The sequence below is a fragment of the Eucalyptus grandis genome, chromosome 4 (assembly GCF_016545825.1).
Source record: "Eucalyptus grandis isolate ANBG69807.140 chromosome 4, ASM1654582v1, whole genome shotgun sequence".
Lineage (NCBI taxonomy): Eukaryota > Viridiplantae > Streptophyta > Magnoliopsida > Myrtales > Myrtaceae > Eucalyptus > Eucalyptus grandis.
Window position 1 is genome coordinate 13,648,779 of NC_052615.1, and position 72,089 is coordinate 13,720,867.

General features: G+C 40.0%; 4 protein-coding genes and 1 long non-coding RNA gene across 5 annotated transcripts in view; 2 read left to right on the forward strand and 3 right to left on the reverse strand.

Annotated features, from left to right (window-relative positions):
- Positions 1-16,051: 16,051 nt before the first annotated feature.
- LOC104441100 (vesicle-associated protein 4-2) lies at positions 16,052-20,660 on the reverse strand. Its single transcript, XM_010054104.3, is given in 9 exon segments — positions 16,052-16,383; positions 16,468-16,533; positions 16,535-16,588; positions 16,721-16,798; positions 17,163-17,281; positions 17,405-17,486; positions 17,748-17,818; positions 20,014-20,157; positions 20,160-20,660. Coding segments are annotated over 9 exon segments (798 nt in total). The 5' UTR covers positions 20,284-20,660; the 3' UTR covers positions 16,052-16,323.
- Positions 20,661-40,742: 20,082 nt separating this feature from the next.
- On the forward strand, positions 40,743-42,353 carry LOC104441101 (transcription factor MYB41). Its single transcript, XM_010054105.3, is given in 4 exon segments — positions 40,743-41,107; positions 41,227-41,356; positions 41,467-41,810; positions 41,813-42,353. Coding segments are annotated over 4 exon segments (1,071 nt in total). The 5' UTR covers positions 40,743-40,974; the 3' UTR covers positions 42,277-42,353.
- An 11,245-nt stretch (positions 42,354-53,598) lies between these two features.
- On the forward strand, positions 53,599-57,707 carry LOC104441102 (probable serine/threonine-protein kinase abkC). The gene is given in 7 exon segments (XM_010054106.3): positions 53,599-53,832; positions 54,455-54,762; positions 54,765-55,795; positions 56,030-56,195; positions 56,198-56,298; positions 56,767-56,922; positions 57,306-57,707. Coding segments are annotated over 7 exon segments (1,890 nt in total). The 5' UTR covers positions 53,599-53,824; the 3' UTR covers positions 57,426-57,707.
- Positions 57,708-58,868: 1,161 nt separating this feature from the next.
- Positions 58,869-65,661, reverse strand: LOC104441103 (lysine-specific demethylase JMJ25). Its single transcript, XM_010054108.3, has 13 exons — positions 64,725-65,661; positions 64,482-64,618; positions 63,569-63,674; positions 63,346-63,478; positions 63,184-63,247; positions 62,349-63,093; positions 60,808-61,137; positions 60,072-60,551; positions 59,915-59,987; positions 59,757-59,842; positions 59,548-59,667; positions 59,399-59,466; positions 58,869-59,209 (listed from the first exon to the last, which is right to left on the reverse strand). Exons 1-13 carry the CDS (start codon positions 64,917-64,919, stop codon positions 59,191-59,193), a joined length of 2,556 nt encoding a protein of 851 aa, XP_010052410.2. The 5' UTR covers positions 64,920-65,661; the 3' UTR covers positions 58,869-59,190.
- Positions 65,662-71,817: 6,156 nt separating this feature from the next.
- Positions 71,818-72,089, reverse strand: part of LOC120292998 — a 273-nt gene continuing 1 nt past the window's right edge. The window contains exons 1-2 of the long non-coding RNA XR_005550667.1: positions 71,944-72,089; positions 71,818-71,849 (exon numbers count right to left, since the gene is read on the reverse strand). The exon at positions 71,944-72,089 is cut by the window's right edge and continues 1 nt beyond it. This is a non-coding gene — a long non-coding RNA (uncharacterized LOC120292998). The remainder of the gene's footprint in view (positions 71,850-71,943) is intronic.

The following is a 72,089-nucleotide window of genomic DNA, read 5'->3' on the forward strand; positions in this document are numbered from 1 at the left end:
AATGACCTAATTGAAAAGGAATTTTATTATTTTTATGAAGAAATTGATCAATTAAGATACAATTAAGCTAATTAAACCTTATGAACATGATCTAGGGTCTTTTCTTGACCTAATTGAATGATTATTGTGGAAAAAAATGAGTCAAAACCTTGGGTACTTTGAATTGGGCTTAAAAGACTAAAATGGTAAAATTTGCAATTCAATGGGCAAAATGCAAATTAAATAAAATTAAACTCAATTTGTGTCAAAATTGCCCTACTAATGAGCTACCCATAGGTAAGATCACTTATCACATTCAAATTGACCTTGAATTGAAGTGCTTGAGCTTAGGTCAAAAATGGATCTAAGCCTAATATTAAAATTGGACATAGATTTATGAAATTAAACCATAGTCATGAATGGGTCAATTCAAATTTTGTCAATTGAAGTTCAATTACTTGACTTTCTAATGCTTGAGAGGATAAAATTCTTCAAATTGATGAGTTCTTGTGTAAATTTCACAAAATCGATCTCAAATTTGGATTTATCTTAAGAAAATAAGTGAGAAATAACTATCCATTCGCAAGTTATGAAAGATCGATTTTGGTCCCCTAATTAGGACTTAAAACGGCAATTCGTATTTTGACTCGATAAATCGCGAAATTGAATACTCAAAAAGATTTTAGATAGTCCATAAACCAAATGTCAAATAAGGAACTATACCTTATTATGACTAAAATAAAAGTAATTTTATTTTTGGTCGATTTAGAACCCAAAATTTCAAAAATTAAGGTTCTTAATCAAATTTTGTGAAAGTTTCAACACAAAGTTCAAATTGGCATTAAAAAAAATGTATTTTTGCATTTTTTTTTTGGTCAAAGGTTTGACCAAAAGTCAACCATTTAGTTGACTTTTCCTAAAATGTTGATTTTTAAATCTTTGAATTTTCAAGAAATTGATTTGAAAAAATGAAAAATTAAAGCTAAGTGAATTTTTATTTTTTTGGGTAAAAAGTCAACTAAAAAGTCAACTATTTGACTTTTCGGGGTTTTTTTGAAAATGAGCTAAAAACTGCTTAAAAATGATAATGCAAAAGAAATGAAAAAAAACGATACTTTTTGGTCAAAAGATAGGGCTTCGTCGTGATCAAAAACTTAAATCTCGATTTTTAACCTTTTAATAATTCATCGATTAAAAATCAAGTGTTAATAGCTATAAGATAAGTCTTAAGCTAACTATGCCTAATGAGTAAACCTAGTAATAATAAGTATGTGAAAATTCCACCTTTTCTTATTTAGATCGAAGCACATCAATTAATGCTTACACATATGTCCTATGAAAGTAGCCGAGGCAAAATAAATAATCCTTTTTATGAGTTATAATAAACCCTAATCATATCGGCAAACAGATGACACCCTTTTCGTGCATGTGTAACTATTATGCTCCACCATAGTGTGCTTTTTAAAATAAAGAACTAGACGTTTTCCATGCAATTCGGAAGTGGGAATAGACTTAATAAAAAAATCAATCATTGGCGATTGATTAGTGAATTAAAAGAACTCAAGACTTACCGCTGCTTCTGACCTCGCGAGCTGTAGAAACACTGAGCAAAAGTAAGAGCACCGAGACGAGATTAAAGAGCATTGTCATTTTGTTGCTACTGAGTCTAGCCATTTGACCAAAATGTTTAGTTATAGCACTCTGTCGTCTCTCAATTCTAAGACCGCTTCGTTATATAGAGAGAACCAAGTCATGCGAAACGAATTTTCCATAGAGAGGTAATTTAATTAAATATATTTCATGCTAGCTTGCATTTTGACGTAGGGTACGAGGAACAAGGACTTTATCCATGGATGATATTGACGTGTCCGTCTTGCCAGCTTGCATTTCTCGTGCAAAGTTAAAATTCTTCCATGAATTGCCTCCATCAACTGGTGTTTCAGCCGTGAAATCTTGTGGCAATGTTTTTGTAATTCTTTTGTGAGATCGAGAAATTATTCCCTAAGAGATCGCTCATGATTGTAGTATTGTCACGCTCCGATCCTTGGGCACGCGTCCATTCCTCACCTTGGTCGATTAAATAGCGACGTCCCAATGATCATGTGGCCTTTTTCATTTTAATACGCATGCGAAGCATATAATAATAATCCCCTACAATAAAGTAATGGAATAGGAAAGTAGAATTAAATTCGAACTTTAAAAAAACCACACTTATATACATTGCAAACCAGTGCACATATATATAAAGTGGACTACTAAGTTAGATTCAACTTAAACAAGTTCAAAATCAAGGTCTGTAAGCAAGGGTGGAGGTTCCACAAACTACGGGTCATTGTCCTCCTCTTCATCATCCTCTACACTCCAACTGGAGCCTTCAACAACCGCACCGAGCTTCGAGATCTTCAAAATCGAGGTCTCGCTGCATCTAGGGACACGAATGTTGACGAGACTATGTCTCTAACAAGTTCTACACCCTAAAACCCGATTAGAAAGAAAATATGCCTTAGGGCTGCCTAAGCACAATCACAAGTCGAGGACTTACTTTGGCCTCAGTTTCCTTCCTACAAGTCAATTCAAATAATAGATGCCGACAATCATATTATCCAATCATTCGATCGAGTCATCGATCAATCGATCAATGGATTCATATGTCAACAAGACTACTCCTAGTCATTTCGATTATTCATTCTCAATTATGAATTACGGCCCTACGAGCATAATTTTTAATTAGTGGAATCACGGCCCCACTCGGCAAGTTTAGAATTTAGTGACATCACAACCCCACTTAGCAATTTTAGACTTAGTGGCATCACGGCCCCACCGGCAATTTTCAACTTTGTGGCATCACGGTCTCACCTGGCAATTTTCTCAACTTAGTGGCATCACAGGCTCCCACTTGGCAATTATCTATCCCACTCACAACCTCACAGTTATTTTCCTTCAAATAACGACATTTTCCAATTTTGGGATAAATCCCCATAACCACCAATCACACTCAATTTTCACAAACCTACTCAATTAAATAAACAGAAAGCACCACAAGAATTATCATGAAATTCTGGTCGTTGGCTATCCCACTTAATTTTCAGAAAATAAATAAATAAATAAATAATTAAGGAAAATAATAAATAAATGTAATAAATCTAACTTAGGCCCGTTATAGCCTAATTGGAAGCCGAGACGAGTCTAGAAAATTATCGAGACTCGTTCAATAAATACCATGACATATTTCCTTGCTAACTACACTAATCATTTTCCTAACATGCATAGATAAATCCTAATTTAATTATTCTAATCTAATCTATCAATCTAATTGCACTTAATTAAATCTAATCAACCCTTAAGATCATTAACCGACTAATAAGGGATTAGTGAGCAAAACTCACTTGATTAAAAGCAGAGACCGGGTTACCGTGACGACGACGCGACGGCGGCGAAACTCGAATTTTCGACGGCGATGATGGACACTGATTGGGCCTAAAGCAGGGCCCCAACAAATCTCAACCCAAATTGAGATTTGTTGATGAAACGGGCTGGGCTTGAAGCAGGCTGACTTCGCAGGCCGAAATGCTTTGAAACAGCTGATGGGCTCGAAACTTGGGCTTTAAATCCAACTGAAGGTGGGTTGGTTGCTGTACTGAGCTGCTGGGCCCAAAGAAATTCGCTGGACTTCGGGCTGAACAGAATGGACCTGGTAAATCGGTAGATTTCACGAGCTGAATTCGCTTGGGCTCGTAATTGGGCTTGAGTGGACCAAGCTGGGACGTGCTGGGCTTGTGGACTTCAACTGGGCCGAGAGCAGGCTGGCTTCAATCGGTGGCAGGAAGCTGGGCTGACTTCAACGCAAAAGATGGGCTGCGATGGAAAATAGAGGAGGATCGGTGGGCTGAAGACAAGAGCCGCATGGGCTGCTCGATGTGGGATTGGCACGGCAGAAGGGAGAAATGGCTTCGACGGCTGCTTGGGGATGGCAGGTGGACGACGTTGCTGGCGTTTACTTGCTGAAGACACGAGCTGGTGGAGACGTCGAACGTGAAGCTTTTTCGGTGGCCTTCTTCGCCGAAGGTTGACCGAGCTTGGAGATGGGGGCGGAGAGCTGCAGCGTGGCGTGAAGGCCGAAGGGGATGGCTGCTTCGGTGGACTCCGCTGGACGCACGAACGAACGAAGATGGCAGGCGCAAGGTCAACAAAAAGAGCTTCTGTGGATGTTGTTGACCAAGGGAACAATTGATAGTGGAGATGGGCGGTTGATCATTGGCTGAACTCGGTGGACGTTGAATGAAGAAAGAAAAATGAAAGGAAAGTGAGATAGCTGGTTCGGTGGATTGCAAAGAAAGAGAGATTTCCGTTTAGGGGGAGGGAAATGGTCGAATAGAAAGAGAGAGGACCGATGGGGTTGACGTGTGGAGGAAGATGGGGAAAAAGGGGCAAAGTCAAGGGTGTTTATCCATCTAATTGAATGCATTGTCCCTAATTCTTTCCACAATTTAAATCCCACAATAATATTCAAATTGAGTCCAAATTTCCAGCCCCATTCCTAATTTCGAATTTTCCTCAAATAATCTTCAAGTTCTTCACCAATTCTCAAATCGAGGTTCGATTTTGTTAAAGAAAAATCCTGAACAATTTTCTGTAAGTCCTTGAGACTCAAGGTTTGGCTTGACAGTCAAATTTCCTTTAATTTGGCCCGTCCAATTTCCATTAATTTTTCGTAACATCCAAATTAATTTTCCGTAAAATCTCTGGAATCTCCGAAAAATATTTGGAGGATGAGTCAATGTTCTAAAATTGACACTACAGAACTTTTAATTTCTGAAATCGGATTCAAATTCAAAGTTAATTTCACTCCAATGCGATTTTAGCGTGACCTAGTCTATCTGGATAGCTTTTAGAAATTTTGGTGCAATTAACTCGTGATTGATTTATCTCGAGTCACAAAGACATCTTCGACACATTGGCGACCTCGATTGTCATGAAAATCTTAAAGTTTCAAATACGGGCACCGGTACCCGAAACGATAGAAAAATCGATCTAGTGCTTCGACAAGTATTTTGCAATCGGTGGAATCACCCACATTTTGATCACATACCTCGCCAAGTCAACCTATCTCAAGTCTCTAATCGATTTCGATAGTGCCGTAATGACCTTTGCAAATCAACACTCGAGTAGTCGATTCCCGATCGAATTCTCAAGTCAATTGCATTTAGATTCTTTGATTGCTTTCCGATAGTCTAGTTATCTCGTGAGTGATCGCCTTAAAGAGTAGCACTATTAGCACGTCAACAAAATGCCCGATTTATTTAATCGAAAACGAAATCTGAAAATTCAGGCTGGCACAATTATCATATGGGCTTCTTTTGAAGTTCGACGATTTGACCTCAATAAAACCTATCTATTTATTTTGCGCACTGGATAATACATAATAAAACCACTTTGCTATGCAAAATATGGAAGGACCGGCGTCGAAATTCTGGAATTTCCAGCTTTCACATTCTGCCCGGACGTCTGTTCTGGTTTCGGACTCACGTACTCCCTCCGAAATGTTGGTGATTCATCCCGAACATCCACCACAAGATTTAGGACATCTGAAAATGTCCCTTAATCGAAAAATATTTCGGTAGCTCCGAGTGTCCTCGAATCAAATCAATTCCAAATCAAATCAGGGCTAACTTCAGCCCCTAATGAACAAAATTTCCTCCTTAGCGAGAAGTCCAACCTCGTCCAAATCGATTGTCGTTGCCCCCGAATCCCCTCGGAACTTGATTAATGGGATAGGCTTCATTAATTTGTCCCCCAGATTATCTGTTGTGTGCACTTTCACTATGAATGTGGTTTCTTATGACACAAGATCACGACCCAATTTACACTCATAAGCCTAAGCTGCTTTTACATCCTGGTCAGGTGTTCGTTCTACTCGTTTTAGACCCCTACTAGCCTCCATTCTTCGGTGCTTCATTCTATATGTCAGTTACATGATTTAGGACGTCCGAAATGTCCCTTTGTGCACTCTGAAATATTTCGCTCACTCCAGGTATCTTTAAATCAACTCAAGGTGGTTCGATTTGGTTGGTATAAATTAGTTGTGGTTAAAAGGTTGAAAGAGTGTAGTAAATTTTCGACAACAGAGAGAGGAAGTAGCTCAGAGATACAAGAAATCCATCATTTAGACAATTCTAGGCCACCTTTAGAGTAGATATAAGCTGTGGCAAGTATAAAGGATTAATAAGGAAAACTTGGCTTCACTTATTGAAACGACTTCACAAAGATATCTTACGAGAACGGTGAAATTCGTAATATCATTTGACCCTGTTTAAGTATTTCGTCCTAGCTTGGATGACCTTTTGACTCTGGTCACCAAAGCTTTGTATTCTTAATTCTAGTCTCCCTTACTATCCCACTAATTGGATTTGAAACCATACTCAAAACAAACCATTGTAAGAGAAAGATGAACCATTTATTGAGATACACATAAGTTGTTTTAGAAAAAGTTCCGCATTGGAGAAATGGCATGGTGTGGAGCAATTATTATTATTCTAATTAGATTGTTTTAAGTATTTTAATGAAGGTAGGACCAATTGGATTTGTTGACGATTCTAAACTTGGGTTCTCTTGGCTATCTTTTCAAGTAAAGATATGGAGCTTCTACCATGCGCGCCCCAACAACTATTATCAAAGCCTCACCAATCTCTTCTAGTGTTTATTGATCTCAAAGAAGGAATTTAGTGGCAAATGCATTGTGGTTTAGCATCAGGATGGCAGTGTTGTGGTGTAGCAATGCAATTTCGATGGTTGTTTCAATTTAGAAAGAGACTAGTGATGAGGAGGCGTTGGATATTCAAGTTGAGATGTTTGATGCAAAAGGATACTTGAGTTAAGAGAAAGTGGATCTAACACACTAGGCTCACAATTACAATTGAGTTGCATTAGGAAAAGTCTCATATTGTGTATTGTAGAGATGTTTGATGCAAAAGGATACTTGAGTTAAAAAGGGATCTAACATAGGCTCAGAGTTGCATTAGGAAAAGTCTCATATCACAGTGTATGTTGTAGAGATGTTTGATGCAAAAGGATACTTGAGTTAAGAGAAAGCGGATCAACACTAGGCTCACCATTACATATTTGATTGCATTAGGAAAAGTCTCATATCAGAGAATTAGTATGTTGTAGAGCAGTTTATATTATCTTTGTTGACTCATAATTCATTAAATTATACTTTTGAGTAAATATCAGTCAAATTGAATATGTTGATAGGCTCAGATTTAAGCTCTCTTGACAATTTCTCTGAGTATAGGTATGAGGTTTATGTTGCGCACTCCCAACACCTCATTAAATTATACTTTTGAGTAAATATAAGTCCAATTGAATATGTTGATAGGCTCAGATTTAGCTCTCTCTTGAGAGATAGGTATGAGGTTTCAGTTGTGCACTCCCAACACCACTTATATAATTCTTCATAGAGAGAGAGAGAGAGAGAGAGAGAGAATCAAAATGAAAAAAAAAAAAAAAACATTTTGTACTAAACGATAAGAGATATTCATTGAGAATTCAAAATGAAAAAAAAAAACACCGCATATAGCATTATTGTCAAGTGAAAGAACACTCGTCTCCTTATTTTCCGACAGTAATGGCAACTCGGAACATCATGGAAGCATACGCAAAGCGTTTTTCAGAGAAATATAGCCTTAATGCAAAGCCATTGACCAACAAAGAGCGCGTTGCAATTAAGGTTCGGATTGAACACACCAAAGCTTTCTTGAGTTAACTTGAACATGTCCGCCACGCCGAGGCAAGTATCTCCACTCTTCACTCCATAAACCGATTCGCATTTTAATCTGACAGGCACCGGCGTATCTATTTTGAATCCACATCCAAAGTCAAAATGTGAGTTTACAAGCTAGTAATAAACGGAATATGGAAAAAAAAAGTTACTATCGGAGTATCGTTTGTTCTATCTAGCTGAAGACATTGCCGACTCGATTTGTCTGCTGAGAAAACCCTGAATACCACGTCCATCACACCAAGATATTTATGCTTGACAGAATGTGATATACGATATGTTTCCATTTCACTGAATAAGAAATATATCAAGAGATTGAGAGAGTAAGGGATTTAGTGTTATGTTTCCTCACTAATTTCGAGCTACCTCTTATAAAATCAAAATTCTTCTCTGTGTTTCTTCACGTTTAGCTGCTAAAATCAACTCAAAACTTACGGCTTTTCAGTATCCTTTCGCCTGTGGACGCACTGCAGTAAAGAGAGCACCAAGAAGAGGTTGAAGAGCATGGTCATTTTGTTGCTGATTCTAGCCATCTTGGCTTAAGTGCTTCTTTCTATCTTTCCCTGAATGGAAGAATTTTGCACAAGTGGGTGTCTTCTCTCAATCACAACGCATCCTTTATATAGTAGCAAACCCATCAAGCAAGACAAATTCAAGAAAAGAAAAAACTCGATTAATTAATGATATTTTATGCGGGCGTTTCAATGCGGTGCACAACATAATCCTAAATGGAGTTGCATTAATGTCTTTACGAACATGGCTAACTAAATAAGATAATTATCTTTGATGCTATCAAGGTGCCATTGCCTAACAAAATAACTATCTTCAATGCCATCAACGTATCATTGCCTAATAAATATGGATTTATGTGAGATTTCACAAAATCAATATCAATTATTCTAAAATCTTGAGCTGTTAGATTAAGTCGGGGCTTATTATTCAAATATGCTATTGCTTCCCCTCATGTGTGGGTTGGACTCTGGACTAAGCATGGAAATATGTAATTGAGGAGGTGATTAGGGGTTTGGAAAGATTTAAACTAATAACTTATTGCTCCGATACCATGTGAAAGCCCAACCTAAAAACTTAGGTTGATAGGGAGGAGATCACATAAATATAAAGAGCATTTAGAATTCATTGTCAAGTAATGCAGGACAATAATTCAACAATTTACGAGAACAAGATTTGGTTAAGAGGATTAGATTTAGTAACATGACTTGTAATATAGTGTGTGTATAATCATAAACGTGTGTATATTTTTTTCTTCTTGTACTTTCTGTGGGACAATGTTTGATGCTGCGCGTACAATGAGTTTTGTATTTTGTGAAGTTTCATTTAATCGTGCGATGTTCTTACTCGTTTTTATTTGAGCGATACACACAAAGGTCACCCGCTCTTATTGAGTTGGAGCAAATACAAGATGATAATTTTAATATTTCTTGATCTTATATTTATTTTAGACTAAAGTTTCACTGGCTCTTGCACATGTTCCTAAGACAAATCGAGGGTTGTCAGCCGATCCTCACCGGCACTAGGCAAGGTCATGACACCCTTGATGTGATCCACCAGACACCAAAGGCGTGGCAGCCCTCGCCTAGTTCTAGTGAGGTGGCCTTCACCTATGGCCAGCTACCCTCCCCTGTGGCTTGAGTCCAAAGGAAAGAAAAAGAAAGAAAAGAAATCAAACAAATTATAGAAAAACAAAAAATATATTATTCTATAACTAAAAATGTACACATTAACACTAATTGTGTAATGTAAAATGACAAGCATCCACGTTAGCGATTTCTATTCAAAATTGATCGAGATAGATTCAATTAGCAAAATGTGAAAATATTTAGGATTCAATTGACACAATTAAAAAACTTAGAATTATATTAGCAAAAGAGTAATAAATTTAGGACTTTTTAGGTAATTTTCCATTTGAATGCGAAGAAATGTTAGATTTTGACCTATATTGAATGGGAAGAAAAGTTCAATTTTTAACACATACTTCAAGTTTTTCCCAGTTTCATCTGCCAGTTCAATTAGAATATTTTCCCCCAAAATTCAACAGAACAATACTCCTTGCCTTTTTCAAAGCCCCTGCATTTTATTCCGCTTCAACAGATTATCATCTCCTTCCATCGCTAAATTTTAATTGTGTTTTCCCACGCACATTTTTTTGTGTCAGGGTTAAAATCATTCTTGAATTTTCTACAACTCAAATTTCATAGATGCCATAATGATAATTGCAGATAGACAAAGTTCTCAAAACAATCAATCAACAATAAACCCTAAGCTTTGATTCCAGTTTGTTACCCAAAATTGGAGGACAAATAAAACAAAAAACGATTCAACTAAGAAATTTATGCAAAAGCAATAAACCTAACACAATAGATTTACGTGATTCAGATATGCCCCTACATTCACTGGAAGAGATCAACGGGATGATTCCACTATAATGGGCAAAAGAATATTACAACCGCTAAATCACATTTACCCACAAGTTTTTTCCCAACCCTGTTTACAATCGAATAAGCCCCACAAGAATTAATCAAGAAAATCTCTCACAATAGATTTTCTTGATGACTTTCAAAAGCTCTTTTTGAGTTAGGCTTAATGTAGTGAGCGAAATACGTCAAATCTCATGCTTTATTTTCGGTCCCATGGGCATTCCGGGATCCACCTGAGTTTGGACTTCAGCCCAAGTGCACTGGACGTACGTAATCTTCTCGGCCAAAAACTGCTAAAGTGAGACATCCAGATCTGGGAGGGACCGGACGTCAAAAATGCCAGAACATAACCGGCTTTTACATTCTGGTTGGATGTCCGTTCTTCTCGTTTGGATCCACATTCCGAACATATGCCACATGATTTAGGATGTCCAAAAATGTATCTATGTGCATGTCGAAATACTTTGCTCGGTCCAGATATCCTCAAATCAACTCAAGTCATTTTTAAACCAAACCGGGTCCATAATCAACAATTTGGTTCGTATAAATTAAATGTGGTTTAAAGGTTGAAACAATGGCTAGTAAGTTTGATGGCTAACAAATAGACGAAGCAGTTTATATGTATGGATAAATTCATAGCATAGACAATTCTAGACCATGTATATATAAGATATACTTTGAGGAAAGTATTTTGGAGAATACTTACAGAATACTAGAGAGAGAAAAGAGATTTATTGAGAACTCAAGATGAAAAAAACACTATAAAATAAGCATTATTCTCGAAAGGAGAATACTCATCTCTTTTTTAGAGAGAGATTTATTGAGAACTCAAAATGAAAAAACAATACGAAATTAGCATTATTCTCGAAATGGAGAATACTCATCTCCTTATTTATGACATTAATGACAATCGACACATCGACAATCTCTTCGTACTTCCAAGCTCGGAACTTCGTGGAAGCAAAGAGAGGAAGTTTTACAAATCTATTGCCTTGGTGCAAAGCCATTGACCAACGAAGAGCTTGTCGCAATTGAGGTTTGGATTGAAGGCGGCGAAGGTTCCTGGAGTCAAGCTGAACATGTTCGCCACGGCGAGGCAAGTATCTCTGCTCTTCACTCCGTAAACCGACTCGCATTTTAGCCCAATGGAAATCGGTGCATCTATTTTCAATCAACATCCAAAGTTAAAATGCGAGATCATAGGCAAGTAATAAGCAGCACCTCGAAAAAAAAATTATTAGCAGAAAATTATTTGTTCTAACAAGTGGATGACATTGACTACTCGATCGGTCTACCAAGAAAATCCTGAAAATCACGTTCATACATCGAGATGTTTATGCTTGAGAGAATGTGAGTCATGCGTGGTGCTTATTTTTCATTATATGAAATAGACTATGCGTTAAGGAAACTCAAAACTTACCACTTTTCAGAATCCTTTCGGCCATGGAAACAGGGAAGCAAAGAGAGAGCACCAAGAAGAGGTTGAAGAGCACGGTCAATGTGCTGCTGATTCTAGCCATGTTGGCCTAAATGATTCGGCTTTCTTTACTTTCTTTGGATTGAAGAGCTATGCAAAAGACCATGTTCTCTCGATCGGAACACCATTCTTTTTATAGTGACGTACCCGAGTCACGCATAATAATTAATTATCAATATTTCATGCCGGCGTTTCTACAAGGTGCACAATGCAGTCCTAGGACAGAGTGCAATAGTGTCTCTAGGAATTTGGGTGACTAAGTAGGATGGCGATTTAGATAATATCAAGGTCACATTGTAAAGAAATCCTGTGTAATATTCAGAGCATAACCCATTGAATTAAACATTTAATTTGATATCACTTTTGTATATGTAGTAGAAGTTCGACATTAATATTGAGAACTGTTAGGATGTGGTTCATACTCCTCATTAACTATGTAGAGGCAATGCCCCTGCAACTTTAAAGGATGAGCTCATATTTTATTGGTAGTTTGGACTTTGGCTCATGAATAACTATTGGTAGTTCTATTTGGAGATATATATATATATATATATATATATATATATATATTTTATTGAAGAAGGGATGGAGCAGAGAAGTGAGATGTGTTACTAAGGGAATCCTCCTGGATATAACCCTAGTTCAAGGGTGAACCAAGATAAAAACTTGCATTTCAAATTCTCTTTCTTACTTTTACTCTCTCTTTTTTTTTTCTTTTTCTTTTTCTTGTGATTGTACGACAAATCCTAACAGGGACATCAAAAAGCCATTGTCCAACAAAGAGCACATCACAACTTGGGCTTTCCAAAATAAAGTTAAACATGTGTGCCATGTCGAGATAAGTGTCCCCACTCCTCACTCCATAAACAAACTCTCATTTTAGTCGAATGGACACTAGTGGAGAAAATTATCCAAAAAGTCATATATCTTTTATACGATGACCTATTTAGTCTTAAACTTTTCAATTATATCAATTTAGTCATAAATATTTCTATAATTTTCTAATTAAGTTTTTAAACATTTCAATTATACAATAAGTTTTTGACATTTTGTCAATTTAGTCTCAAATATTTTAATGAATTATCAATTTAATAATTCTAACTAATTTGACAGGAAATTGTTAATATAATAGTCCAATTAGTGATGACAATCCTTTGTGACTATCAACATAACGTAGACAATTTTTATTTTTTTAAAAAAAACTTTGATTTTTTTCTATTATTTTATTTCTTTATTTCTTTTTTATGTGCTGTCGAGGTTGCTAGCCACTAGGCAAGGGCTAAGAACCCTTCACTAGCAAGTGTGTAGTAAGCCCTCCCCCAAGACCTCGTAGGCCACGGTGAGGGCTTTATGACCCTTTCCCATGAGCCACCAAGGGTCATCAGCTTAGCGGCCCCACTAGCATTATGTAAAATGAGGAAAATAATTTTAAAAAAATCAATAAAAAAAAATTTGAATATTTTAAAAACTAAAAAATTATGTAGGCCCTCGCCGACCGCAAGCAATGGTCACAGCCCTTGCCCAAATTTGGGTGAGGCTACCTTGCCCATGGCTGCTCAAGCTCATCCCTCACCATAATTTCCAAATCTCAAGCTTTCAACTATTATGGTTGCTCGAGCTCAAGCTCTAGGTTGGCAACCGCCATGGCCATTAAGCTTGATGTTTGCAATCACAACCATTCAAGTTATAGAGCTTAGAGGCCATGCCACAAGTCAATCTCAATTAGCCATGGGTGAGGGCCACAACCCTCGATGACCACAAGTTTTTAAAAAAAAAGTGCAAAAGGAAGAAAAGAAAAGAAACAGAAATTGAAAACAATATGATTAATAATTGTCCGTATCAGGCGTCGACCATACCATGTAATATGACTAGTGTTCAAGTAAACAATTTCTGTTAACATTAGCAAGACGGACTAACTTGGAAAAATGTGAAAATATTTAAACTTAATTAGTAAAATTGAAAGGTTCATGACTGAATTGATAGAAATGCATATAATAAGTTTAAAACTTTTTAGACAATTTTCCCCGTATTATGGAGAAAAGCGGTGCTATCGACTCTAGCAATGGCAGTGCACGGTGGAGACTACCATCAAAGGTGGTGGCTTTGGCATGGCTAAGGCGTCAATGATGACTAGTTTCTAGAGTGAGACATGGCCAAGGCTGCTATCAATTAGGAGTGTGCAACCGGATTGAGTTTACTCGGAACCAGTTGGTCCATTTGGAAAATAGATCTAGGAACCAATTCCCATTGAAACCGAGTCATGAACTAGTTTCCAAAATTTAGAACCGGTTTGACCTAGTTTGGGAATCGATTCTAAGTGAATACCCACCCAAAAATTGGATTGACTGGACCAATTTGGGAATCGATTTTGTAAGCCCAAAAGTCCAAAACCCTATCTTTTTTTCCCTTGATTCTAATCTTAGAACTATGTTTTTTCTCTCGCACGACGCTCCTCCTTTGTGGTTCCTCTTCCTCGCTCACTTTCCTCCCTTGCCGACTCACAGTCATATTGTTTATCGCTGGCTCACAATCACACCATCCATCACATAGGATTTTTGCTTCGTCTCATGATGTTTGTTTATGATAATTAGCCTTGTAAATCCTTAGTTTCGTTTGGTCAAAAAGTTCATGTACTTATTGTTTACATGTACTTAATGTTTTAATACAAATTAAGAGGATTATGTTGTTTTATCACATATTAATTTAAAATTCAAAATTATATAAGATATCGAGCGATTGCAAAATAGGTTTTAGTACCAACCGGGTTGATCCTAGAACCGGCCCCAGGAAAAATAGTATAGTTTCAAAACAGGGTCCAATGTAAACATTGCTAGGTATAGGATCCAAAAATGGGTTAGAACATAATTAGATACAAGGTCTAGGTCTGGAACCTAAGATCACCCCTACCATCAACATCAAATGCTCCAACCCTGTACTGTTTTTTTTTTGTCTAAAACATGTGGTTACCTACACCTATAGCCACGACCTTTGGTTTCAGCCTACAAAACCTTTTTGGTTCACCAACGTATCCATGGTGATCGAGAGGGCCACTGTACTTACGATCAATGAAGGCATTCGAAGGATCTAATCGTAAAATCTGGAAAAAAAAATTCCTAGACATTGATTGATAACATATATTAGATTAGCTGAAACTTCAAATACATACTGTTGGAGACGCTTGACACTTGCATCTTGTCTAAAATTGCTTAAACTTGAACCCGAGAGATGGAGAGAGAGAGATCACTTTGTTTGAAAGTAAGAGATTTGTACTACTCGTCCACATAAGAGAGACCTATTATGACTAAAGAACGAGAGTACTTGAATGGTCATGCTATACTACTCAATATTTCACCGCCTCTCTGCTGCTCTCAACCCTGGTACCCCTCTGCAATGTTCAATTTTCACACCTTACGGATGCGCTTAACATTTTGCAATGAACTGGAGGGGAGTGCTCGACCTTCGCACCTATATGCAATGCTCACTCTGTGCTCCTCACCATTGCACTCAACCTTCCCACCTATGTGCAACGCTCGGTCCTTGCACCTCACCGTTGCACTCAACCTTCACAGTGAATTGGAGCGGAGTGCTCGATCTACTTACCTTTCTGCTGCACTAAGTTTTCATAAGGAACTAGAGCCAAAGCTTCGAAAGCCTCTTAGAGATGGAGTTTTCATGGCGATCCTTATAAGGCCTTATGGTTAAAAGTTTTCATGGCATTTCTCTAATGAAAATTTCTCCTTACGAATCGAAAGTGAAATGCGAAAAAGCGTGACGAAAGGACAGAATTTCATAAAGAAATGTAAAAGAGTGGAAAAGTCATAGGAGTTAGAGAGACATTTCGTTAAAACATTTATAAAAACTTATGAGTCATTGATTTGTGAGGTTCTTGTAACTTCTAATTTGTTTTTATAAAATTCCAAATTGCTTGCCACATGTCAATTTCTAACCAAATCCAACTTTATAGTATATACTACTGTAAATGCTCGGATTTGGTAATTTCTTTTCCTACTTTGTGCTGACACAAAACAGCAGAAGAAGGCAGGGTAAGGACCTCAGCTCTGCATTCTGTCTTAACATATGCCCTCCAAAACAAAAAAAGAAGTCCAAAAGCATCATGTCATTAACTTCATTCGGTAGCCATTACTCATTTCTCCTTACATACAGGAGGAGCAGAGCTAATTCTTGTTTTCCCTTTTCATTTGATTGATCAATTGCTGCAGATTCAGTACACACGACTCACCACTCCACACAAACTCAGAAGCTTAGCAATTGGAACTCTGGCAAATGCAATGCCAATAACAATATGTCAAGGAGAAGAATTATCCACCTTTTGAACACTTTGTTCAATAACGACAGACCGGGACAACTAGTGATGAAGAATGATTGGTGCCTCGAAAGACTCAGCCAACTAAACGGACAATTTCATGTATGATAAGGAGGAAACCCACGTTATCTACAAGCACCGAGTATCTTGCACCTCAAATCACAGAAAATTAACTGCGCTTTTTTTACAAATGAAGTTGTAGTTTCCTGCACAATTCCTCGGGGACATCTCTCACATTACACTTGAAACGAAGAGGCACGGGCCAAAATGAAGCCAACAAAGTACTGTAAATTTTTAATCAACTCTGACTAAATCACTCGGTAAATAAACCTTACACCGAGTCCACCCCTTCCACCTGCTGTCGCGCAAGATATCTTTCCCTTCTCTCCTTCTACACGCATCAGAGAATATATGTCCGTTAGACAGCAAATAGATATTATGAAATGAAATTTGTTGAATGTCCTCATTGACTCACCCATTCATCAATGACGAGCCCTTCTCCAATGATCTTTGGACCCGCATCTTCTGGAGGTTTCTTTTTTTGCCTCCACGGCAGCATCAGCTTCAACCAACTGGCGCTTCAGCTTTTCTAGAGCCTAACAATAAACCAAAAGAAAAGGTCCACAAATCTTCAAAATGGCAGAGTTCAAGAACGTATTGCACATAATTCACATGAAAACGGTGGTCATACAAAACAACATTTAAGAAGCACAAACACTGCTACATACTGGACAAGGACGCTCGGGGTCTAGAAAAATAACCCGCAGTATGCGCTCTACCACCACTTGATCCTTCTGCTCATCAAACTGCATGAGAGTTAACATGAAATTACATAAGTAAGATGTTCAAGCCAAAAGCAAGCCTAAACACATCTTTGCACAGACTAGGTGAAAATAGATAGGGTTGGTATTCAGAACAATCATGAATCTCGCATTCAACAAAGGCAGCCAGATGACTTCCATTTTAACTTAAGAAATTTGACTAAATTTCCTGGACAAGAAATGATTGAAAAAGATTCAAGCAAGTAAAAAAAGCTACAAGCCTAGGACACAGCACCCAAAAATTGGTCACCTATGTTAGTTAATCAAGAATGGAAAGTATACATCTCAAATTAGGACATGCAAGACCATCTTGATGGCAGGACATGATCAATACAGTTGTTGTACCCACCAGTTCAGGTACATATTCCATCATTCCTTTCACCTTCAGACACATAATCTTGAACTTGACCCTACTCTTCTGATTCATCGGTTTTTCATTGTTCTCTGGATGCTCCACAAACTTGAACACTAAAACAACACCACACACATGTAAGATCAACACGAAAAACATTGTCCGAACCTAATCTTTACATGTGCACATATAACAGATAAGCAAAAGAAACAGCTTGTCCAACATAACCATATTCTTACCTGTTGCTATGATACTTTCACCAGGAGCAAGGATTGCCCCAGGAGGACGCATGAAACAGCTTTTAGGTGCAGTTGTTTGAAACTACAGGAAAATAAAACAAAAGAATAATTGAAGTTCCTTGCACAGATATTTATCCAAATACATTAAAAAAAGAAATGCATAAAAGCATTCACAAAGAATACAAAGAGCTTCTAACACTACATTTCTTAGATCAGAACATATTGTGGTGTTTATTCACATACGTCCGGGGGCCACACACAAAGATACATGCATAGATACACACTAGAGAATATACATGAAGAAACAAACAAACATCAATAGTATAGAATCTGTAAGTAGAACCTTGAAAGCCACAAAAGATTTGCTGATGTTTTTAATCTTGATGGCACTCCTAACTTGCTTGCCAGGTTCATCTACACAAAAAGTGCAGAATAATAGTTAAAAAAACATGTGAAGAATGACTGACCAACGAGGAAATGTCAAGCATGTCATTCAACTGTTTCACTAGTCACAAGAGATCAAAAGAGAGGAAGGACACTGCTCACTTGGTTGACTAAAATATAGAGCAACAACCTAGGGACCTCAAAACAAGTTTTTGTGAAGTAATAACTATCAAGTTAAGATGTTGGTGTTTACAGCCATAAAATGTGCTAATGAATAAAAAGCTTGCATAATCACAAGGCCGCCCTATTGATTCTTCTGCGAACTTCCCAATTAAGAATGGATAGTGCAGAGAGCAGCCTTTATTCTGTTCAAAGCGCTTACTGATAGATTGCAGTATAGCTTTCACCTATCAGCAACTGACAATTATAAGGGGGTGGTAACAAAAGCAGCAGATGGCATAAACAGCACGCAAAAGTTCAAAATAGTCCGAGACATTCAGAGTAATGTGTCATTTCAACATGCATAAGAAGCAGCAAAGTCATAAGGGACTATAGCATGTTCCATTGCCAAGATTATCCAATAGTAGCCCACCTGAACAACGATTTGAGCACTTTAAATTATGACAAGTCCTTCCAAGATGAAGCTGATCTCTCTCTACACATACACACACACTAACCCAAGCAAAAAGCAGTTTGTCAATGATCCTAAACATCACCTCTAATCAAGATTGGACTGGACCTGACATCTACATTACAGCCCTTACTTGTTTAATTTAGCTTCAGAGCTATAAAATGACAAAATCCAGCATGATATGGAAATATTCCTTTGATAACCCAATGACAAGAAAACTTTGCAGCATCAACCCACACTGCAACTTTTACCATGCTAACATAGCCAAGAAGTGACTCTGGCACTAAGAATGTGGTGTCCAACATAACTCAACTAAAATTTGAGAACCGTCAGGGCCCCAATTATCTCAATTTTCTCCATGACCACAAAGTCTCCTTCAGTTACTACTGCTCGATCACATATACCAGCACTAGACAACTTATCGTACCCTCAAACAGATATGAAATTCAACTATTAAAGGTAGCCACTCAACAAGAACAACAAATTTTGTTTTGCTTTTGGAGCAATTTTCTAGAAGTCTCCACTTCAGGATAAAGAGGGTAATCTCAGACAGATGGAACACTAAAACAGATCAAACATCTCCAGCATCCAAATTGGAAATAACACAGAGCCGAAGATTGAATAAAGAAAGAAATTTCAGAGAAGCTATTAGTCATGAACTGCTAGATGGATTCATAAGTGAAACGCTGCAATACATGACTGAGAAGAAGTCAGGAAGGTTGATGTCTCATGCACTTCCTTTTTTACGTTGGTTGGACATTGAACATCAAAAGACTAGAGGAAACACCCTAAAAACCAAAGCATTGCTACTTTACCATCCAAGTCACATCAAGGACGGACTTCAGAGTTTCACATAACCAATCTGGGAATGGTGTTTCCCCAAGTAACGCAGTTGTTAAAGTGCCATGCCAACATGGATGTTCTACTTGAAGAATGAAATGCCCGTGTTTCTAAAACTGTTTCCCCCAACATCTGAAAAAAACTGGGAAATCAGAATCAAGTAGCAAGCATTCTTGTAAGCTAGCTGATTCTCCTGACAAAAAGCCATACCTAGGTCATAATTAACCACGTGCTACATCAAAATCCAACACAGACACCTAAGAAATCCTAATACAACACAGTTAAAGTATATCATGCTTTGACCTATAAGTAACTCGAGTACTTCAGTAACAAAGATACAAAACACAAGTGGATCAGACAAGAGGCTGACATATTTTCTTAGCTTGCTGGTAGTATACTACACAACAAGCATATAATGCCGATTAGATATCCTAAGGCAAACTTTAACTCAGTGAATAAATACACTTAAAAGGCACCTCATCCACAATCAGTAAGTATGATCTTCTGGGCAACCGTTAATTCTCATGTCTACCGCAACAAGCAGTCATTTTCCAAAACCCAACTACTCTTGAAACTGCCGATGAGAGAAATCGCGTCAATTGAGCTCCCAAACTCAATTCACTGTAAACAACACGCGCCAACATGAAATCACCAAAAACAAATCAAGACCCGAACCTCAAAAGATCAAATCAATCGACACCAATTCGCGCAGCAGACCAAACCACATCAAGAATTCGAAGCGAAATCAACCTACATGGGAAGTAGAGCTTCGTGGACGGATCAAGCTTCAACCTCCGCCGCGTCGGGAGCAGCGACTTCGCCACGGACGACACCGAGCTCGACCCGTGATGCCCATCCGATCCCTCGACCTGGGGCCCGCCGGGGAGGTGGTGACCCCGAGGTGCGAGACCGCGGACGCCGACGACGAGCTGTTCTGCGCTGCCCCCGAGCTCCGGAACGGCAGCTTGAAGAAGCCCCAGACCTTGCCCTGATCGGAACTCGGCTTCTGCTCCACCACTGCCATCACAGCCCTTCACTTACCATATAAGTCCCAAGAAAAAGCAAGAAGTACCCACAAAACTTCCCCCTCTCTGCGCTCTCGCCGATCCGAAACTCGGATACCCACCAACCAAGATCGAATCTTTCGAGCACCCGGAGCGCGAACGGCGGATGCTGTCTTCTGGGTCGGATTCGATCGAGCCGAAAGAACGGCAAAGGCTCGCGCTTGAAGGCGAGAGGGGATTCAAATCCAAGATGGGCAGGGAGCAGGGAGCAGAAATGGAGAGGAGAGAAGGAGGAGACGGATCTGAGAGTGGGGATTGAGGCGGATTTAAGTACGCGGGGGCTTCACGTCCGCACCCGACTGGCTCGCTTTCGCTCTTCTTTTTATCGAGAGTTTTCATCGCCACTGTTCTTCTTTGATTGAGCGGGGACAACGGTGAGGTTGGAGCAGTGAAAACGACGTCGCCCCGCTGGGGGATCCACGCGGTTTCATTGCCCACCTTCTCTTTCTACCAGTGATTCTTTAAGGGAATTCTTGGTTTTTTCGATAGGTCAATTACACAATTTCTGTGAAATTGACGCTTTTAGGTCCGGAAAAGAAGGTTCAGGTTCAATCTTTGAATTCCCCCCTCCCCAATTCAAAGAGGTGAACTACGTTTCATCCCGGAATGGACCCCGTCTCATCTCCTATTGTGTGGTACTCGAGGGAATTAGAGTGGATGGCACGAGTTGATCATACCCCTGCCCCTGTTGATATTAGTGATCTCAAGATCAAATTGCAAGGCTTATCTTGCGACTTATGCACGAGATGAATGGTTGATTATAATGATGGAACTTCATGGATTGGAGTGAAATTTCTCTTGCATCGGTAAAATGTATAGTCTAGTATAGATTAAAAAGAACAATTTTAAAAGGTTTTATATAAAAATTAGTATGGTAATAATATGATAGATTGTTTTTTTCTTTTTATTAGTAAAAAGATAGAAAAGAACAATCAATACTAACAATCCCCTTTAAACATTAACATGAGGGTTTTTACACATGTTAATAGAATATTCTTGGTTCTAGACAAAATCATTCTACCCACTCGTGACTTAAATGTCTGTAAGATTATGAATCCTATCATTGCAATCCCACAAATATGTTAAAATTTAAGAAATCTCTTTTTATTGGAACACGTCATAGTTAAGACATGTGGTCAAAAATGTTGAAAGATTCGGTCAAAACATAAATCAAACTTACGATCTCAAAAAAATGAGTGACTTTTTACTAGAATAGACCAAAATTGGGTAAGACCGTCGTTGAGTATTGAATACGGTCGATTTGGTACAACATTGTCCTATGCGAAATTTAACTTTTCGGTTCTGTTAACATATAAAATAACATAAAAAAAAAAATTGTTTTCTTGGAGTCCCACCCGGTGGGACAAAACCTGGGGTTGTGGAAAATGAGGGCCACTTTTCAGAGGGCCGTTGACGCGGGTGCGGTTGACTTTCGGTGGAAGTGGCGTCAGTTTTAATGTCTTCTTTGGTGCCGTGTGATTGGAGTTCTATTTTCTTTTTGTTTTTTAGGTGATGGGATTGAGTGGGATTAGTTGATGGTTCAATTGATTTGAAATATTTTTTTAAATTAGACGTGGAGCCACATTAAGTGTGAATGCAAGAAAATTAGGTCGGGAGGACAAGAGGCGTACACTATTTTTCTCGAAGACATCTTTGACTCTCTTTGCCATTATCCAAAAATTTGAAGCAGTAAATAAAATATCAAATCATGATGAGAAAATGACGTAAGTAATTCTTAAATGTTGGCTTTATGAGCAATGTAATTCCTAAATTTTAATTTGTTTAATATAACTCATGAACTTTATTCAAATGTGTAATATTGCGCATAAACTTTCAATTTATTCAATGCAAATCCATGACCTTTTAATACATGTTTAATTTAATTTCTTAACTTGTATGAAAATATTCAATATTATTTTTGGACTTGAATAATAAAATGATATCACTAAATATTTTCATATAATTTAAGAAAAAAATTGAATATTTATCAAAAGTTTATGAACTTTATTAAATAAATTAAAATTTTATGGACGATATCATACATTAAGCTAAAGTTTAAAGATAATATTGAACAATTAAAAGTTCAAGAATTATATTGTACATTACATCAAAATTAATAAACTCTTTGTGTCTTTATCCCATTTATGAACCAAATAAAACCATTGAAAATAGACAAGTTGCCTCATTTTGGTGTTTTACAAGGAAGACGAGCATTTCTCTATCTATGGTCCTATGGAACAAGTCCATTTGGTCCATGCTATTTTTTGGGATTGGATTACCTTGATGAATTAGTGTTGCTCTCATGATAAATAGAAGCAAAAATGTAATTGACACTCATAAATATGACGATTTTCAAAACTCTCCGGTCTCTGACCTCCCTATATACTCTAAAAAGCTAAGTGAAACGTGATGTCTCTATAAAACTTGTAAAGTGAAGTCTAGCTGACATGTATATATAAGTGTTGTTTTATACAATAAGATCTACCATTTATTAACTTTAGATGGATTAATCTTGTATGCAAACTTGCAGGGTTGGGAAAAATACTCCGAAATGAGTAAAGTACTTGGAAATTTGCCCAAATATTTGTATGTAAATCTAACATTGGGATGGTTAAGTGGCGATGTCGTCATTGCTTTTATTGTTATTACAACTATTATTGTCATAATCATCATCTTAATAAATTAAAGTTGGTGGGTTGACATCTAATTAACCAAACATAAGGCAAGTAGCTTCCTATTCTACTCTACATTCACCTGCTCCTACTATCTACTCCTCCTTCTTAGCTTTCATTTATTTTATTTAATTTTTCATTATTTTATGTAAACTATCCAACAATATAATATATATGACAGATTTTGACATATCAATATAAGGTACACTACAATACACCATAAGAAAATATAGTTTGATCTTGATAGGAATTAAGTATATTATGATTCACATTAATCGTATTTGTGTATATTCATATATCCACACTTAATTGTAGGGGTAAAAGGTTTTAGAGTTAGTCCAGATTCCATCTAGAATTTACCCATCATGATAGGTTCTTGAATTTTCAGAACCCGAAACCTATCGTGCATGCTTTTAAACCCGACACCTATTCTATCACGGTGTCAAGATCGGTTTCAAAGTCTATTTAGGTTCTATTAGTATTCTTAATAAAACAATTGTAGTGAGCCATCATCTTTAATGATCATCATTTGTTGTTACAATATACTAACTACAACTCATTTAGATAAATGAAAAATATGAAACATTACTAAGCAAAATTCTCAATCATGGATATCGATGGAAATGAAGACTCAAACTAGTCGTTCCAAATTATACATTCATCATTGGATGCCACGGAATACCACAAGATCACACACAAACATAGAACCAAAAAGAAAAAACACAAAGACTTGTTCCAAGTTATTGGTTTCGGAACCTTGAACCTAGAACCTAGAACCCGAACCTACCCATTGCAACCGAATCCTTAATTTTTGGGATCTTGAACTTACCTTGCATATCCTAGAATTTGGAACTGAACCTATTTTCATCGATTCGGTCCTTCTATTCTTGATTCTATCCTAAAACCATGCTCGCTTCTACTTAATTAGACTTTTATCCGATATGCATGCCTTGTGGATTCTTAACGTGAAATTAACGTGATGTATTCCACAATAACTTTTATTGGAATAAAGATTCCATTACTTCTTACGTTAATTCAGCATCCTTAAGTTATATATGTACCGACAAGCTTAGAAGGCACTAAACTTTTCCATGAAAAGAATGTTATAAACTAGCTACATTCAAAATATGGATATCAATTTAAATTAATAGCGTCACAAACTTTGTAAAGATGTCTCACATATTAGAGAATGTTTGTTCAAAAGATTAAAGAAAAAGACTAAGCTTAATGTACATAGACTCATTTCATTACAAAATATTGCAAAATACCAAATATGAATTTATTGAATATATATTTCCTCATCTCTTTAGGTGTTTATTAAAAGATTGTTCATGATACGTCTTCCAACCTTAGAAAAGAACTACATAAATAATTGTACTGATAGCTATGCTTCATATGAAAGGGTACAATCTCGAAGTATATCTTTCTAGATTAGTCGATTGATGTTGCAAAATGGTTCTTTTCTAGGTAGCGTGCAAAACGATGCCAATTGAATGTAGAGCCTCCTCTTTCTAATTTTTCGACAAATCTTCCATATCAATTATGACTATGAATTTGACCAAAAATTTATGACTATTAAAACTTCTCGTGTAATTTCCTTTCCACATATAAAAGATTGATCATCTATCAAACTTCCCGATGCTTAGTTCCTCATAAAGTCATATGCATAAAATTATAAAGTAGAAGCGAGCCCAAACAAATCGGGCCTAAACTTCGAGTCTTTCGGCAAGTAAAACCTCAGCCCGTTTCACAGTGATCCATGGAGAGCAAGACCATATATTAGTAGTGATCAGGAAGAGGCTATATCGATTTCAAGGTAATTGGGTTTTGTGAGAAAAGAGTCGATTGTCTTTCACGAGCCCACAAGTTCGATTTACGTCATATAAACTGCTCGTGCCGGATTTAAAATCTGCAATGCTCTCTATGCTACACGACATTGTTACACCATCTACAAAAGGTTGAGATGAACTGAGTATTCCCAGCCTACATCACTGGCCGAGGAGAAGAGTGAACACCCAAAAGGTCTGGAGCTATGCCTAGCATTCAAAGCCATCAACTGGACCAACTGTGCTTATTAAGGTATTGGTACACTGCAAACTCTTTTGAGTTATGTCGGGATATTTCCCTAGAGTTGAGTGACCTTATGTACACGAACATGCTGTTATCAACATCAGATATGCTGCAAAGAGTACTTAATTTCTGCATGAATGGACTTCACTCAATCAGTTGAACTAGTCATTCGACCATGTGCTCACTCGTATCCTTACACGTCCCGACACCAACACAGTTGATTAGTTCTCGGATTCCTCACCTGGACCGGGATGTTTGACAGGCTCGGGCTCGACTGCGGCAGCAAGATTAGCTATTTCGCACCTAGCTCAGTATTAGATAACGCTCCTTGAGTAGAGCCATGTAAAGAAAAACAACAAAGAAGCTCACAAATCGATCTGTCTGAATTGAACAGTTCAGAATGTCTTTACTGTCTTTATGTTTAGAACGAGGTAACCCCAGAAGAAAAGGAAACCCACAAAACTATTAGAAGCAATCCTCACGAGATTTCACCATGCGTACACATGTAGACATAGACATATATTTACAGTATACATACGCGTATACGGATTCAATCAATACGGCCCCCAATTACAGCTCAAGAACATGACGGTCCACAGCGACTCCTCGGCTCGCTTGTACACCTTGCCGTCGTGCTTCGCTGGTGAGTCCATAGCACCGGAGAATCGCCTCGCCTGCTTCGAGTCCCTCAGGGACTTAATCCCCGACGAGGACTGGTCTCTGATCCCCTGCGTCAGCCGGCTCGCCGCCTGGTACACAGCCCTCCCCATGAACCTCAGGCTCATCGAAAACCGCAGCAAACCAACGATGGAAACTGACTATGCTTTGAGAGTTGTTGCACAGAACTTTGAGGACAACAGTTGTTGACGAAACGACAAGCTTTGATATATAAACACAGAGAGAGAGACAGAGAGAGAGAGGAAATGGATGCGGAAGCGAATCTAGAAACTACTGGCGGTCACCTCGATGAAATGAAGGCGGGACAGTGGTATGGTGATATCCTGTGGGCCAGTGCCACTGGATATTTCGTGGCGGCGGCGGCGGCTTGTAGATATTTCTCGAGGATAAGGACGAGTTCATCTTGGAAACTATTGATACAATGAACAAGGAATTGACATGCAAAACGCAGAAGACTGGAACTCGGGAGGTCCGAGAAGGGAAATGTTCATCTAGCCGTGAAGTTAAACCTAACAAAGAAACGGTGGCTTTTGCACCACTAAATTTTGCCAAGAAAACCATTTAACTTGCTTAACCGGTATCCTTGGAAAAATTAGGGTTGAAAACTCTTACATCAAATCCCACCAAGTGAGATTCCTTGGAAATGATTATACACGAGAAAAAAAGCCTAAAGGAAAAATATTAAATCTCGATTACTGTAAGGATGGAATAGGATGGCAAATCATCTCCTGTTATTATATTATTATGGACTATTTGTGTAATTTCATGCCATGATCAAAATATTTCAATATAAAAGATTGTCGATTATGCCAATTTCAAGTTGACCGTATTATGTTATATCGTGTTCAATTTAGGTTCTTGTTTCTCAATAAACTTGTATTGTATTTGAGCGTTCTTAGTTGTTGTATTATATATTGTGAGCATGAAACAGATTATATTCATTTTCCTACCTACATCGCAGTGTAGTTTGATTTTTGTTTTCTTCTAGCATCAAATCCCACAACAGAGATAAGTAAATTTCTTTCTCAAAAAAAGGAGGCTTACTCGAGGTTCTTGGCTTGCAAAGTAAAGGAGTTTGTGCCATTAGTATTCTTAACGAATAAAATCCTTTGGAAAAAACATTGAAAGTCCAATTTATCTATATTATTTGCGAATTGGATATTTGATATTCTTTACTTATGAATTGCTAAACAGCTTTCATTTTGTTTTGGACCAATAATTCACCCTCTAAATCATTGCTTTTGATTACCCCCATGAATACCTTTGTCTTGAATAATGTCATTGGATTTGTTTTATTTCAATATTGCAGTAGCACACATGCAAAAGCAATGATTTTCTAGGGCATATTAGTAAATAGTCACCCATAGGGGTGAGCAAAAGCAATTGCTCGACCACCAGTCGTGGTGGTTATGCTTTGGGTAGGTTTCGGTGAACCTTTGCGAGAGAGGTAAAGAGTTCAAACCTTTGCAAAGCAAAAGCTCTGAGCGGAGTTAACTTAAGTATGCTGCTTGGGGATGGTGGGTCCTCCCGCTCGGAGCTTTATGCTTGCCTACCGGGCGGTTGCTCGAAAGAAAAAAAGCAACTATTCGGACTGAACCAAACTAGCTGGTTTTGGGTGATTTCTGAGGTCACCAATCTAGTCGGGCTCTCAATTCCAGAGGTGGAATCCCCACCCGGACCACAGTGATTATTTTTAATTTATTCAATTTTGTTACTCCCATATAGAGTTAGCTTCTTCGCTTTGTTCCCAAGAAAAATCTGTTCGTCCATGGTCATCGCCGCGTTGCTCGTCCAAACCGAACCACCCGTTCCATTCTCTCCGTTGTCGCTTGCAGCCATGGAGGAGCCGTCGTCACTAGCTCCAAATTCAAGCCCTCTTCGTTGTCGCTCGTGGCCATGGATGACCCGCCATCTAGAAGTTCGCAAGCCAAATCTAGAGGCACAAACTTAGGGCTAAACCAGTGACTCATCCAAGCTAAGCCACTCCTCCATCGTCCAGGCTCGCTAAATTTGTGGACAAACCACCTCGCGAGCCATAAACAAGGCCATTTTGGACGGGCAATGAGTAGGTGACCACAAGCGACGCTAAAAGGAGTGTCTCACTTGGAAGCATGAAAGGTGCTCTATTGGTGGCGATGGTGGGGAAGCCACCGATTCAGGTTTCTAGTTCCAGTAAATGAGGAACCGGTCCCACCTGTCCGTGAAATGAAGCAAGAAATTGTGAAGAAGATAAGAGAGTTTGGGAAAAAAATGCATAGTTTCATTGTATATTCTTGATATACAGACCTCTGTAAATATAATACAGAAATAATACAATAATGGCAATAGTATATTCTGTGAAATCAAATCTAATATCAATCTAAATCCCTAATTAATTTGTGCACGATCATAATCAAAGTATGATTCCGAGCATATCTCCAGGATTTCATGCATATCTTCCAACACTCCCCCTCAAGCTGGTGGCTGGTAGATATTCAAAACGCCTAGCTTGCTAAACAAATATGCATAGGGTTTCCACTTATCAGCTGGAACGTATGGTGATTGACAAGGGGATGGGTAATTGATGTGAGTAATTTTCCTAAAATTTGTCTTCTAGGATGAAGCTGCATAGGGTTACTGCAGATAGTCCACGCCAGGTGTGGCGTGGAAAGCAACGAAATCATTCGTTCAATCATTCAGGGGCAAAGTCAATGACATTGAGTTCTTCACTTCTTTTCTGACAGCCGATCATCATCAACGTGTGGTCGAGAGAGACTTGCGGCTAAGGGTTTTGGAAAAAGTACCAGCTAGGATCGTAGATTTTCAATCCAATGACTTAGGCTGCGTTTGTTTGTATTCTTTTTTTTTTTGTTTCTAAACACTTTTTCTGTTTTTTTGTTCCTGGGAACAAAAAATGAACAAAAACACGTTTGGGTGCGTTTACTTTTTGTTCTTTTGTTCCCGTGAACAAAAAAAACAAACAAGAACACAAATTTTGTGTTTCTTGTTTCAAACACTTTTGAGAAACACTTTTGTTTTTTTTTTTTTTTTCTATTATTTTCTTGTTCTTTTTTTCTTTTGGCCGGTGCCGGCCTCGGCCATGGCCGGCGACCGGCCGACGAGGGCCGCGGCCTCGCCCAACCACGGCGAGGCTCGCCGCCCGAGGCCGACGCTCACCAGTCCCCTGGCGAGGCCGAGGCTCGCCGTAGCCGGGCGAGGGTCGGCCTCGCCATGGTTGGGCGAGCGAGGCTCGCCGGCCACCGGGCGAGGTCGGCCTCGCCGGGATCTGGGCGAGCTCGAGCTCGCCCGGCCATGGCGAGGTCGACCTCGCACCGGCTCGGGCGAGCTCGATCTCGCCCAAATCCGCGAGGCCGAGCTCGCCCGGCGGCCGGCAAGCCTCGGCCTCGGCCGAGCCACCGCCGCGACGCCGACTGGCGTGGCTCGGCGAGGCCGAGTCTCGCCGGCCGCTGGCGAGGTCGGCCTCGCCGGATCTGGGCGAGCTCGAGCTCGCCCGCCCATGGCGAGGCCGACCTCGCGCCGGCCCGGGCGAGCTCGATCTCGCCCAAATCCGGCGAGGCCGAGCTCGCCACGGCCGGCGAGGCCGCGCGCCTCACCCGCCGCCGGGCGAGCTCGGGCCTCGCCGCCGGCCGCCAAAAGAAGAAAAAAAAATGAAAGAGAGAAAAGAAAAAAAGGAAAAATAAGAAAAAAATAAAAGAAATAAAAAAATTATCCAAATTTACCAAACATGTTTCTTTTATTTTTTATTCCCGAACAAGTTTACCAAACGCGTCTTTTTGTTCAAAAAAATTGTTCCGAACAAATACTTTTTCTATTTCTGTTCCTGGAACAATTTTTAAACAAACACAAACAAACGCGCCCTACCGCTTCGCGCCCACGCTTCGCTTTGCCGATAAGGAAGTGATTTCATTCGAGAGGAAGTGATTTCATTCGAGAAGAAGACAATTACCGAAGCACTACTCCTGCTACAAGCATTTGCACTAACATCATCATCATCATCTCTCTCTTGCATGCACTTGCGTGTGAGAATTCGACGGCGGTATCTATCACTATGAAAAGATTGGAGTCGAGTGCGGAGTTAGTATCTATCTTAATGAGCGTGATAATTTCCTCCACTCCTGACCAAAGAACCGATTCTCAAGTTACCTCCACCTTACTGACCAAAAAAAAAAAAAAAAAAAAAAAAAAGTTACCTCCACCTTTGGAGCAATCATGATAGTCGCTGAAATTGTCCCGTCTAGCCATCTCATTCGACTCAAATGGGTAACTGGATTGGCTCCACAAAACTTCATCCTTTTGGGGGAAATTGTCAAATTAATTTAGAACTTATTATATGATGCGTATTATGATTCACATTAATCGTTTTTGTGTATATTCATATATCCACACTTAATTGTAGGGGTAAGAGGTCTAAAGATAGGCCCCATTTGGTTCAAGTATTCCCAAGGGCTTTCGATCCTGAAAGCCCATTGAGAAAAATTTTAGGTGTTTAATTTAGCATTTGGAGGTATCATTTGCCAAATACTAGCATTTGTAATGCTGTGGAATGCTAGGTTTAATGAATTTTTTTCTTCCAATATTGCCCTCACCGATAATTGCGTTTTCTGTTTTTACCCTCAAAAACTATTGTTCATCATCTTCCTCATTGGACTTGTTTTTTCAAGAGTGAAGCTCAATCGACGAGCTCGGTCGGCTAGATCTGGTTGCCCACGCACCGCTGTCACCACGCACCACCGTCGCGTGGGTCACGGCCTCGAGCGGCGTTGCTTGGGGTCGCGCGACCCACGCGATAGGCCGAGCAAAGTGCTCACCGCCCCGAGCTGGTTGCCCACACACCGCCGTCGCCATGCACTACTCGTCGCGTGGGTCGTGACCTTAGGTGGCATCACCCGGGTCGAACAACCCGCCGCCTCCCCACCACCACTACCACCAGCCGCCTCCCCACCAACTCCGGTTGCCTCCCAATCATTCCCCTCTGCTTCAACATCTCCTCCTCCTTTTTCCTTTTCTTTTTTTCCCTTTTCTTTTCACCTCAAAGCTACATTGCAAAATACACCAAAATGAGAATACCCAAACACTTCAGATTCACCAAATGCCCATCCTTCTAAAGATACTTGGGGAAATGCAAAGCCATTTCTCCAAAATTGAACCAAACGGGCCCTTAGTCCTAGTTCCATTTAGAATTTACCCGTCATAATAGGTTCTCGAATTTTTAGAACTTCAAACCTATCATGCATGCTCTTAAACCTAAAACCTACTCTATCATAGGTTTTAACATCAATTCCAAAGTCTATTCAGTTCTATCAATATTCTTGATAAAACAATTGTAGTAGGCCATCACCTTTAATGACCATCATTTGCTATTACAATATATTGACTATAACTCATTTAGATAAATGGAAAATATGAACCATTAACTAAGCAAAATTCTCAATCATGGATATTGATGGAAATGAAAACTTAGACTAATGGTTTCAAATTACACACTCATCATTGGATGCTACAAAATACCTCATGATCACACACAAACATAGAACCAAAAAAGAAAAACACAAGGACTTGTTCCAAGTTATTGGTTTCGAAACCTAGAACTTACCCGTTGCAATCAATTCCTTAATTTTTGGAATTTGAAATGTACCCCACATATCCCGGAACCTGAACCACACCTATTTTCACCAATCCAGTCCTTCTATTCTTGGTTCTATCTTAAAACCATGCTCGCTTCTACTTAATTAGACTTGTATCTAATATGCGTGCCTTGTGAATTCTTAACGTGAAATTAACAGGATGTATTCCACAATAACTTTTATTGGAATAAAGATTGCATTACTTCTTACGTTAATTCAGCATCCTTCAAGTTATATATGTACCAACAAGCTTAGAAGGCAATTAACTTTTCCTGAAAAGAATGTTATAAACTAGCTATATTCGAAATATGGATATCGATTTAAATTAATAGCGTCACAAACTTTGTAAAGATGTCTCACATATTAGAGAATGTTTGTTCAAAAGATTAAAGAAAAGACTATACTTAATGTACATAGACTCATTTCATTGAATTGAAGGGGGATTGAAGTGTGTTGCAATTATAAAATATTGCAAAATACCAAATATGAATTCATTGAATATATATTTCCTCATCCCTTTAGGTGTTTATTAAAAGATTGTTCAGGATACGTCTTCCAACCTTAGAAAAGAACTACATAAATAACTGTACTTATAGCTATGCTTCATATGAAAGGGTACAATCTCGAAGTATATCTTTCTAGATTAGTCGATTGATTTTGCAAAATGGTTCGCTTCTAGGTAGCGTGCAAAACGATGCTAATCGAATGTAGAGCCTCCCTTTCTAATTTTTCGACAAATCTTCCATATCAATTATGACTATGAATTTGACCAAAAATTTATGACTATGAAAACTTTTCGTATAATTTCCACATATAAAAGATTGATCATCTATCAAACTTCCCGATGCTTAGTTCCTCATGAAATTATATGTATCAAATTATCAAGTAGAGGCGAGCCCAAACAAATCGGGCCTAAACTTCGAGTCTTTCGGCAAGTAAAACCTCAGCCCGTTTCACAGTGATCCATGGAGAGCAAGACCATATATTAGTAGTGATCAGGAAGAGGCTATATCGATTTCAAGGTAATTGGGTTTTGTGAGAAAAGAGTCGATTGTCTTTCACGAGCCCACAAGTTCGATTTACGTCATATAAACTGCTCGTGCCGGATTTAAAGATCTGCAATGCTCTCTATGCTACACATGACATTGTTACACCATCTACAAAAGGTTGAGATGAACTGAGTATTCCCAGCCTACATCACTGGCCGAGGAGAAGAGTGAACACCCAAAAGGTCTGGAGCTATGCCTAGCATTCAAAGCCATCAACTGGGCCAACTGTGCTTATTAAGGTATTGGTACCCCGCAAACTCTTTTGAGTTATGTCGGGATATTTTCCCTAGAAGTTGAGTGACCTTATGAACACGAACATGCGACTCGCGACATCAGTCACTGCCGTTATCAACATCAGATATGCTGCAAAGAGTACTTACTTTCTGCGTGAATGGACTTCACTCAGTCAGTTGAACTAATCATTCGACCATCCTAGCTCAGTATTAGATAACGCTCCTTGAGTAGAGCCATGTAAAGAAAAACAACAAAGAAGCTCACAAATCGATCTGTCTAAATTGAACAGTTCAGAATGTCTTTACTGTCTTTATGTTTATAATTAGGTAACCCGAGAAGAAAAGGAAACCCACAAAACTATTAGAACCAATACTCACGAGATTTCACCATGCGTACACTTATAGACATAGACATATATTTACAGTATACATAAGCGTATACGGATTTATCAATACGGACCCCAATTACAGCTCAAGAACATGACGGTCCACAGCGACTCCTCGGCTCGCTTGTACACCTCGCCGTCGTGCTTCGCTGGTGAGTCCAGAGCACCGGAGAATCGCCTCGCCTGCTTCGAGTCCCTCAGCGACTTCATCCCCGACGAGGACTGGTCTCTGATCCCCTGCGTCAGCCGGCTCGCCGCCTGGTACACAGCCCTCCCCATGAACCTCAGGCTCATCGAAAACCGCAGCAAACCAACGATGGAAACTGACTATGCTTTGAGAGTTGTTGCACAGAACTTTGAGGACAACAGTTGTCGACGAAACGACAAGCTTTGATATATAAACACAAAGAGAGAGAGAGAGAGAGAGAGAGAGAGAGAGAGAGGATATGGATGCGGGAGCGAATCTAGAAACTACTGGCGGTCACCTCGATGAAAGGAAGGCGGGACAGTGGTATGGTGATATCCTGTGGGCCAGTGCCACTGGATATTTCGTGGCGGCGGCGGCGGCTTGTAGATATTTCTCGAGGATAAGGACGAGTTCATCTTGGAAACTATTGATACAATGAACAAGGAATTGACATGCAAAACGCAGAAGGCTGGAACTCGGGAGGTCCAAGAAGGGAAATGTTCATCTAGCCGTGAAGTTAAACCTAACAAAGAAACGGTGGCTTTGCACCACTAAATTTTGCCAAGAAAACCATTTAACTTGCTTAACCGGTATCCTTGGAAAAATTAGGTTGAAAACTCTTACATCAAATCCCACCAAGTGAGATTCCTTGGAAATGATTATACACGAGAAAAAAAAAAGCCTAAAGGAAAAAAATATCAAATCTCGATTACTGTAAGGATGAAATAAAATGGCAAATCGTCTCCTGTTATTATATTATTATGGACTATTTGTGTAATTCATGCCATCATCAAAATATTCCAATATATAAGATTGTCGATTATGCCAATTTCAAGTTGACCGTATTATGTTATATCGTGTTCAATTTAGGTTCTGGTTTCTCAATAAACTTGTATTGTATTTGAGTGTTCTTAGTTGTTGTATTAGATATTGTGAGCATGAAACGGATTATATTCATTTTCCTACCTACATCACATTGTAGTTTGATTTTTTGTTTTCTTCTAGCATCAAATCCCACAACAGAGATAAGTAAATTTCTTTCTAAAAAAAAGGAGGCTTACTCGAGGGTTTTGGCCTGCAAAGTAAAGGAGTTTGTGCCATGAGTATTCTTAACGAATAAAAACCCTTTGGAAAAAACATTGAAAGTCCAACTTATCCATATTATTTGCGAATTGGATATTTGATATTCTTTACTTATGAATTGCTAAAGAGCTTTCATTTTGTTTTGGACCAATAAGGTTGCGTTTGTTAAAAAGTGTTTCTCGTTCCCGTGAACACAAATTTTGTTTTTTTGTTCCCGAAACAAAAAGGAAAATGTAAACGCATTTGTTTGCGTTTTTATTCCAAAATTATTTTTTTGTTCCCCGAAACACATCTCGAACGGAAATAAGAAACGAAAAAAAATTTATTTCTTGTTTCTAGAACAAAATTTAGGAACACTTTTCTTTTTCTTCTTCTTTTTCTTTCTTTTTTTCTTTGGCCGGCGACCCGGATGTCGAGGGCCAACGACCTCACCCAGAGCATTGCCGGCCCCGGCAGCTCGGCCGCCGGCCACCGGGTGAGCTCACCTCGCCCGATCCGGCGAGGCCAAGCTCGCCTAGCCAAGGCGAGGCTCGGCTCGCCGGCCGCTAGGCGAGTTCGGCCTCGCCGGATCCGGGCAAGCTCGAGCTCACCCGGCCAAGGCGAGGCCGAGCCTCACCCGGCCTACGACGAGGCTTGGCCTCGCGAGGATCGGCTCGCCATGGGCCGGCGAGCCGCGCCGTGGCTGGGCAAGGCCGCTCGGCCCTCGTCGGCCGGTCGCCGGCCATGGCCGAGGCCGGCGACCGGCCAAAAGAAGTAAAAGGAAAAAGGAAAAGAAAAAAAAAGAAAAAAAAAGAAAGAAAATAGAAAAATAAAATAAAAATATTAAAAATTAAAAGAAATAAAAATATATATATAAATTTACCAAACGTGTTTCTATTCTTTTTTATATTTCTAGAATTTACCAAACGTGTTTTTTTGTTCAAAAATTATTCTCTCAAGTAGAAATACCTTTTTCTATTTATGTTCCCAAAACAACTTTAAAACAGAAATGTTACCAAACGCACCCTAATTCACCCTCTAAATCATTGCTTTTGATTACCCCATGAATACCTTTTGTCTTGAATAATGTCATTGGATTTGTTTTATTTAAATATTGCAAAACAGTAGCACACATGCAAAAGCAATGATTTTCTAGGGCATATTAGTAAATAGTTACCCATAGGGGTGAGCAAAAGCAATCTGCTCAACCACCGGCCGTGGTAGCTCTACGGGTAGGCTTCGGAAACCTTTGCGAGAGAGGTGAGGAGTTCGAAACCTTGTGAAGCAAAGGCTCGGTGAAGTTACTTGGTGACTTAAGTGTCTTTGCCTGGGGTGGTGGGTCATCCCGCTACGTAGCACCCGGGGTTTACGCTTCGCTACCGGCTAAGGCAGCTTCCTCCAACACCAAAAAAAAAAAAAAAAAAAAAAACAACTGCTCGGACTCGAACAAACTAGCTGGTTTTGGGCCATTTCCAGGTCAGCAATTTAATCGGGCTCCCGATTCCAGAGGTGGAATCCCCACCCGACCACAGTGATTATTTTTTTTAATTTTATTCAATTTTTTTTATTTCTTATAAATTTGGGAAAAGAATTATTGTTACTCCCATAGAGAGTTAGCTTCTTCGCTTTGTTCCCAAGAAAAATCTGTTCGTCCATGGTCATCGCTGGCGTTGCTCGTCCAAGCCGAACCACCCGTTCCATTCTCTCCGTTGTCGCTTGCAGCCATGGAGGAGCCGTCATCACTAGCTCCAAATTCAAGCCCTCTTCGTTGTCGCTCGTGGCCATGGATGACCCGCCATCCAGAAGTTCGCAAGCCAAATCTAGAGGCACAAACTTAGGGCTAAACCAGCGACTCATCCAAGCTAAGCCACTCCTCCATCGTCCAGGCTGGCTAAATTTGTGGACAAACCACCTCGCGAGCCATAAACAAGGCCATTTTTGGACGGGCAATGAGTAGGTGACCACAAGCGACGCTAAAAGGAGTGTCTCACTCGGAAGCATGAAAGGTGCTCTACTGGTGGCGATGGTGGGGAAGCCACCGATTCAGGTTTCTGGTTTCAGTGAATGAGGAACTGGTCCCACCGGTCCGATTCTCGATTCTTGATTTTGAAAACTGGACCCTTGAGAACCAATCACTGCTAGTTGTCCATCATAAACAATATTAGCAATTCGTTCATCAAGAGTAGGTAGGCCTAGAACGTTTGATTACCCCTTTGTACAAAAAAGTAAAAGCCATTGAGTAGCTAATAAAGCCCAAAAGCCTCTCAACTTTCTTGGGCTTGTGACGCAAAGAGCCCTTTCCTTGTTTGACTTTTCTGCTTAGATAATAGAAATTTATACTTTCCATAACTGTTTTATTTACCTAGAAAAGACAATTTTTCCTTTTTATTTTTTCTTGCTAGCCAAAATCAGACGCACTTATTCTCCATCACTTGGTTGGTTCATATACATCGATAACCACAAAAGCAAATTCTTTTAATTATCCTTTTTATCTCTAGACTTAGCAAAAATTAGATTCCTAGTAAATCTTTGACGCACCGCCCTCCACTAGACACTAGCCTTCCACCACCATCCCATGGGCAGCCTCCACCACCCTCCGCCATCTCACCGGCATCCACCACCACCTCCCCGTTAGCATCTGCCTTCTCCAAGACATCCACCCCCACCACCGCCATGCTCTCCACCGCACGGGCAGCCTCCGCCACCGCGATACCCTCCACCATCCTATCAACCGCCACTTCAGTCCTGTCAGCCCCCACCTTCAACCTATCGACCACCACCATCACTTCCATCCCATCAACCAAATTGAACTGGTCGAAAATCGGACGCCTAGATTACTAATCAACTTTGGTGATAAACCTTTCTTTTTAATTTTAGCAGATGTAATCAGTTCATTCATATGGAAAGGAGTAAAATATACAAAGAGACTTCTCTGAATAGTACCGGTTGAGTCCACACGTGTTGCATTTCATCTCGTATTCTAGAACAGCCCAAAATCATGCGAAACCTGTTTAAACAAATCTTTCTAGATGCAACACAAAGATAATTAGTGAATATCTTAAGTTTTGTTGGCGAAATCGAAATGCAATAGTCACAATCCAAAGCAATTATCTAACCCATGACGACTGCATATCGGCTGGTCAACTCGTACACGCAGGCAGCTTTTCGGGCAGCTCAATCCACAAGCAAGCCCTAGATTTCTGCCAAGTCGTTACCCCTATTGAGTTTTTATAAAGCTTTTTATTGAATTAATTCATTTTAATATTCCTTAGTGGGTAATCCCTGTTTAATTTACATGAAATCAATCTGATTAGCAGCTTTCTGAATGCGGTGGGCAATTGATATTGGTCGGACGAGTTGGGGCTGTCTCCATGACCTCGTGCATGGAGACATAATACTTTAGATTATCTTTATAGTCATCTTGCATAGCGACCAAGTGCGTTCATGTTGCGCTCTTTTTTTTCCTTTTTCTTTTTTCAGTAGAAAATGATATCAGACAAGATCGCCACAAAGAATAATTTAAGGGGAATGAGATAAGACGAAGCCCTTAAAGAAATCTGAAAGATTTTCTAGGTTTCGTTCGAAGATAATCTGCTTTGTCATTTCCTTAAACAGCCTTAGGGAAAAAAATTCTTAGGTAAATTTCATTAAATTAATGTTTGACCACAAAGCCTGTCCCACCAAGGTAGACTAGACACGTATGGGGGCCTCTAAGCCTATGGAGAGAGAATGCTTCACGTGAAGTTTCTGATCGAGCCATGTTGCACGGCCCTTGATTTCTCATCTTACCAGGATTACGTGGGAAATGTAGAAATATCTAGCACTTGCCCGTGATTAATTATTATACTTTTTCTTTTGGATGACACCATGATTGGTTATCGGGTTTTTTAAACTTCGCTTCTGTGGTCTAGAATATAACAACGGTCGTTACAAGCTTAGATTAGGTTTATATTTTAATTTAGGACCATCGTGTCGATTTGCGCACCACTTTGTTCATTAAAATTGACGAGCTTCAATCGTTAGCCATGCCTTCATCTATCGACTTAAGTTTTCAGATGAATCAATTTAGAGCGCGCCTTGTAATTGCCATACGGTAGAGGTGCATGAAATCACGCTTACAAACATTGCCTCCCCATGTTTAAAAATAAGTTCACAATATTCTTTCTGACCTGCTTGTAAAGAGAGTGTTGAAGGGACATAATAATTCAATAGATAATCACAAGTCCATTTGTTTCGCGAAAAAAAAAAAATGATTTAGAAAATATTTTTCGAAAAATGATGCATTTATCTTTTAAAAAGTAGTCAATCAAAAATATTTCTCAATTGATAGTAATTTTATACCTAAATAGTTTTATGGATGATAAAAATAATTTTTATTTGTTCATTTTTATAAGTAACAAAAGCAACATATTTTAGAAAATGTTTTTGAATTACAAATTTTCCTTGAAATAAACGCACTTTTTCAGCTATGCTCAGCTTACATTTGGTACAGAACCAAATCAACTCTTCTCCAGAGCTAATGATATGATCTACCTTTCCGTTTGAGCTCTGTCAAGTAAAACTAGATGATCGGAGTTTCCACCGACCAGCTGGAACAGATGGTGATTGACAAGGGGATGATGGGTAATTGATGAGAGTAATTTTCCCTAAAATTTGTCTTCTAGGATTAAGCTGCATAGGGTTACAGCAGATAGTCCACGCCAGGTGTGGCGTGAAAACCAACGAAATCATTCGTTCAATCATTCAGGGGGCAGAGTCAATGACACTGAGTTCTTCACCTCTTTTCTGACAGGTGATCATCATCAACGTGTGGTCGAGAGAGACTTGCGGCTAAGGGTTTTGGAAAAAGTACCAGCTAGGTTCGTAGATTTTCAATCCAATGACTTACTGCTTCGCGCCCACAGTTCGCTTGGAGATAAGGAAGTGATTTCATTCAAGAAGAAGACAATTACTGAAGCACTAATCCTGCTACAAGCATTTGCACTAACATCATTATCATCTCTCTCTTGCACGCACTCGCGTGTGAGAATTCGACGGCAGTATCTATCACTATGAAAAGATTGGAGGCGAGTGCGGAGTTAGTATCTATCTTGATGAGTGTGACAGTTTCCTCCGCTTCTGACCAGAGGATTGATTCTCGAGTTACCTCCATGTCTGGAGCAATCATAATAGTCGCCAAAATTGTCTTGTTGAGTCATCTCATTCGACTTGACCGGATATCTAGATTGGCTCCACAAGACCTCATCCTTTTGGGGGAAATTGTCAAATTAATTTACAACTTATAATACAGATGTTGATTCAATTCTAAAGTTTACGAATCACTAATTTAATTTTAGATTTTTATATGAGTTTTTAATGTAGTATTGCCAGTCAAAATTCGTTAGGTTGGTCTAGCTAGTCACATCATACCTCATCTTTCATTACTCCAAAATGTTTCTTGGATCAACCTTTTTAGTCAAGATACCATAAACTAAACGTTCCTCTTATGGGGCGAGCACCGAAATCGATCAATTATTGCCAGCTTGAATTTAATGCTTACGGCAATGGCATCAATGAAATTTTCTTTAGAGACCCAACATTTTTCCTTTTTTGCAACTATCCGTACAGCAGGAGAAATCCCAGAATTGCCCTTATGACGTTCCAAATCAGCCCGTACCGAGTTGGTTAGTATATCATATGCTTGAGATTATCTACTTTGGTGACGTGATTTGTATTGAATTAATGCGTCCGTGATAATCAGGATGGCGATTGGCATCATTTCATCGTTTTGCTCTTGCCAATGCGTCATCTTGTTCAAATTGTTAAGTATGGGTCCTTGCTTAGAATAATCTCTATACAAAATAGAAAATCGATTAATACTAAAGAAACTAAATCTACCCGAATTGAAATCTCAAATCGATTTAACCTCAAATTGGTCGTGTTTAACTCCACGCTGAATTCTTTTTCATGCATGTATTGATTCCTCGAATTTCAATGAATTCATGCGAAAGCTAAGTGAGACCAATTGACAAGAGGGCGGTAGGGATAGATCAAAATTCATGCATGCATTATAAAATTGATCGACAAGCGATGCTCTCCAGCAGAAATACAATTTGTATTCACATCATATCAATCCACATCTCATCTCATTCGACGGTTCATCCTATTCGAGCCAACATGATTCCAGTGCAATCGAGATTTTTAAATATAGACACCGATAATTATACTCGGATCACGACAATCCAAATCTCATGTATTATATCATTTTGCTATATTTTACTCCAATTTTTTAAGAACCCCTTTTATTTTTCCATGAAGGTAGGAGGGGGTAACGTGGCCCTATCACGCTCCCCGGACAGCTAATGTGAATCCCAAAAGCCGGGACAGGTCATTGCGCCACCTCCCTTCGCCGGAAATTGATGGCCCATTAGAGAGAGAGAGAGAGAGAGAAGTTAATAACGCTGGCGTCCGTCTCTCCAAGGGGAGAAAAGGTGAGGGACACGTCGCCTCCCTCTCGCGAAGAGGCCGGCGCCGAATCCTTTTGACTTGCCCCCTCCTTCCATCAGCGCTTCCGCTTCGCCACTATATATACCACCCCATCTCCATCCGGAACTCTTCGTCTTCGCATCCTCTCTCTCTCTCTCTCTCTCTCTCTCTCTCTCTCTCTGAACCATCGACGCCTGCATACTAGAAACTTAGTACGTGGAAAAGATGGGAAGGACGCCGTGTTGCGACAAGAACGGGCTCAAGAAAGGTCCGTGGACGCCGGAGGAGGACCAGAAGCTGGTCGACTACATCCAGAGGCATGGCTACGGCAACTGGAGGACCCTCCCTAAGAATGCCGGTACGTGTTTATGACCGTGACGTCCTTAACGTTCTGTTAAGGTTTAAGGTGGTTTTCGACTGGTTTTGCTTGCTTTTAGGGTTCTGAGATTTCGGAGTTTCCGGTGTTGGTTGTGTTAGGGTTGCAGAGGTGCGGGAAGAGCTGCCGGTTGCGGTGGACGAACTATCTGAGGCCCGACATCAAGAGGGGCCGGTTCTCGTTCGAAGAGGAGGAGACCATCATTCACCTCCATAGCATTCTGGGCAACAAGTGAGTGGTCCCCTTTTCGCTTTGCATGAAAACGTGAATCGTTTCGCTTGACGCGGTGCGTGTAGCTAGAGAGTGCTTTCCGCTCATGATCTTTTTTGTGTGGTCGGTAGGTGGTCCGCCATCGCCTCCCGCTTGCCCGGAAGGACGGACAACGAGATCAAGAACTTCTGGAACACCCACATACGGAAGAGGCTCCTCCGCATGGGGATCGATCCCGTGACTCACAGCCCTCGCCTCGATCTCCTCGACCTCTCCTCCATCCTGAGCTCTTCTCTCTACAACTCGTCCCAGATGAACTTCTCGAGATTGGCTGGAGTCCAGCCCCAAGTTAACCCGGAATTACTAACGCTTGCGACCTCACTCCTATCGTCTCAACATCAACGTCACAGTTATCTTCCACAAGCCCCGCAGGAAATTGGCCAAAGCCAAAGCCAATGCCAAGCACTCCTGAAAACTACCAAATGCAAACTCCAATTCAAGAAGTCCCAGCTTGTGCACCGGCGAGCACTCAATGCGTTTCATTTTCCGATGAAGCTTCGAGATTTCTTCAGTCCAATCTAGAGCAACAATTTCCGTCGAATTTCGCTGTCTCCAGCTCCCAAAGTTCTCAAGTCATTGATTGGAAGGATAATGGGCTGTCGTCGAACTTTACAGATGATTATGCTCTGATCCCACATAATTATGAGAACCTCTATGGTCTCGATCCAGCCATGTCGAATTCCTCGGCTATGTCGACGCCTTCATCAAGCCCAGCGCCAATGAATTCGAACTCAACAGGCATCAATGGTTGCGGAACTGAGGACGAAACTTATAGCAGCAACATGATGTTAACATATGTAGTACCAGATATTCTAGATTGTAACGAGTCCCAGTTAATGGGAAGCAACCAATACTTCGGGTCTTGGAGTCAATGTCAATAATTATAGAGCTTTCTTGTATCAAACTTCTTGCAACTTCAATAACATCAATACCAGGAAGCAAGATCATCTCTGTCCTTTTCAATGGAAAGTCTTTGATTATTGCCCCTGGGTTTTTCTTATGTCTTTGGGCTTTATCTTCAATTCACTCATCTACTCGTCACAAGGATGAGAACCTTCAACCCACCCGACGTGCAGAACTGGTCAACATGGTAGAAAACAGATGGCAAGTCGACATTTTTTAATCTTCTATGCTAGCTCAAGTCAATAAAAGCTGCAAAAGCTCCATAGTTTCGCATATTTCAACCAAAGTCGTACTAAATTTTCTGTCGCCTGGATGCTGTGCAAGATCTTCCCCAGATATGTACATCAGAACCAGCAGATATCAACTCTAAAGTTCACGTGGAGGCTTATATAGCAACTGTGGCACGTACCTGCAGAACGAAGTATCAAAATTAATTTTTAATTATGACATCCGTACTCATGAGGTTATACTCTGAGAGCATAATTTGTCAATATAATCAGCTGTTTATCATGTTTAATATAATATCAGTTATCAGACAAATGAGAGTTTCACACACACTAATTCTCAAATTCATGCTTTGTACTCGCTCTGTCGTACGATTTTCATGTCGACCTGCATGTTTTCAGGTTTTTAAAATTAATCTTAGTAACATTCCTATATCTGAAAATCAAAAGAGTGCTTAATAGCTTTCGTAATTGTTTATTGAGTATTTGGTTTATTTTCATCATATTATGACCTTCACTTTTAGTGTTAGGTGAACTTGGACTTGAACGTCCTAAAATTTAAAATTTATCTTTCCAAAGAAATTGTCAATCTTAAAATTATGAAAAATTAAATTTAAATTCATGTCCAAACTTTGCACGATTGACTTTAGCAATTTATTTTTATTTTTGATGCATGGGAGAGTCAAAACTGACATTCTAATGGCTTCAAAGCCATAATTGACAGTTACACTCAAATTAAGCGTTCAAATCACTAATCCAAGTCTGGTTTACTGGATAAGGCGGCAGCTTCTGTGAATTTCTTTTCTCGTCAAAAAGATTAATAGACTCAAGAAAGATCGAACCTCTTCAATCTCATCAACCCACCTTCCCTCGAGCTTATTTCTAAAACATGAAGCGACATGGCGCATACTGAGATATGATCGACTAAGTGACCGTCTGTGGCGGCCAATCCTCAAGGATGTTAAGGACCCAAGCAGATGGGCAGGGGAATTCGATTGTGAGATTGAGCGGAGGTGACACCATGGGGGAGGTGGGGAGGGTGGTCTGCAAAGACGATGCACTGATGGCATGTAGGAGGAGAGCACCGCTGATCCGCGACATGGGGAAGGGCATGATCGGATTACAACTTTTCAGGAATTTTTTTTTTTTTTTTTTTGGTATTTGCTCATTTACAAATCACATTCGTTGTGCCGCCATTCACTGGACACACACCATTTTAGAAAACTAGAGTTAGTAGACCTTTTGAAAATGTGACATTGCCCTTGTCTGTATTTAGTCCAACCAAAAGAAACGATGAGCAATCGGATCAAGACAAAGACAAATCACAAGAAATCAAAGCTCGTTTCTTGTATTCCGGCGGACAGTCAAGAACCTCCGGCGACCTAAGCCAGACCGGATGGAGGACGACACCTGTCCCGGCCACGCGTACGGGGATCTGTCCCCTCGAGCCGACGGGAACTTAGCATGGAGATCATGCTAAACAGTCGTGCTACTAACGCGTTGGGGAGCCTTTGACGTTAGGGCAGGAACACCCACGTGTCGGAGCGCCAGCTGTCGAGCGGTCGATGGCTCTTCGCGGCGGGGGACCACCGCGGGGAAAGGCGTTTTCGCTTGCTTTATCGAAAATCTATGGCAGGGTTCTCGCGCTGCTTCATCTCTTCTTTGAGGGGTCGCCATTAATGGCGTCGTTGTCAAGGCCAAGACCCCACCTTCCTGTCGATCACGTCACAGGTCGGTGCACGTGGACCCGATGCGTGCGTTCGTGGTGGTCCCACTTCTGGCGCTTTTTGGCCGACCGGTTTGGCCAAGGAGAAATTAGGGTTTCTCGTCCAGGGTGGAGATGAGCCAATTTGACTAACAAGTTGTCCGAATGTGTTTGACTATTGATCGGTGGATTTTAATGCATCACCCGGAAGTCCCATCCAAACAGGTGCAATTTCAGAGCTCTTCTTCAATAAATATAAAGTTATATTGCACAATCCAAGATTATAAATGTGTGAATGGAATATTTCCATTATGAGCTTAATTACTTCAATTATAGTGCTTATATGATGGTCAAATCAAGAATGATAAATAAATCGCGAGATGTGTGGTTTCACTTGACACCCATAAAATCAAACTAACTCGATTATAATATTTAAATGAACAAAGTTGAAAAATTAGATGGCTACACTTGTGGTTGGAATGTCAATTGGGGATTCTCCTCACAAAAAAGGTTGGTAAGGCAATGAAGATCTGAAGTGTGTGAACCCCGTACTAGCGCGCAAAAATGTTGAAAGTCGTGATGTACTAGGGAAGTGAAACTCTCCACGGTGACAAGGGTCATCATGATGATAAAATCTCAAGATTGAGAGCACCCACCAGCACCAAACTCTCAAATGGAGAGAGAGAAAAGGCTTCGATCATGATCAACTTTTGCAAATCCAGCTTAGAATTTGACCTATGTGGGTTCAACTTTAGATTCTCAAGGCCTCATATAGACGGCTCATCTCATGATGAGCAGCTGGTGCTAACGTATGGCCAATGAAATGAAGAGCAAGTATGCACACAGTAAAATGGTGATTAGCCTAAATCCCATGGATTTCGCATTACCCGAAGCAATAAGATGAGCGAAGTTCCAAAAGCACTAGTCGTTGCATTCTCAAAGCCTCATGTAGATGCTTTGATTTTTCATCTACTTGTTTAGATACTCAATTACGACACTCTTAGTATATCCTTTTTTTTTCACCTTTTCTAAACATAAATTCTGAAAATAACACTGCTAAATTCCATCTCATATAGACATCTGAGAACCCTTTTACACGATCTTTGAGTTAGCGACTATTTAAGAACCAACCCACCGGGATCAAAAGATCAGCAATCATTTCACGAAATTATGGCATTTCGGTAGAGGATGAGATTGTTCCATTTAGTCAACTCTCCCCATGTACAAGTAAACCAAAGTACCGCAAATTTCCTCAAAGATTGCCAAAGGAGTAACTTCAGCACTGCCCATTTTCTTCGGTCGACGAAGTTCTTGACTTCCTGTAGGCTCTCTAAGGTCAAATCTTCCTGCGCGTAATCGAGACATCACGTTGCCATCACGTTGCCATCACGTCGAGCGTGTTTATCTAAGCCACATGAAATGGATTATGACTAATAGCATTTTGAAGAAGTGTACTTGGTCCAACCGTTAAACCAATTGAATTAGGTGCAGATGGAATTAGGTGCAGATGGAATTTGTCGTGCATTATAGTTTTGTGCCGATTCTACTGCTTTTCTATTGATGCAAAGCCAGTTCAACCCGATATCGGATAAGGAGTTCGACATGCAATATAATTCAAAATACTAATTTGAAATTTCTCATTATAAATGATGAGAAAAGTCGAATTATAGTATGAATTTCACGTGTTATTTGACACTGTAATAATAATGTGATTTAGCATGAATGACAATTACAGTAAACCCTATAGCGACAAAAACAAAGTTATCATCGAAAAGAATATTTTCAAAGCAGATACGCAATTTGAACAAAAACCTTAGAACATTTAGAAAGAAATCCTCATCCTACGTGGCGTCATGCCATTATGAGCACGAGGAAAATATGCCACGCGAAGACGTCGACCATGGGGGTGAAGAAAGCACTAAGGCCTGGCCTTTGACCACCGGCCGACGCCGCCCGAAAGCGACAAAGCCTCGCTTTCCGTCTCGACCGCCCAAAGGAAAAAGGGAAAAGGGGCTCGTTGGCACCTTTCTTTTTCCTCCCGTTTATTCCTCAGCTTGTCGTGTCGGGCTTGAGATTGACATCAATCTCGACGTTTTCTGAAGAAAATCATGCACGAGCGAAATGAGCAAAGAGAGCCGCCCTCGTGATGAAGGGGATGACGACTTAATTGGCTACAAACGTGGAATATATAGCTTCTTCCGTGGCCACTTTCTGATTTTTGTGCTGCAGATGTAGGGGCAAACATGTGTTCATGGCTTTTGGGGTATGGAAAAGTGCTGGGAACTACTGAAAAAGGTGTTGGTGAGATGGCTTCCAGATGATCGAATTGATTATAGTCCCAATTCTACATGATATAATCATATAATCACTTTCCATGTGGAGCAAATATTCTCAAGGATTTCAATAGCCTATGTTGTAATTAAAAATTCTTCCTCATGGGACCATTGGAATTTAGCAGCCCAAAAGAAGAATATGTCTGGTTTGTAAATTAATTTCATTTGTCCAATCACAATTGTCGAAGTGCTCAAAATTATTTTTAAAAATAAAAATAAAAAGAAAAGAAGGTAATTGCGCTACATGCATGAAAGCTAATACATTTCATATGTGCACGCTACATGAAATACCTTCAACTCTTACGATGGCATATACTTATTTTCCATCCAAACTTGTCTAGTGGATTTAAGTTCTGGGATAGACTAAGAAAAGATTTTGAGTTTTGAGTCATTAAAAAAGATGGCCATTTTCTGATTTTGTGTTGGGGATATAGGGGCAAGCATGTGCTCTTGCCTTTTGAGGTATGAAAAGTGTTGGGAACTACTAAAAAGGTGTTGGTGAGATGGCTTCTAGATGATTATTGTTCCTATTCTATATGATATAATTACATGATCACTTTCCATGTGGGGCAAATATTCTAAAGGATTGATGTTGTGGTTGAAATTTTTGCGCATGGACCATCTGAATTTGGCACATCTGATAAGAAGAATATATTCGGTTCAAATATTTATTTTATTTGTCCAATCACAATTGTCAAAGTGCTCAAAATCATATGCAAAAGTTAAAAAAGAAAAAGAAAAAAAGGGTAATAATGAACACACATGATAGCTAGTATATGTCCTATGTGCAAGCGACGTGAAATACTTTTTAAATCTTATGATGGCAAATAGCTATTTTCCATCCAAACTTGTCGAATGGATTTAAGTTTTGGGATAGATTGAGAAATTGCAATTTGTAGAGGGGAAAGTAAGAGAATCAAGAAAAGATAGGGGTAAAGTGGGACTATTCTCAAGCCGTCCGAAGAGAACTGTAATTTTGTACTTATGCATTTTACCCTTGATTTTAGTCTTGGTTATACTGTCCAAGCACTCGTGAAATTTTCCCCTATAGTTATTGTTGTAAACATAATGTAGAATCTAATAGATCTTGCAATTCAAATCCGATGTGATAAAACAAAATTACAAGAGAAATTAACGAGAAACGACAAAGAATGCTAAAGATTTATCTGATTTATCTAGAGAGCATGGAATTTACAACCAGTCAAATGTTTCTTGATCCTAAATTACACCCAAAGCAAACCCACGAATGTTATCTCATGATCTTTCATAGAGAACTCATTCCGAAAGCTCACAAAGAAAAAAAAAAAGCCTAAAATTCCTCTTATTTGCTTTATTGTCTAATAACATAGTAGAACCCTATATCGTGTGTGTATTTATATCCAAAATAGAAAACACACTCTAACTAGGAAAACATTCAAACTAAGAAATCTACTTTGATCGGGTTTCCTTTATTTGCTCAAACTTGAGACATATTTTTAACAATTATTTTATTGTAAGAGGAAAATTTCCTCCACATTAAATATGATTGGTTCCCGATCCATCCGATTCCCATTTTTTAAGACCGGGTTGGACCAAACAGTCCTAGGACCAAGAACTGGATCGCACCGATCGGTCCGATCCGGTCCAATGGAATTGGCAGCTTAGCCAAAAAAAATTAAAAAAAATTAAAAGAAAAAAATACTAGAGTTAATATAATTTTATGGTTTATTGTTATTTTTTAAGAAATTAAAAATATATATATTTTTAAAAAAAAAGTATTGATTTGATCCATCGGTCGTCCGGTCTAGTCCGGCTCCTTCGAAATCGGGAATCGAACTAAAATTATCGGTTCCATTTTTATGAAATTAGGAATCGGACCAACACCTTCGGGAATCGACCAAACCGGCTAGTTTAGTTTTGTTCAAGCAATTCCTAATCTAGGCAATCCGATATGCTTACCCCTACTCCACATGCAATCAATATTTAAACAGTTACAAGTGATCGATGTGCATCTGTTTGAACACGAGAAACAACAGGTTAGGATTTTGTCAAAGTGTGCGTCACATCAAGAGAAATCAAATTCTTTGGTTCTGCCCATAAGTCAATAGCCGTATTATTGGGAAAATGGATTGAGACAATAGGAAAAATGGATGATCGACTTTGATGGTAAGGTCCACTGCAAAGGGGCCAAGAAATGTAATATAGATCAAATTTATAGCAAGGTCAATCTCTAGTACTATACTCTGAAATTGTATCACTCTTGTTCCCCAAATAATGCAGTTGTAGTTTTTGTCAATGATAGTTATGTAGTTCAAGACCCTTAAAATTTCAAATCCATTATTTCTTTTGCCTCATTCAACTTTTTCAGCGGTGCTCCAAGTAAGAAATTACTCAATATAATTCGTGCACGTACATAAAAGTATTTTCACATAAGGATGCACAATTTGAAGGAAGATCCGATTAACAGGTCCCAGTGGTAATTTTTAAGAACTCAAAAGCATATAGAAAAGATTACTAACAAAGTTTGACGATTTCCCACATTACAAGACACTTAAAACATGAGAAAAGTTACGTGTCATGCACCTCGAAAGCACCATTTTGTGGATTAGTTGGGTGATCCAAGAGTCCCGATTTAGGACATTATGGGCTGGATTGGTAAAATTGCAAATTAAGTACCAAATATTGAAGTCCGGAAAATTAAGTGTTGACCGATTTAAGTGCCGAAAATGAAATGAAATTGTTGTTTGATATTAGCTTTAGTATTGAGCACTGAATAATATTATTTTTCTTGCCAAATATTGAACAGTGAAATAATTTGGTAGGTTTTATGCTTTTTAGCAATGCAATGTACAAGATTTTAGTTTCGACCTAGGCGCTTTTTCTATTCAATGAATCAAGTAACCCGATCCTTACTCAACAAACTAAATGATTTTTTTTTTTTTTTTTGACTCGATGAAATCCTTTTAAGTCAAAGCTACTTGGGGCCATAGGCCGTGCTAAATTTATTAAATGCTAAATAAATTTAATTTTTAGCACTTATTGAAGTTATCAAAATAGGCGCTACGCTACATTCTTGGCAAGAAAAAGAAAGTTCAGCTAATATTCTTCTTCGGAGTGACTTAACGAGAGAGAAATTTCTAGCTGCGGGTCCGAAAATCAAATCGGGTTAGAAAAAGCCCGGAAGGCCCAAAATCTTCACCTAGAAAGGTTTGGTAGATGGGCTTGGAAAGGGGCTACGATGGCCCACTCCCTACGCGATCCGAACGAGTCCGTCGGCTGAACTGACTGATCTTCATGTAGCTTTCTAGCCAGCAAATTTAACCAGATTTTGACTTGAATTTACTTGTTAAGAAAAGGCATTTTGTATACGTAAATAGCTCATACCGAGACTAACGGAGATGAATGACTACTTTTGAGGGTAAAATATAACTTCGGGACTCTCTCCTCCTCATTGCAGTTCTTCCACCTTATTTCTTTTCACCAACACATTTATGCTTTCTTTTTCTTTTTTTTTTTTTTTTTCAAAATCGAGTTTTTAATTTTTTTTCCTTTTCTTTTTTTCCATTTCATCTTCTTCCTTAGTGGTTGATTGCTGGCCACGGCTAGGGTGTGCATGGTTCGGGCGAGCGGTTCCCGACCTAGACCGGGAACCGCCCGCTGGACCTAAGTTCCGAAAATTGGGCGGATCCACCCGTTTGTTGCATAAATCCACCCGGAGTTGAACCGCCGGTCCGGTCCGGTTCCCGGGTGGATCCATGGAACCGGTCTCACGACCACGAGATGAAAATCTTAATTAGTTTCAAATAAAATCCGAGAAATGATATTCTTATATAAAAGGCCAACATTTTGCTATAACCTCGACAAACAAACCTAGAGAAAAATAAACAAAAGAACTGGGAAAGACCATATTAGAGTTCAAAGACTCACCAGAAGAGAATTTTGTCCGCAAACACTTGCAACTCTAAAACTTCCATAAGCTTTGCAATAGTGAACTACTACTATAAGATATGACAAGGAGTGTGGAAAGTAATTCGGGTTGTCAGCCACAATGAAACCACAGTTCGCAGTGACTAGTAAGTTAGATGGACAATGTTCAAGCAATTAAAATTCTCCACTTTGTATAACCTCATGTCCATATTAGATATGCTGCGGATACTAGCAAAAATGTGGGGACATTGGGATGAAACCACACCATCGATGCCAAGTCATTGTCAAGCCTCTCTATTACCAACAAGCTCCAAGGCCTCATCCTGACTAAAAACCACTACTTGCAGATCTACTGAAAAGCATTCTAGTCCAAGACCGTACCTAACGACATCGCGAGTCAAATTACTTCCTCAAATGCCTATTATACTCGCATCACTTGCATCATCGTAGCAACTTGCTCACTCAATCACAAGGATGGATGAGGCACGTATTTCAAACACTCCATCTGACTCATCGAATTTGGTTTTGGTGGTATATTCGCTTTCGACAATTGCGTCCAACTACAAACAACGGAATCAGCAACATCCCCTGGCACGCGCGACAGCAGAGCACGACCAAATTCACGCTCTCGACGCGACGAGAAACTGAGGAACGAGAAAACAAAAAGAAAAGAAAAACAAACGGGAGGGCTCGGGAGACTCACGGGTCGTGGCGTATTCCTCGAGAGGGATGGTCTTCCGGTTGTGCCTCTCCCTGGCCTCCGACTACCGTGGCAGCGAAGTGAGCGCGAGCGTGAGCGGCAACGACAGTGAAGAGATCAAGACCGCGAGCCTCAGCAAAGCGCCGCGAGCCGGAGGGGCGAGCTGCCGCGACGTCCGGCGGCCGGTTCGAGGCGGCTGCTGGACGGAGAAGACAACCGTTGAGGGCGGTTGGTTTGCGGAAGCTCCGGACTGAAAGAACACTTCAACCAGTAAACCGGAGAGACACGGCTGCTAAGTGCTAACGCTATCTAGGGTTTGTTTTGTTTTAGTAATTTTTTTTTTATATTAAAAATTAATCGGTCCGGTGCGGGCGGGCGGGCGGGCGGATCCGCCCGTGGAACCGGGAACCGGGCCAAGTACTCCACCGGTTCTCAAAAATGGAACCGGGAACCGGACCTGCTCCCTCAAGAACCGCTGGTTCCGGGCGGTTCCGATCCGATTCCGGGCGGTCCGGGCGGGTACCGGTTCTTTTGCACACCCCTAGCCATGGCGACCAGCCATGAGCTAGCTCGAGCCTCACCCTAGGTTGGCGAGGCTCCGCCTAGCCCCGATTTGGCGAAGACAAGCTCGCTTGAGCTGTTGAGCTTAAGCCTCGCCAAATCAGGCGAGGCAGAGCCCCACCGGCCACGGTGGGAGCTCGGGGCCCGAGCCTCACCAGAGGTTCACCGGGCTCTAGCCTAAACTAGCCTCATAAGGTGTCTCGCACGCCTCTAAAGTTGATGGCTATTGTCTAGGTAATTGATCTTCAAAATTATGAAACTTTAGTACGAGGTGGACAAGATTTAAAGGAATATCTTTTGTGAAGAACTCAAAATCTAGTTCAGTTCATACAGTTCTAAATAATTTTTGCAATCTAGGCTCAAAACAGTCAAAATCTCCAGGACGAAATTGAGTAGAAAAATAAATATTTCATTAACCTATTGAGACCGAAAATTATGAAAATTTAGTATTTGGTAGCTTGGGATGTGCTCTACAAATTTTGTGAAGAACATATTTTAGAATTCTGGACCGAGAAATCTGTAGAAAATGAAAAAGTATAAAGAGGTTGGTCCAGCGACCCAAAAACAGATTTTGAATTCTGAAATTTTTCAAATATATTTTTGTCATATGAAATCAAAAAATCTGAAATTAAATTATGTCGTAGAACAGTCAATAAGGGACAACTCCTGTGAAGAACATCTCATGAAATTTGCACCACATAAGTCGGTACAAAATTAGCAAACTTCTGGGTCGGGCTAGATTCGAACCCACCCTCAGCCTAGTCACAAATTTCCTTCAAGGTTTCTGCCGTTCCGGCCTTCGCATGTGCCAAATATTGACTATCCATGCCTCTATGACCTAATTACAAGTTCGACTATTTCGAACTCGACAACATAGCTAAGTAACGTAGTCGGAACTTCCGACCAAATGAACAACATAGTCGAAACTTCGATTAAATGAAAACCTCAACAACATTTCTACAAAACTATTCTCGTCACACGATAAACGATCAAATATAGGATAGAACGGAGGATATCTACTTCCCTCAAGTCCTTGTGAGTTGTGGTGGCGGCTTGGCGGAACGGAGACAAGTTAGCGGCAATGACGCAAGGGCCGAAAAGAGAGAAAAACCCAACCTTCTTGTGCTGAGGAGAGGCCCTACGTTGCTGGCTTCTATGCACTTTGCTGGCTGAAATGGACGGTGAAATGAAGGGCAGAAGGTGGGGCGAAATGGGGGTTCAGAAGGTGACCAAGGAAGAGCTTCCCTCTTTCTCTTTCTTATTTATTTCTTTTCTCCACCGCCATACTTGGATCTTAAATCTCTACTAGAAAAATACTCCGATATTTTTATGAAGGATATACATACATAAATCCAACAAGATATGGCTTTTCTCTAAAACGCACCTCATTTATCAGAGTAAAATAAATTTATTTGATTACATACAGCATGTATGTCGTAATACTTTGATGAATAATATTCCGATTTTTCTTTTTTAACTTATCTCATTTCTTTGCCCGAGTCAATCGATGATCACCATGCTGATGAAAGTTTCAACCAAGAGCATAAATTATACCGTATCGGATTCACAAAAAAATAAGTATACTACTCCTCATTTTCTAACAAATTACACCAAAGACTAACTTGTCCAACATGCCAACTCTTAAATAATAATGCCGAAATTTCCTGTTGACTTTTAACGGAAGTAATTATACATATAATTTTCTCGTGCGAGAACAAAAATAATATTTTTTTTTTTTTTTCTCTTTATATATTAACAGAAAAAATAATTAAAGGAAAAAAAAAATTCAGGTCGGCGAAGGACCGCAGGCTTCGTGGCTTAAGGCCCAAGCACGGAAGTCCATGGATCCACCCTCCTCCTCCCTCCTTCCCCTCTCTCTCTCTCTCCCCTCTCTCTCTCCCTCCCTCCTTCCGTGACACCGCCGTCCGCGTTCAGGCACCGAAGCGGAAAGAAGGAGAAGAACTTTGCTTCTCCTGGCCGTCCCCTCGCCCGTGCCCCGGTCGATGAGAAGATGCTGGCGGCGACTCCTCTCCACCACTGCCGCCGCCGCCGCCACCGTCTTCCCGCGTTGACGCCATTCCCCGCATCGAGATCGCCATGTCAAGGTCATTCCCGGTTCCCTTGACGCCGCCGGCGTTGTTTCTGTTCTGGGCACGTCGATCTGCGCGCGCTCGGAAATGGGTCGTGCTTCTTTTTTCTGGGTCGGCGCGGTTTTCTTCCGGGGGCTCGTTCTTGAGCTGCTTTTGGAGGGTTTCGAAAAAGAAAAAAAAAGTTGTTTTTTTTTTCCTCGGTCAGCTGGTTTTTCTTGTGAATTGGGTAGGTGGTGCGTGTTTCGAGGATCTTTTGTTTGCTCTCTTCTTCGTGATTGTAGGTCTTCCTCGTAGGAATAGTAACAATGCGTTTTCGAAGGCGACATTGCTTTTGCAGGCTCTCGTCTTTTGTGGAGAAATATGTTCTTTGCCTTGTGCCTTTTGGTAACATAGTTAGTAATGGGAGGTGATTTCTTTGTCAGTAGGCTTTCCCAAGATAATGTGACGGAGTAGTTTTTTCTGGATAGTAGTTTCCAACAATCTGGGAGATGCACTTGTTGCTAAGGATGAGGTTTCAGGGGTGAGACCAGTTTTAAATGCGCTATGGTCCTACTGCAGCCTGTGTGATTTAATGATGAAGCGAGCTCGCTCTCAAGTTTTGAAATTGGCCTTAATGCTCTTTGTTGTTGGAATGCAGATTTTTGATGATTTCTCGTATCAGGAGAGTTGTAGACTCAATTTCATGTAATCCGAGGAGCAGTTACACTGGAGTTACGAAATATGCGACGATTGCTTCAGCTGGGTTAGCGGTGCGACCATACAGGTCACATTTGCCCTATAAAAATCCCAGCAGAGGGCATGATGCTTTCCAACAATATAGTTCTGGACAATGTTTCTATGCATGTTATTTGTCAAGGAAATTCTCTGTCTTCTCAGTAAGCAGTGCAGTGAGCCATCATGCCCAGCTCACTTGGAAAAGGATCTTGCAGAAGTGCCATTCTAGTGGTGGTGGGGGTTTTCCCGCACAAATAGGATAGCTCAAGCAGTCAGCCTTGGCTTGATCCGCTCGCCGCTTGTTGTTCCTGGTATCTTTGCTTTCACCACGGGACAGCTAGCATGGGCAGAGAGAAGTTTTGTCGATACAGAATTTTACCCATCACCAAACGCTTTCTACAAGCGTGCCCAGAATGGGCATGCTGTTGTCACGTCGCTAGTGTACTCAGTTTACGAAGGCATCGTGTTACTTTTGAGAGCTCTATATTTAATGATTTTGTTCTCACCCAGCATAGTGATGGCACCATTTGCGGATTGTTGTGGAGCCCAGTTTCGGAGATTGTGGCTTCAGGTTGTTCACCGAACACTGGAGAGGGCAGGTCCTGCTTTTATAAAATGGGGGCAGTGGGCTGCTACAAGGCCAGATCTCTTTCCTAGAGACTTATGCGCTCAGCTTACAGAGCTTCACATGAAGGCCCCTCAACATAGCTTCAAATACACAAGAAAGACTATTGAGAAGGCTTTTGGTCGCAAACTTTCTGATATATTTGAGCATTTTGAGGAGGTTCCAGTGGCATCTGGAAGTATTGCTCAAGTGCATCGAGCTTCTTTGAGATTTCGATACCCTGGTCAACAGGTAAAACCAATGGTGGTTGCTGTAAAGGTTAGACATCCTGGCGTTGGTGAATCCATTAGAAGAGATTTTGCAATAATCAACCTGGCAGCTAAAGTTTCAAATTTTATTCCTACTTTGAAGTGGTTGAGGTTGGACGAGAGTGTCCAGCAGTTCGCAGTTTTTATGATGTCTCAAGTTGACCTTGCAAGAGAGGCTGCTCATTTGAGTCGCTTCATTTACAATTTCCGGAGTTGGAAGGATGTTTCTTTTCCAAAGCCAGTGTATCCTCTTGTCCATCCAGCTGTTTTAGTGGAAACTTATGAGCAAGGAGAAAGCGTCTCACACTATGTTGATGGACTTGAAGGACATGCTCGCCTTAAAAGTGCACTTGCTCACATAGGGACTCATGCACTTCTGAAGATGCTTCTGGTAACATTTCACTTATTAATGCTTCCAGAAACATGAATTAATTCTTTTTCACTATCTAGTATGATGCTTCAGTTGATTCTTCATCGAGAACTGGAGAACTCTTTTGTCGATTCGTGCAAGATCTTTGAGTGACATAAGTGGCCTTATATTTGACTGCATGGAACTAATGTGACCTGAGTTCTCATGGCATGCTTTTACCAGCTCACTGAAGCATTGGTCTTGTGTCTTTTCCAGGTGGACAACTTCATTCATGCAGACATGCATCCTGGGAACATTCTTGTCCGGGTAGCTAAGAACAAATCTTCTCGGAAACAGCTGTTTAAGTCAAAGCCCCATGTTGTATTCCTTGATGTTGGCATGACTGCTGAACTGTCTAAAAGTGACCGTGTAAATTTATTGGAATTTTTAAAGCTGTAGCTCGTCGTGATGGCCGTACTGCTGCTGAATGCGCACTTCGATTATCGAAGCGGCAAAACTGTCCAGATCCTAAATCCTTTATAGAGGTACTGTTTACTTGTGTTTGTGGCATTTACTTTGATGAGAATGAAATCCTTTTGCAGATTTTCAATATTTATAGTAACCTCATCAAATGATTTAGAAAAGTTCAAAACTTTATCTGCAGGCCTTCGTATTCATTACGAGCATCTACACAGTATTTCTAATGTCCGTCTTTAAATTGATTTCTGTCTATTAAAATTTTCACTTGGCACGAGTGATGAGTTTTTCTTATTAAGAATAAGAAACTCCCTAACTAGTCTTTTTCATTTTCTAAAAAATTCTAGCTTTTAGTTGTTGTTTACCGTCATTAATGAATTAATATCACGAGGATTCTTGTTTCCTGATAGTGGTTCTCTGTTGTGTATAATTAGGCCACTTTGTAAGTGCCTGAAATTAACCCGTTGAGAATATTGTTTTACGCGAGACCCCTGCTTTCTGCTATTATCCTAAATGTCAAACAAAATGAATGACAGGAAGTGGAGGAGGCTTTCAGTTTCTGGGGAACTAAGGAAGGTGATAAGATACATCCTGCTGATTGCATGCAGGAGTTACTTGAGAAAGCTAGGCGTCATAGAGTTAATATTGATGGCAATGTGTGCACTGTGATGGTAACTACATTGGTTCTTGAGGTAATTTCTCTGTCTTGTTTCCTTGGCAATTTGAAGCAACTGAAGACGTTGCAAATATTACATGAAGCAATGATGATCCTTTCATCACAATTATCTTAAACTGTTCAAACTGATTCTCTTTCCTAAATCCCATCTTATTTGCAATAATATATTGTTTTTTCTGTAGCGCCTCTGTTTCTGCAATTTGCTTTAGCCTCTTCCACTCATTTTTCTATAAATAAGCTATCAACATATATGAAAGAGCATGAAGATAGAATTATTCCTGATCTGGGTTTCGGGCTATTTACCACTTTTTTCCAACTCACTTTCATATATGAGGTATTGTATGTTTATGTCAATTGAACAAGAGATTCATTTCTCATGGCTGGTTGATGGTGGTACAGGGTTGGCAGCGGAAGCTCGATCCAGGGTACAATGTGATGCAGACTCTGCAGACTCTGCTGCTCAGAGCTGACTGGGCAAAATCTCTTTCCTACACGATTGATGGGCTTATGGCCCCATAAGAAGGATTTTCTTTGTGTAGCTACTCTTCTGAACAATTTTGACAGCCGAAGCTTATCTAAGTATACAGGGCTTTCAAGAAATAACAAGCGGGCTATAGGACCTCTTTTTTGTTTTAGATATTTTCGCTTGTACTCGACCATTTTTTTGTTCCATTTCGTGTACTTAAAACAGTTTCAAAAGTTTTGACTGTTGAGTTTGGACTTCCGACTGACTGATGAGAGCTCAAAAGATTGCTGAAAATAGAAATAAAAGTGTTACTCCCCTTTTGACTGTTTCTCCCATGATGTTGGGTGTACCATCCGAGAGTTCGATATTAAGTACGCCTCACTTGCTGATATGGAATGCAGAAGAGTCAGTTTTGTGGTCCGAGTCCTACAAATTCGTAAATGTATTGCACAGGGTGGAATTCTAAGATCTACCCATGATCATCTTTTCAGTCAAGTTGAAAGCACAATCTCAGGCGGATGGTACTGCTTGGAGAAATCTGGACCTTGTCATTTGGTAAATGGATAACTGCCGAGCAACCTGATATATGGCTTCTTGTTTTATGATTATGGCTACTTCACTGGTAGGCTGCACTAGATTTAAGGTCGTACAAAATCTTTCATTTCCCTCCTTTTAAACCTTCCAAGAGAAGTAAGTGATTCATTATTCATCGTTCCTTTTGCCCCCAGCTGTAGCTCTTTTGAATGCATGGCTTTATATATTCTTTCCTGAAGAGGAGGAAATTGTGTGACGCAAAGTACATTATGGAATGTCAACCTGTCTGTTGTCGGGGATTTGGAATACGAAAATACGAAAACAAAGGGGAAACTTACGTGTGTTAGATATCATTTTCCTTGAAATTCTGTAATGTTTTGGCCGTTTAGCTTTCCACTATTCTTTTTGTTAGAATGTTAGACTTATCATTAAGTATAAAAAGTGTATTTTTCAATAAAATCTTCTGTTTAATCAATCATTTCTTACATTAATTGATTATTAAAAAACACATATAAGAATTAATTTTTGCAATTTGACGTTTTTGCTTATGAAAGTGGCTTACTTATTTCTATTGAAGTGGCTATATTCATCTTATTTGAACATATCCTTATTGTCTAATATTATTATCGATGATTTTTTTTAATGATTACTATTTTACTTAATTTAGTATTCTTCCATTCCTATATCTTTTTCATTTGCCCACATATATTAAGAGTAAAAAGATGAATTCTCATAAAAAAAAAAAGAAACTAAAATGCACTCGCCTCTTGAAAATAATGTGCATTGCATATGCTGGTGGAGAAAACGACAAAGGATCATATACAGTAATAAAATGAAAGTTCAGGAGGTATCGTGTAATGGTGGAGAGCTCGGGTCAAATGCGTACCATCCCAGCCCAAAATTCAGGGGCGTTCTGCGTAATTTTTCATCGAAATGAACAAATTTTTAGACCAAGGTATGAATTGGCTGGCATGAATGTGACAATATGTACCTGAGAATCTATTTATAGAATGGTCAATCAACTCAATATATTTACATTCCGAACCAATCGACCTGCAACTAATGATTCTCCAACATATACATGCTGGATGCAGTTCATGATTTGAACTTCTGTACACAGAGAGAGAGAGAGAGAGAGAGAGAGAGAGAGAGAGAGGTGTCAAAATTTCTATAGATGAAATGTGCCCTCCTTTCTGCCCAAATCAGAAATCTAGCAATGCCGAATATCTTGATGAAGCCATCTGAGTAAAGCCTGGCATTTCCCATGACTTCCTCTAGACGCTGCTAAGCCTCAGCATTATCCCTGAGAATCCATACATCAGTTAGGACACCTTTAAGCACACACTTTGGGTAACAAGCAAGTAAAATGGTACATATGAACAAGAACAAAGTAAAAATATGAGTGGCAACTACCGGGTGGCTGATCATAAGAGGAGAAGAGAAAGAAGGCAAAACTAACTCAGAGGAAAGATGCATTCGAAATGTAACTTACTTTACTGATGTAAGCTCGCGTATTTCATCAATTGCTCTGGTTAAACTATGTACGGCCATTTTCTTCACCTGCATTCCAATAAAGGCATTGTAGATGTAGTAGTTTCGACATCCACATTTGGAAGGATAATCCCAAAGAGTAAAACTTACCTCAAGCTTGTCTAGTCTGGCCTCATGACCTTCTGGAAGCAGGCGGAGTTCATCAATCAAATGGATGCATTCGGCAGCACTCTCAGGTGAAATGAAGTGCAGAATCACATTTACACTAGACTGCAATGCTCCACAAACCAAATGCGCCATGAAGAAAAGACAGTAGTTGGTAAAGCACGCTTATGTAGTAATTATCAGACTATTAATACCTTGGGATTTCTGATTTGATAGGGGCACCCGGCAGGAATAAGGACAGCCTCACCAACATGTTGCTCAAAAGTCCAGGGTTCAATTTCTAGAAAACCAAGAGAGGATAAGTTAAGGAAATGCTGGAACTATATAGTGAAATATAATGATGACATCATACCAAACTCCTCCTTGAGCCTCAACTTGTGATATTCATCAAGAAAGTAGCACTGATCCAGAATTGGATGGACAACCTATCACATGCAAGGCATCAGTCCAACAATCTGGGATATATAGGGACACATTTATAGGCCGAAGTGACTACTTCATCAACTTACATGCTTCTGAGATCCACACGGCTGCATGAATTCAGCAGAGTATCGCCTAAAGTATTCTTCAAGCTTCGGTACATCTTCTCTGCGGAACACATCCCACTGGGCACCACATGATTTTCCCACTTTCTTCATGTAATGGCTATGGCTTTCTGTCTGATTCTCATAAAGGTTCTGTTGGATATCCTCCACTGATGTGCTATTGTGATCTTGTTTCTGTTTGTTATCTCGGGCAATTAGACAAGGCGATTCTTCTGAGGCTGTTGCCAGCCAAGTCACTTTTGCCATTTTCTTCCGTATTTGCATCTCTTCTATACTCACATCAAGGACCTCACTTGAATTTTCAATGTCAGATCCCAAGAGTTCACCATTTGGAGCACCAGTTGATTCCTTTTTATCCTGAGCCTGGCGCTTCCTCATCAGCTTTTTGATTCTATTAATTTTGTCCGGCGAAACATCATCTGTAGTATTCGCCAAAATATTAACCTATTTTTAAAACAAAGAAAAGGGATAAATAGGAATGGTAAGACATGTCTTCCGCATGCTCATTCTTTCATTATCTATCTTGCAGGCTAAGCACAAGTGCAACTTATAAAGAACAAATGTACGAGATTCAGAGTCAAAAAGTTCCGAGACATAAAATGGGCATTCTGGTTCCAAGCATGCAAACATGAGCCAAAAAATAAATTAAAAAAAAAAAAAAAAAAAACTCAAAAAGTAACTGGAGATTAGAGCAACATACCACATCACACAAATCATAGCATAGTTTTGACCCAAAATGTTCAGAGGGATGTTCATTAGGACTGCAATAGGAGATATAAACATAAGGACCAATTTCAGCTGACATATTTTCCAGGGGCAGCATTGTGGCCAGATTTAAGCGGCCTAAATCTGGGTTCATGTAATCCTGAAGTGGTAATGCAGAGAGAATTTCAGCATAATGAGCAGGGAATTGTTCACGAAAATATCGGGATGAAAGCCAACTCTTTATCTCCAGTTTCTCATGTCGAATACTTTCACGTGCTTTCCCTCTAAAAGAGCCAATAAACGATTGTCTCATGCTGATTTCTACCTGCCATGCACAACATAAGCTAATTTAATATCAATTAGCATGGTACACTAAGCAAGGAGACAGAACAAGAAAATAATGGAGCATGTAGGGACCGAGCAATGATGAGAATTGATATATGAAAGGTATTATTTAAAAAAAAAAAAAAAAAACATTGCTGGCAATATAATTCCACGTCATATGGAGAATAGCTACTCTAAGAAGCTGTCCTGAGGCAGTGGAAAAGAGATAAGAAACTCGAGTTTAAGCCCAACTCACCTCACTAGTGAATAGTGATCCTACCTACCATGTTTCTAAAGAAGATGTAAACCGTCATGTATCTAGTTCCAACTACTATCTGATAATCAGAGAATCACCAAAGTCACCAGCTTCGGTCCAAATTATAATAGTGTAATCTGACTGTATTAAGAAGGATCCCATAAGAAAGATAATATGCACATGCTTTTACACAACCCAGAAAAATCATACTTCTGACCAGACTAAAATTTGGCAAAGGTCACCCTGGATTTTCTATTTCAAGGACATAAGTGGCATGTTTGCCAAAAAAATAAAAAGCTACATTAAGAGATTGTTTTGATGCATTAGCCGAGAGAAATATTTGTTACATGTAAATTATAGGACAAACATCAAATTGGTCATCAGTAAAGTCCTTAAGATAATAAAACAAGTGGTCTTAAATTGGCAGTTGTGTCATTAAGTGGTCTGTAATGTAATTAGATATGTATGTTTTAACATGTATATTTTTTTAAAAACCATCTGCAAACATATGTATGTCATATTCTGAAATGTTACTCAGGGTTTCAATTTCATTCCAACAACAAAAAGATCAAATTTTGCAAATCTGACATCATGTCTACCTGAGTTGCTGGTCCTGATGAAAAGAACCATTTGAACCATTGTATCAATGCAGACTGCAATGAATTCTTTCAATGACTTTACGGATTCAAGGAATTCGATCATCAGTAAAGTCAAGGAACATGAAAGCCCATTTAAAGCTACTGTATCAGGGTTTATTGATTTTTGGACGGTTACAGGGGTGTTATCATTTTAAAACATATACAGAATATCTCCATTCTATTCTTTAGGTCCCGATAAGAATCTCAATAACTAAGCCCTATGTAATGCACATTGAAAGGAAAATGAGGGTAGTCTCTTTCACCAGGAACTTAGATAAGGCATTTTTTATGACGAGTAAGTCAAGTAGAAACACTGACCTCAGACCATTCCAGGCAAGGACTGGCTTTTGATGCTTCCTTTTCATTTTCACACTTAGCAATGCTACCGTCAAGGTGGGTACAGAACATAGCAACCGGGTCCCAATTAAGATCTGATGTCCTCCAAAGTATGTCACGAACAATAACCGGATGACCTCTAACCCAGTGCTTCTGGAAGTGCTCACACTTATCAGCATGAACTTCCGATGCAGTTGGGTAGTACAAGAAGTTATCATTTGAAGTTCTCCTTGTTGCTGCTTGTTGCAACTGCGTATTTACAGCTTCATGATTATCCCCATGACACAAGGGGCAACACAAACTACCATCTGAGTTTTCTCGTAAATCATAGCTGCAAACAACTTCTTCCGCCTTTTTCTCTAACTCTTTACTCCAGTTTATGGAGAAAAAGGATTGCAGGTTGAATCGGGCATTATCACAACAGCCAAACTCCCATGGTGGGCATGAAACATCATCACCGTTACCAGCTTTTGAAGTGGCTAACGGCATTGAAACAGTGAGAGATTTACCACCATATTTTTGCTCAAGTTTGCTTATTGACTTTGCAGAAAGTTGTTTATGACCCTGAACAGAGGCTTTCCTCTTTCTATCGTATTTATTGTTGGGTAACTTCACTCCTTTTGGTAGAATTCCTCGATAGAAATCCCAATAACAACTTAAGCAAAGATTATAAGAACAACTTGAACAGCTCCTATGCAGATCCAGGATTGATGTTCTGCAATTATTGCTGCTCCAAAACCGTGCGAAGTATCAGATATGTGAACCCAACTTATATAAGAGACTAAATCATGCAACTTTTAATTAGCAAAGGACATACCAGCAATATTGCTTGTTAAAGCCACATTCAACTTGATGGACTTGAAGTTGAGAAACTTCTGTTCCTGCGCCAATTAATGGATATTAGATCAATTACAAATTATGTCAATGGCTGAAGCATCATATCAGATAGAACAATTGCAATAAGAGGTGAAATTCAAACCTTTTACTTTTGCCTCAACCTCAAGCTCAATGCTTCGTTCTTCATTTATTTCTTTCAGTACAGGAAGAAGAACAGAAATCAAATGATGAGAATGTAAAATTTTGTCAGCTCTACTGTGGTCACTTGAAAGTTCCTGAAACAAGAGATATGCAGATATTATCAAACCATCCAATGCAAACAAGGAATCCTCTGGATCACATGTCAATAAAATCACATTTCAGACCTGACAAGCACTGTCCTTATATTTGTAAGCCAAGCATGCCTTACACCTGCAAGTTTTGCGACAAACTGGACATTCCATCTTAACTTCTTCTTGTGTGTCGAAGTACCTGGATTCATTTGAATTTCATATGTTACAGACTATAGGATATTAAAAAAAGAAAATATAAATAAACAATAAAGTTAAGAATGCCCCCTCCTACTGGTTAACAATAACTAGAAATGAGATAATTGGTTGACTTTTCAAGAGATTTGAAAGGGAAAAGGTCAATATTCTCCAAAGCATGGGCCTGAAAGGATATTATTTCTTGAAGATAGCACAATGCTAGGGATTTGGAGTTGTACATAACCCAAGAAATGTACTTTTAGATGGCAATATTTCGGCTCCAGTTTAAGCAAATACGTTATACTATAATTTATGTTGACCATAAGTTTAGCAGCTGTACTACGACACAGAGGCATGACCACCTATCCTACGTCCGCACGTCAGACAATTGACTAGTTTCCAATGTTCCCTGTATGCAGAACCAACTTTCATGCAAAATCAAGATTTCAGATCCTTTATTACAAAGTAATTGAGTTTTGCCCATCTTAGGTAGCATAGTATGTAGTCTCCTTTTTCCTTTTACTCCATTATGATGCATCAAAAAACAACCTTCCTCCCTTTAACAGATACTAAAATCAAGATGAACACACTTCACTCCTTAAATCCATCCCATGAAGATTGATAGCATTCCGGCCAAAAAAGATGAACATTGATGGCCACCAACAAGAACTCATAATCCACAATGATTCAAGTGAGGAAAAACAAAAAAAAAAAAAATTGAACAACCCACCATTACAACCAAATAGAGACTGAACGGGAAATTCAACGCCACAAAAAAACTTCAAACTGGAATGATCACAGAAGCACTAACCGCCCTTCGATGCACTCCAAGCAAAAGTGATGCTTTCTACAACTCGAACACTTGATCAAACTCGTGGCACCGCTGCTCTTACACCAGTGACATTTCTTCCTCCCGACCTTCTCCACATTCCTCTTGTATGGCATAACCTTGCGATTCCCAGACAACAATGAATCAAGCACAAGCAAAAGAAAACTCCACACACGAAAGCAGAACGAATGAGGACAACAAAAGCACACGACACACAGTACCAACCTGAACTGCCCCAATTGGCAGGGGCTCAAGATTCTTCGACCGGAACCGCCTCCTCGGAGCGACATTAGCATCGACTCCCACCTTGACATCGCACTGCGAACCCACATTGTCATTCGCACCGCCGCTCTGCTGCTGCTGCCGCCGTGCGGCGGACTGCGAAATCACCATGACCCCATTGGGCAGACGCCGCATCATATCCTCGCCGCCGCTCCCCTCCACCTCGCGCCGCTTCTCCGCCTCCTCTTCACCACGATCCTCACCAGCTCCCTCGCCAAATTCTTCCTTCTCATCCGCACCGCCCGCCTGCCGGGCTTCTCGATCTTCTGAGCCCTAATTTTGAGATTGTGGAGGGCGGGGACCTTACCTTCCGATTTCCCGGTCCTCCTCTGGATCTTGAGCGACTCGGGCACTTTCTCCTTGTGCTGGCGGTGCTTCCCCTGCAGGTAGTGAATTTCGCAGAGCTTCTTGTCCTCCATGACCGGGCGATTGCACCGCCATTGGCGGCCGTCCGTCCGGTTGCACCGCAAATGGTCCGGCAGGGCATCGTCCGCCTTCATGGCCGGACCCCGTCCGATCGAATTTTCCCGGAAAAAAGGGGACTTTGCCGGGAAAATCTCGCGATCTCGGGTGGGAAAATCAGCAGACCGGGAGGTGGGTTATGCGCTCTCGAGGGGTGACAGAGAAAAGGGTTTTAAGCAGGCGTTGTTGGGTATTTATTTTGGGGAGAAAGATGCAGCCTTGCAGAGAGACTCAGACGATACAGTGGGGTGCGGGGGAGTGGCATTCTTGATAATTGCGAGGAAACAGGGAGTCCAAATTGGTATTGGAAATCATGAATTTTCTTGGGTTTTCAAGCGTGATTTCGGTTGTGGATTTGTGGATTTGGGATTTGGGATTTTGGGTTTCGGCTGCTGGGATCCAGTCTTTCGGAAAGACCGCAAATTTTTCCTGGCCAAAACCCACCAAGATTGGAATGATTCGTTCTGCCCCTTATATGCACTGCATAAAAACCTGATTGCAGCATTCATTTTCTCGATCCATTTTCCTTTTCTGATCCATTTCTAATTGGCTTGTTTGTAATTGGTTTCTGCAGAACACATTGGGATGGATTTTGGGAGATACCATGGCTTTTAATTAGCATGGGTTGTATGGTAAAGTGACAGTTTTTGTTAACTGATGCGGCTGCTCTAGAGGAAATGACAGGTGAGTTTCGTTAATGTCAACGCATTTTGGTCAGTCGATGGGAGGGTCTTTTGCAACCATGATGCAGATAATAATTGAGGGGAAACAGATATTTTTCCCCCAACTTTTTGCCATATTTTAAGGACGTGATGATTCCCTGAATTCAGGGAATTCTACGTTTTGTGCTGTTGCAGGATCGAGGGGAAAATGTCTCTGAGCAAATGTTTTTATGTGTTGAATCTGCACCAGAGGTGCCTCTGCCCCCATAAATCCTGCAAAAGTTGTAACAAATTGCTCTCGGATGGGTTGAATCGATGATTCGTCTTCTAGGGTCCATGTTACGGGAAATTTGTTAGGTGGCTCGACAGCGATGCCTGAGTCTCAATTCGCGCAAGTGATCTCGTGTGAGAGGAAGTGAGTACAATCTCAGTACATTCGATGGCGTTTCCGTTTGTTCGCTAATTTTATGAGTTTTTAGGTGCTCTGCTTGGTGTTTCTAGTTCGAGGTCAGCAACATTTACAAGTGGACTTTCCTTTCTTGGATTTGCATCCTATCAGCTTATTCCATATAATAAAAGCATAAAATTTTCAGATCCTCATGAGTAGGAGGACACCAGGAATGGCACAGGAACCTCTATTGAAAATTGCTCGAACACGAATAGAAAGATTGATGACCCTCTTGAGCCTACAGTCTCAGGTCCCCATGGGTTAATCCTGAAGGGGTGGTGGAAACTATTAAGTTCCGAGCCCGGTAAGGGCGGAGAGGGAATTCCCGGTCCCCCTAGAGCAGGGTACATGGGAACCATGACGTCGACTTGTGAGGTGCGAAAATCTAATCTACGAGGTGATAGCGCTAAACTTTTTGGTCGAGGAACCTGAATGAATCTCCTTTACTTATTCATTCAGACCTCGCCTCATGAATCGATCAAAGTTCAGCGTTCATTCCTCGCTGTCATTCCTCGTTATGTGGCCGAGTTATCTGCAATTTCCTAGTCCAGAAACAAGAGGGATGGCATTTCAAGATCGTAGACTTTTTCTTTATATATCACCAGAAACGCATTTCCACGGTAGTTTGTTCCTGAAAGTCAAAGCTTCCAGCACCGAGCAGGTACATTCCTCGTCACGCTATAAGAAATCCCTTCTTTTATTTTTTTTATATGAGTTTTCGTGCTGACAGAGAGCAAATAACGAATATTCTTCTTCGTTTTACGAAACTTGAATCGAGGGGATGGCGAAAGGCTTATCAAATACGGTATTTGGTCAACCCCTTTTGCAGACATTGAGCAAAGTCAACATCTTCTCACGCAAACGTATTGCAGAATACGTCGCCAACCAGGCAATCTCAGTTCCCATCTTGCTTGTCCTGGTGGGAAGTGAACGAATATGATTCTCACTCACGTCTCATTTCGCTTGTCCTAGAGCTAAATTGCTTGCCCTTGAAATTACGTCTAAGGTCAGACTATAAACCGATAATGAATCGGCTTGTTGTTGCTTTGATTTTCATTCTAATTCGAGGACACGCGAAAGGGGATGTATCTTGGAGAAAGCATCAAACCGAGCACTGCTCTTGCGTGCGGTCAATTTGACATTTCCAGATAAAAAGAACTTCATCTTTGCCTATACATAACTGGCCAACTGTACACGATTCTACATTTATCTAAGTATCAGTCAAATTCTATCTAAAAATTCGCATTTTCTACATTGCCTAGCAAATAAAGAACGGGGACAAATGATAAACAAATGACTAGGAAAGGATTTGGAAGTGAAGCGCTTCGTTATCTTCTGCGGAGAACAATCTTTCCTTCTGCATCTTCAAGAACGATGGGCAAAACTTCATCAGGAGGAGCGTCGCGCCAAATGCGAAGCCTCTCCGACTCATGCCCCATTTGAGCGAATTTATCGGCGGCTCTATTCCCTTCTCTATAAATGTGGGTCACGATGCAATTTTCGAGCTCTGGAATGATCAAGTTGATGTGACTCAAATGCTTTTGAACTTCGGCGCACTTGACCCGCCTTTTCTGCAAGATGATCTCAACCAGGGTCTTCGCGTCTCCTTCGAGCCACACGTTGCTCCATCCGTTCTGAATCACCAAGTCGAGGCCTCGTCGGAGCGCCGCTAGCTCAGCGATGGTGCTAGTGGTTCTCCCGATGGGTTCGGCGTAGCCCAGCAAGAACTCGGCCTTATGGTCCCGAAACACCCCACCGATGCTAGCTTTCCCGGTCCGACCTCTCAACGATCCATCAAAGTTTAGTTTGGTCCAACCGAGTTTGGGCTTTTCCCAGGAAACTGGAATAGGTTTCTTGTGAAAACTCCTATTGAACACACTCAATGGACCTGATTGGATTAGCCTTTGGCGTATGAAACTCTTCCCGGCCGTTGCCAAAAACATATTTTCAAGCTATGCGCGTTGCTTTCAAACTTCCGCACTTAAATGAATAAAACGAGTAACTATTCTCCGGAGAAATTCAGAGAATGTGCAGAGCTAATATATCTAATCCGTTACTTTTCAGCTCGGAAACTTGAATTCAAATAGATAGCCATGCTTTACAGAGGATTTGATGAAAGTGGAAGGGGAAGAAAGCACAGGCGGACCTATATGTCACCTATGGTTATATCATGAGAGCTGAAAGACACATGATACAATATAATATCATCAGCTGGGTGGAAACTTGAGAAATGAAGAAAGGCTGATGGAAGAACAGATATTAACCTCGATCACTAACTTAACGGCGAACTCACGACACGGTCGGCCCGAATAATTAGCCCGGAGGAAGACGTTCGCAGTCAGGCAAGGGGGGGTGTTGCATGCAAATCCCTGACGAAAAAATGCGGATCACCCTCCTTCTCGTGATTTTTGAACATGCAATTTTCCATGCAGGTCTGGTCTTTTATAATGGTTTTGAGTGCAGAAAGAGCAAGGTACGAAGGCTCACGTTACCTTAACAGCAAGCCATCCTTTCGAGATTCATCGAAGAAGAAAGAAAGAAACAAAAAACTAAAAACCAAAAACCCTGGTAACGAAAGTACGCATGATATGTCGTGCATGTTTTTGAAACATGTGGTGTTCTCGAGAAGAAGTTCTCATGCAACTGCTTTTCTTCGAACCAAGGATGAATGGATTGCTAGACGTGAATGTCAAGTTAGTGGACGACGTGTTCGATCTTGGTTGCGACGGTTGAACTTTTTTAACGTGCAGGTGATGACCGGTTTTCCCGCTTTGGCCCGAAGGAGGAAAGCCGTTGTTTCGACTTTGAGCTCTTGACAGTCATCCAAATGTTGGGAGTTAACCCATAATTTTAGGTCCCATCACCTGTAAAACCTTTTCTTCCGAAGAAGGGAATGTTCAGTGCTTTTTTTTTTTTTTTTTTTGAATCTTTTTTTCTTTTTCTAATCTTTTTGGTATTTGTAATCGGTTAAAAAGGCGCACGAATGCTTGTCAGTAGAGCTGCTCGTCGGGCAAGTCTGCGCTGGGCTTGCTCGGGCCCGAACCTCCTGAGGTCCCACTTTGGCTCGCCCACGCCAGTCCAAGGGAATTTCATGAGTGAGCCTCTTTTTTTGTTTTTGGATAAGTATTTTTGAAAGTTTTAAAACTTATTACGAAAGTACAATTAAGTCATATTTTTTTTTAAAAATCAAATAAGTCATGAAACTTGTGACAAAAATACAATTGAGTCTTAAAAATTTTAAAATATACGATCAAGTCCTAAATTTTGTCAAATCAATCCAATTAAGTCCTTTTGTTGATTGCATTTTTTGAAAATTTTAAAATTTAATTATACTTTCATAATAAGTTTTAGGACTTGATTAAACTTTTTTTGAAATTTTTAGAACTTGATTATACTTTTATAACAAGTTCTATAACTTAATTGTATTTTTTTTGGAAGTTTTAAAATTCAATCGCATTTCCATTACAAGTTTTAGGATTTCTAATGCACTTATTTATTTATTTATTAATTTAAAAATTTTTCTACTGAAAAATGAATGGAATCGGAAAACAAAGGAAACATAAGTTGAGGGATCTGTTATTATGTTTTTACTTGAACAATGAGTTTTATACTGTTTTTCTTCTACCGTTTTAGATATTTAGGATTACTTTTGTCCAATTATTGTTTATAAACTTTGAGTATGAAAGTAAATTATTGATACAACATATTTTAAATCTCCTTTAAAAATATATGGGTGGGTCGGACTAAGCCTCAAGGCCCTTGTACAAGCCCGGCCCGCCTACTCACTTGGGCTGGAACTTTGCGCACCCAACAAGTCTAAAAATTCAGCCAAACCCATTCATTTTATGAGAAGCCCACGTCACCTGCCCATTGATGTAGTGGAGAAAGTTGGTTGATGACGAGTGTCTAAGCCTCTCAAATCAATTGTATACAAATGATATAACAGGGTACCCAATTAATGTAGGAGCAACGGGCGTAGAAATTTGGAAAGTGGGGTTAATCTGTAGGTGATCCACTAGGCCCAAAGCATATTACGAAAGGCCTAGGTAGGTAATGTTCAATTCGGCCTTGAGTCTATCCACTTAGGTTTCATCGGATTTTGCCCATATCCGATTGTTTAATAAAGAAAAAAACTTGATATTTTCTTATAGCAAGTGACAAATGAGACCTTAGAGAAAGGACTTTTAGATTCAATTCTCACTCTGTGACCCTCCCATACCCAACCCTTGATCTAGTTGAATTGGAGACCATGATGATAGTGTCACGGTCCGGAGGTTTTCAATGTACAATGGACCAACAGGAGTGGGCAAGCCTCGAAGCTTCTAAACATCTTTAAGGTTCTTGTGTATTCTAGAATATCATTAGGGGAAGGTAATATGAGAATTGTGTGTTATTTTAGAGTGCTCTTGTAATTCGAAGGTTCGAAAAGGTTGTCATGCATATAGCATCTCTAGTCACAGTGTTCGGAGTTGTAGACAAGGGGGTGTTCTATGCGATTTATGCTAAGGTTTGAAGCAACCATAAAATTTGAATGATACCCCGAGTTAGGCTTTACAAAGATAACACACTACAATGTGGTGAAGTTGATTAAAACCGCTTTGTTGTCTTGTTGCTATACTCATTTCTGTTCATCCTTTTTTTCCTTTCCCTTCCAATGGCCCAGCATAAAAGTACAAGCATTTCCTGCATGAAACGAAATGTTTACTGGCAATTGATAAATACAAATATATCATTACATTCCAGTTTACTTGCAATTAATAATTACAAATGTATCATTATATTCTAATTGTAGAATCGACGAGCTTTTTCATTTGAAGACAAAGCGAAGTGTGGCTTGTTGTCTCCTTTTCAATATCTGCGAATGGGACAATAACTCCCTACCACAGTGCTGCTCGCTAGAACTTGTCGTTGTGTATGATCCACAGCCAGCCCAAAGAAACTCCCGAAAATATCCCACCCAAGATAAAAAGCACAAGCAAGTTGCCCAAGGCATTTTGCTCTGGTCCCTGAAAAGCAGCTCACCCCATTTTGAATCTTACCATAATTTCGAAGTTGCGTTTATTTTACCATAATTTCTACTTAAGATTCAAAATGGGGTGAGCTGCTTTTTCAGGGACCAGAGCAAAATGCCTTGGGCAACTTGCTTGTGCTTTTTCTCTTGGGTGGGATATTTTCGGGAGTTTCTTTGGGCTGGCTGTGGATCATACACAACGACAAGTTCTAGTGAGCAGCACTGTGGTAGGGAGTACACAAACCTTTACAGGATGTGACAGAGTATCTGATATGCTTGAGAATTGTATCATTTACTTGAGGTAGAGAAATTGGCTTCTCTTTTCAATACTCACCATGATCCCAACTGGTGTGTTCCGGTATTCTCATAGAGAAAGCCTGGGAAGATTGTGTCAAAACAAATATAAGATATTGATCAATGGCATAATCTATGTTCTGAAACAATAGTTGTTTGTTGCTCAATCGATCTTCTTCAGAGTCTCCATCCTGCCAAAGTTTCAAAGTTTTCAAGGTTTTAGTGACATTAAAAGGAACAACAAATTTTGCAACTACAACAGAGAAAGTTCCATTGCCATGACACCTGTGTTTGGATTCCAGCGGCAGCAAGATCAGCTGAGACAGTTTTGGAACCTTCTGAGGCTGCCTTCGAGCGGTAGTGCTTCACAATTGGAATCTTAGCAAACCAAGTCGCATACAGAATGATACAGATGAACTCGAAGAATGTGG

Coding starts and splice junctions, on each gene's coding strand:
- LOC104441103 (XM_010054108.3), bottom strand. CDS start 64,919: ATGATGCGGCGTCTGCCCAATGGGGTCATGGTGATTTCGCAGTCCGCC. Junction 63,675..64,481: donor TTGGAGTGCATCGAAGGGCG/GTTAGTGCTTCT, acceptor AAATGAATCCAG/GTACTTCGACACACAAGAAG. Junction 63,479..63,568: donor ATAAGGACAGTGCTTGTCAG/GTCTGAAATGTG, acceptor CTCTTGTTTCAG/GAACTTTCAAGTGACCACAG.